This window comes from Vigna angularis, chromosome 4 (assembly GCF_016808095.1).
Source record: "Vigna angularis cultivar LongXiaoDou No.4 chromosome 4, ASM1680809v1, whole genome shotgun sequence".
NCBI classification, from domain to species: domain Eukaryota; kingdom Viridiplantae; phylum Streptophyta; class Magnoliopsida; order Fabales; family Fabaceae; genus Vigna; species Vigna angularis.
The window spans coordinates 25,612,840-25,684,928 of NC_068973.1; the positions used below are offsets into that span (position 1 = coordinate 25,612,840).

At 32.6% G+C, this 72,089-nt stretch overlaps 6 protein-coding genes across 6 annotated transcripts; 4 read left to right on the forward strand and 2 right to left on the reverse strand.

The window, feature by feature from the left end:
- The first annotated feature begins 2,849 nt into the window (after positions 1 to 2,849).
- On the forward strand, positions 2,850 to 3,940 carry LOC108330772 (60S ribosomal protein L9). Its single transcript, XM_017565316.2, has 3 exons — positions 2,850 to 3,307; positions 3,423 to 3,545; positions 3,637 to 3,940. The coding sequence occupies exons 1-3, from the start codon at positions 2,936 to 2,938 to the stop codon at positions 3,721 to 3,723; spliced, it is 582 nt and encodes a 193-aa protein (XP_017420805.1). The 5' UTR covers positions 2,850 to 2,935; the 3' UTR covers positions 3,724 to 3,940.
- Positions 3,941 to 4,871: 931 nt separating this feature from the next.
- On the reverse strand, positions 4,872 to 9,879 carry LOC108331999 (uncharacterized). The gene is made up of 9 exons (XM_017567072.2): positions 9,590 to 9,879; positions 9,251 to 9,497; positions 8,745 to 8,894; positions 7,849 to 7,906; positions 7,669 to 7,761; positions 7,388 to 7,486; positions 6,393 to 6,484; positions 5,412 to 5,471; positions 4,872 to 5,320 (listed from the first exon to the last, which is right to left on the reverse strand). The coding sequence occupies exons 1-9, from the start codon at positions 9,733 to 9,735 to the stop codon at positions 5,033 to 5,035; spliced, it is 1,233 nt and encodes a 410-aa protein (XP_017422561.1). The 5' UTR covers positions 9,736 to 9,879; the 3' UTR covers positions 4,872 to 5,032.
- An 11,162-nt stretch (positions 9,880 to 21,041) lies between these two features.
- On the forward strand, positions 21,042 to 24,593 carry LOC128196244 (uncharacterized). The gene is made up of 3 exons (XM_052876486.1): positions 21,042 to 23,275; positions 23,358 to 23,565; positions 23,946 to 24,593. Exons 1-3 carry the CDS (start codon positions 21,042 to 21,044, stop codon positions 24,591 to 24,593), a joined length of 3,090 nt encoding a protein of 1,029 aa, XP_052732446.1.
- Positions 24,594 to 26,064: 1,471 nt separating this feature from the next.
- On the forward strand, positions 26,065 to 29,843 carry LOC108339294 (uncharacterized). The gene is made up of 7 exons (XM_052876487.1): positions 26,065 to 26,376; positions 26,829 to 27,079; positions 27,156 to 27,368; positions 27,454 to 27,546; positions 27,624 to 27,725; positions 27,809 to 28,138; positions 29,772 to 29,843. Exons 1-7 carry the CDS (start codon positions 26,082 to 26,084, stop codon positions 29,841 to 29,843), a joined length of 1,356 nt encoding a protein of 451 aa, XP_052732447.1. The 5' UTR covers positions 26,065 to 26,081.
- Positions 29,844 to 34,637: 4,794 nt separating this feature from the next.
- LOC108330345 (uncharacterized) lies at positions 34,638 to 35,261 on the reverse strand. The gene is made up of 2 exons (XM_017564831.1): positions 35,033 to 35,261; positions 34,638 to 34,897 (listed from the first exon to the last, which is right to left on the reverse strand). Exons 1-2 carry the CDS (start codon positions 35,259 to 35,261, stop codon positions 34,638 to 34,640), a joined length of 489 nt encoding a protein of 162 aa, XP_017420320.1.
- Positions 35,262 to 43,940: 8,679 nt separating this feature from the next.
- On the forward strand, positions 43,941 to 50,438 carry LOC108330343 (WAT1-related protein At5g64700-like). Its single transcript, XM_052876727.1, has 6 exons — positions 43,941 to 44,663; positions 47,384 to 47,500; positions 48,014 to 48,248; positions 48,325 to 48,483; positions 49,894 to 50,045; positions 50,141 to 50,438. Exons 1-6 carry the CDS (start codon positions 44,521 to 44,523, stop codon positions 50,331 to 50,333), a joined length of 999 nt encoding a protein of 332 aa, XP_052732687.1. The 5' UTR covers positions 43,941 to 44,520; the 3' UTR covers positions 50,334 to 50,438.
- The last annotated feature ends 21,651 nt before the right edge of the window (positions 50,439 to 72,089 follow it).

The window sequence follows — 72,089 nt, forward strand, 5'->3', positions numbered from 1 at the left end:
ATTTCGGCCTTATCGAGCTTCAGCCTTGCTGAGCTCGTCTTTTCCATTGTGGTTTGGTGTTGATTGTTACGAAAATTTTTAGATAGCCAAATGGCCGTGGAAAATGAAGGTGATAATGAAGTTTGTGATGTTTGAGCATCTCAACAGCAAAAAGCTCGTCAACACTATTTTGAGCTCTGACAAGCTCTGTGACATGCCACTCCGATCTGTCATAACATCCTAAAAGGAAAGAAAAATGTTTCTTTAACAACCCAGAGTTGCCAACCTTTTGACAACGACACGTGGTCTTTTTTTTATTGGTTGGTTTGTAATATTTTATTAAGAATGTGCATTTTGTCATGGAGGGTATTTTTGGAAAGGAATTTGAGATTCTCTTCTTCATTTCGCGGTTTCATTTGAGACTTCCTCTCTCTTAACCATTTTCATTTATGTCTTCTTCGTTTCTCTCCATCTTTCCTTTCTGTGAAGTATTGCTTTCATTCTCGCGGGTCTTCTTGTCCATCGAAAGAAATTTCGCCTTCTTGTGTTCCTGTTTTCGGGTTGGCGGCATTTTCCTCTTCTTCGTCTCTCTCCACCATTTTCACTTTGTCTAGAGCATTGCTTTCACTCTCACGGGTCTTCCTCTTCATTGAAAGAAATTTTTCGCTCTAGTTGGAACTCGTACATGTTTTTTGTATACAAAAGATTATGATTATAAATGTCGGGTAATATGTACTGATAATATATTATATGAACAAAATTTCATACTGATAATAACAATCATATGTAACAAGAACGACTAGAACGAACGTTACTTGCAAAGTGAGCCAATTAGATGAACTGACTCTTGAGAGCTACAACCGAACACCGAAAAGACCATGTCAAGTACTAAACTCTAGGTTGGAACCAAAGGATACAGCCACTTCAATACATCAAAGAATAATACTTAGAAGAATTCAAGTGAAGAACCCGAACGCTTGTGAATACTTAGCTTGTTTGAGTTTCGCATCAAGAAAACCGAATGCTACTCAATGACCGAACCTGGTAAATGAAAAACTCTATTGAAGTTGGACGAACGCTATTTTCATCAAGATAGATTATAAAAGAAACGAGTACGAACGCTTGGTGAAGACCGAGCACTACTCAGTACTAGCGCTTGGTGTAAGACCGAGCACTACTAAACTTATATTAGAAATCATGATAAATATAATAAGATACTTATTGGAGTAATGTTTAATAATAAACTAAAATATACAAATACATATATACATATTTAAATTTATCACTGAATACCAAGAACCAACTATGCTTGGCTGAACGCTCAAGCACAGTATTTAGAAACGAAGACGCTCGTCCTCAATTGGGATTCCTCCCAAATGAAAGAATCCAATTCTAACCAAGTTTATTAGAAAAATCGAACGGTCAATGACCGTTCAGTTACAAACGTACACTCTCATAGGGGAATTTCATACTTATAAACCATTTATCTCATTTAATTTCTCAACATTTATCTTCATAACTTCATAATTCATATCATAGTAAATTCTCATACTTCATACCATCCAAACATAGAAATTTCATATATTTCATGCATCAGAACATAGCTCAATCATTTTTTTCATTTTCAATCATCAAATTAACGAACGTTCATGCATCACAACAACATATAAATTAAATTAGATAAGTTTATCTTACCTCTAAGCGTGACCGGACGTTCACAGAGGCAGAATACAGTTCACCACTACCAGTTTTTCTACCTTCAACGCTCGACAATTATCCAACTAAACCAAGTAAAACCAAAACACTCTTTGAACCACTCATTTAGAGAATGATGATCAACACATGAAACCAGAACTAGGTTTGCATGTCTAGGAAAACGAAAGACAAAGTGAAGAGAAGCACTTACCAGCTCAGCTTCACCAACCGAACGGTTTATCTAGAAGCTCTTGACGCCGGAAATGCTTCTACGGTGTCTGAACGGTGATCGGAGAAGAAATGGTGAAGATTTCGTAGAGAGAAGATGAAGGAGATGTAATGAGAAGGAGGAGAAAATGAAATATCAGAGTTTGGAAGAAAAGTTGCATGCAGGGAATGGCGTGGATTTCTGAAAATTCAAAGTTTTCCTTCCAACGTCAAGAACGAGCGTCCGCTCATCTGTCGACACCTGTCTTCCACTATCTGATTTTCGGATCTTCTTCGCTTGTCACCGGGCGTTCGTCATCTGAGTGTCGAGCCCTCCTCTTGACACGTGAACTCCACTAAAACTAATTCTGAGTGCGTTTTAAATGGGCTCTCACATAAACCAATTAAATTAATTCATGTTATATTATAATAAATATATTAAATAAGTTAGATGAGAAAAATATGTTTAAATGAGTGAACTAACTTAACACATTAATTTATTATAGATCAAATCAAATTATAAAATTTTCAAATGAATTGAATTAATTTATTTTTAACTCTATAAGAAGCTATATGTATGAGTCAATGCTCTCAATTTGGCCTTCTTAATTTTATGTTATTGTATTATTCTAATACATTTATGAAATTTTAATTTCTTTTCACATTCTCATATCAAATACACATTTTTATTATAAAATAATTAAATTAAATTACTTAATTTAAAAAATCAATATTTAAACTGGCGAAGTTCATCGTCTTGAGACTCTTGGACATTTGGCAGTTTTTCATGATGGTATTTTTGACAAAAGGAGTATTTGTGGAAAAAACAAATTATTAGAATGAATATTGATAAAACGCGTAGTTGCAAATATTAACTCCGGAAAAGAGATTAATAATATGGGTTGTTGTATTTTGGGCCTGGCCCAGTTACCGTTTTTTGTGAGATGTTATAAGATCAAAATAACGAATGAGGGAGTGAAGAAATAACTAGGGTTTTGCGTCAGTGTTTCTGCAGTGAGGGGAGGCTAAACAACAGAGGCGTGAAGCGGCAACAATGAAGACGATTCTCTCATCGGAAACGATGAATATTCCCGATGGCGTGAGCATCAAGGTTCACGCCAAGGTGATCGAGGTTGAAGGCCCTCGTGGAAAATTAGTGCGAGACTTCAAACATCTCAACCTTGATTTTCAGCTCATCACCGACGAGAACGGCAAGAAGAAGCTCAAGATCGACGCCTGGTTTGGATCTCGGAAAACCTCCGCCGCCATTCGCACCGCCCTCAGCCACGTCGACAATCTCATCACCGGCGTCACCAAGGGCTACCGCTACAAGATGAGGTTCGTGTACGCTCACTTCCCCATCAACGCCAGCATTGGCAACGACAACAAGTCCATTGAAATCCGAAATTTCCTCGGCGAGAAGAAGGTGCACAAATACTCTTCCTGTATATTTTTAATTAATTAATTTTCTTTTTTATTTGATATTAAGAAAAATGTGCGATTAGGTTTAGTGATTTATTTAGTTACTTGTGCGTGATTAGGTGAGAAAAGTTGACATGCTCGAGGGTGTGTCCGTTGTTCGGTCTGAAAAGGTTAAGGATGAGTTGGTTTTGGATGGAAACGACATCGAACTTGTCTCCCGGTCTTGTGCTCTGATTAACCAGGTATTTTCTTTCTCTGAACATGCCCTACTCAAACCCTTCTCTATTTTGCTTTTGTTTAGGCTTCAATCATTTTTCTGTTATTTTGCTGCAGAAATGTCATGTTAAGAACAAGGATATTCGGAAGTTCCTTGATGGTATCTACGTAAGCGAGAAGGGAACCATAATAGTAGACGAGTAGACCATGAGATCAGCCATGCTACTATTTAGTTTGGAAATCTTTTCTGTTATCTTTCTTGAGTTTGGATTTTACAAATTTTGTGTTGTTAAAATATCTTATTCGAAACTTATCTTATGGAATTTGCCTCAATTTACTTCTCAGTCTATATAGATTTTGCTTTTGTTAATGTGTATTGCGATGAATGCTTATTTAAGCAGTTAATGCATTGAATTCACTATTCTTGCTGTTAAGTGTAGTTAGTATGCTATCACGATTAAATATTCAGGTGTTGTGTTGTGCGACATGATAAACTGAATCTTTCACTTTTTTTTTTATTTCACTACTAGATGATGTGTTCAAGAAATTCCCACTATATTCTACACCAGGCTGCCTTGAACTAGTGGTTGCCCTGATATTTTGCTCTCACTAATAATCTATATACCATTTTGTCCCTGATATCTAAAACTTGCATGAATGTGTTTGAGTAGATTCATTTATTAGAAGCAGGGAAAGTCCTGATGAAAAACACGTTTCGCTTACTGTGGACTCAAATTGCTAGAGGTCGTAATAGTTTTGAATTAAAATGAAGATAATCAAGTAATACTTATTTGCTGTTTATTGTTTCTATTAACAATATTAACGCGAGTTGAGACGTACTGTAACCGTGTAGTTTCTATAAAATAATTAAAAGAGCAAAGTAGAACTGTTACAACATTAGAAGTACTGAACTAAAGTGATATTTTTAGAAACTAAGCTTATTTATATTTAGAAGTCTAGGGTTTGGATATAATAAGATTGTCAATTTTAGAAATAAGATGATAATATATTGATTCGTAATTAAATAATCCTATAATGAGTTATACAAAAATTGTTTTCGTATAAATATATCATTTAAAGTTTTTAATATTTTATAATGTCGGTCAACGAGTTGGACAATGGATACCTCATTTCAACGATTATAAGACAATAAGCCCCATTTCAACGATTATAAGACAATAAGCCACTCCAGTCGTTGTTTGGGATATGCAAGCAAGATAACTTATATGCTGTTCTATATCTCGATGAATCTAGAAACTGGATTATACACAAAAGATCCTTATTCTGGTGTGGATGGCAGACAAGCTTATATTTCTTAGTGACTGAACGAAACCAAAAAATAACTCCTCAGGTGCGAAATTATAAGCCATTATTTCCTCAAGAAAGAAACACAAAAGTGAATTAAAGAAAGTCCACTCAAACTTTCTGTTTTCTTCTCTCCAAAGTCCGAATTCAGTTTACTGTAACATCCATACGCTAAAAAAAATATGAATTCTTGAAAATAGTAATAAAACTATTCTGGGCTCGGAAATGGAAATCTCGGTGGCCTCGGAAATGGAAATCTAGATTTTTCACTATAATCTTGAATATCATTACTTTCATTAGCAGTTGTGGAGCTCTTGTCTTTAATCTCTCCCGAGGCATCATTTACTTCTAATTTTCCTGATATTGAAAGGGGCATATTTCCATTCTGCTTATTATCATTCGAAACGTTACCAAGCAGACTTTTATACATAGTAAGCGCTTGGGCCATCATGTTAGCAGGATTGGATGCAGAGCTAGGAAGCAACATTGTTGTGCCCTGATGAAAAAGTAAAGATGAAATGAAAAACAATTTTCGAACTAAACAAATTATGCAATGCAAGAAATAATCAGTTTATGGGCTATATTACCTCCTTGGCTATGTTACTGAAAGCTTGAATATATTGCTCTGCAATCCTTAAACTTGCTGCCTGCAAAATCAAATGACAGTAATATTCCCTTGCCGGTCAGTCCAAGGGACCAAGGCTCAAACAGATGTACCAATTAAGAGGCAATTTATCTACCACATTCACCACCTCATTTGTCTCCCATTTTCAATGATCAACCAACATCAACTTAATAAACCTTTCTATCCTATTTATATGGACAGTAACATGTTTGATTGTCTTCAAGATATCAAATGCTATAAAAAAGTCAATCAGAACTTGTATTGAAAACTGACTAGGAAAGAAAAATCAATAATCTGGTTTAGCAACAAAACAAGTCTCCCAGTTATGACATATTATATGGCTGGAATGGCAATCCAAAAATAAAAAATATCAAGCATCAGAGTTACCGTAGAAATAAATTAATCCAAGAAGTTTTCATCATACACTTTTTCGACCAACCCAATCTAAACTAAACAAAGCTAGAAAATTACAAAAGCGATATGGATAAAAGAAATTTATATGTGCAACGTATAACAAGAAATATTTTTTAAACTAATGGTTAGAATATTTACCCTATTTATCATGATTATATTATGTTTAGGGTTATCCTATCTATCATGATTATATTGTGTCTAGGATTATCCTATTTATCATGATTATATTGTGTCTAGGTTACCCTATCTATCATGATTATATTGTGTCTAGAATTATCCTATTTATCATGATTATATTGTGTCTAGGTTACCCTATTTATCATGATTATATTGTGTCTAGGTTATCCTATCATGATTATATTGTGTCTAAGGTTATCCTAATTATCATATATTCTTGTATCAATTTATTTTTATAAATAAAATATTACGAGAAGGATCAATTAAGCCTCTTATTTTACACTCAAGTCTAATCAATATAAAATGCTAGTACTGGCCGTGATATACAAAATATGAACATGAAGGTCCTCACCTCAGGTCCTCCATTTTCTTTTAGGGCAGTTGAGACACGAGCTAATCCCTCAGCTGTTGCTTTTGCTTTAGATAGGATGGCTTCAGCCTCACCTAAAGAAGAAGAAGAATGCTAATCACTAGGTTTTGAAGATATCAAATCAACCAATATATGAAGATCATGAGCACAATTAAACAATAATTTAAAAAATTAAATAAATTGTAATTTTATTTTAAATTTACAGACTATTAAATTTATTGGATGAATCAGCTTCTGTTTTTAGGCGAGCGAGTCTTACTAGAAGAAAGTCTGTGTTTGTAATTTTAGTTTTCTCTTATGTGTTTTGAGCTTAAGACTTTTTGTTAGGGTTTGTAGATTTTCTTAAACTTATGTACCTATATATTGTCGAACAAGTAGGTGTAACTGTTGAGTTCTATGGTGGTGAGCTTAATGGAGTAAGTTATAGTGATCCCGCTACTTTCAAAAAATATGCTAGACGTGCTACTTTGAAATCAGATGATGTTTCTTGTAGCAGTCCAAGGGGTTGGTTTACTTTTGGGCATGCTTCATTTGCTCTGCTATTCTTTTTCGGGCACATTTGGTTGCATTCTTTGAAAGAGATTCTCGTGATTCTTGGATTAGAACGATTCTTATCAAAGATTCACTTGACTTATCAATCTATTAGAATGTGGCATCTCATCCCTGTCTTATGCAATCGTACTCTTTCCTGGATAGGATTGTATCATTAATCATGACATGTTATTAAATAAAACACAAATCAAATATTCATTAGACTATCATTCAAACTGCAATTCATTATCATCTAGAAAGTGCATAAGATCATTCCTCTCAACAAGAGAATGCACATAGGAAATGACCTTGATATAAAGGCCAGTTTGAAATAATATGAAGGGATATCTTATCACATCATGTTCACTAGACATCAAAGCTTATCTTTAAGATTACTATTGAAACATAAATGGAAGTTGGAACTAAGTTATCAAGATATAAATAACCTTGAGCTCTGTTAACTTGATCCATCCTTGCAGCTTCTGATGCTAAGATCACTGAACTCTTCTTTCCATCAGCAATGTTTATGTGAGCCTGTCTTTCTCCTGTTTAATAACTATAGGATATCAATACCAGTAAAACTTAGAGACTACAGGTAGTTGTTGGCTCAGGAACATGATCCCCTTTCAGTTGAATGATATGGATACTAAAGTTAATTTCATGATGAAAAATAATGCAAAAAAGTATAAACTGAGCATTCGAAGATTTGGAATATCAAATTGATTACCTTCAGACTCAAGAATTTGAGCTCTCTTTTTTCTTTCTGCTTCTGCTTGCATCTCCATAGCTGCTCTCACTCCACGTGGAGGAGAGATATCCCCTACAGAAGGAAAATCGCAAAAAGAATTACAAAGAAACCATCAAGTAAAAAACATAGTAAAATTATTTATGCACTGCCAAAACTTACTTATTTCATATCGAAGGCACTCCAGACCCCAACTTTTTGCAGCCACATTAATGGCCTCCTGCAATAATTGTCACACAATTAATCACTATATGGTCAACACAAGACTAACTCTGTCAGTACAATTTTTAGGGTACGTCAGAAAGAAAACACAGGACTAACTCTTATGGAAGGGCTATGCATAGCTGTTAGATCATGTTTATTATATCTTCCTGTCATTGTTCAGTCCTAATTCCTTGGCACCAAGCTAGCTTAGAAATCATGCTCATTATGCCAACCTTTCTAAATAAGTCTAATATATAAACCTGTAACCAATTGTAAAAAATGAATCCTATGTTATCATAAGTTAAGGACTTAGGCAACGTTGCACGTGATTACAGTAGGAAAGAAACCAATATCACCAACCAGCACAACCACTACAAAATTTTCATCTTTAGCTATTGTCTGGTTTCTCTTTTTCTTTCCTACATATAACTGGATTGAAATAGGACTGGGAATTTTTTTTTTTGTTTCTTACAGGTCACTCCTTTTGAGACCATCCTATCGAAAACAAGACCTCACACTAAATGTGAATATCTCTCCCAGCAAAGATTCAATTCAAACCTTATTTAGCCATGTTATGAGGAACTAGCCGCTTCTATTAGACCCAACCCCCGTAGGTATAGGACTACGAAATTTAAGGTACACGATCATCCTTTCCACAATTTGCACAGCTCCATCTAAAGAGACATGTCTTTACTTTTCACAACTATTTTCTCTTCTGCTTTATAGAAGGCTTCACCAACAAGATTTTATGCGTGACTTCAATTTAAAGTATCTAAAATGCTTCCTCATGTAAGTAAAGGGGGATAAATGACCAGCACAGACAACAAATTCAAAGAACTTATAACTAAACTCACCACAATCTTTTCATTGAGTGTGTCTCTTTCTTCAAAGGTCTTGTCAAGAGTAATCTTACCAAGCTCACTACGCATTGTCGTTTGTGCCAGCTGAATGACAGCATAAATGGGATTCTCCACTCCATAAGACGCGAGCTTAGGATCCACAATCTGCACTCCCAAAAAAAAACCCTAATAAACAAATAAATAAAAATATGATCTGGTCTGGACAAACTTCTCGAAGAAGAAAATAGAAAGGTCAAAATGAACCAAACACTCCCCATAAGTTCAAATTAGCTTATACATAAACTAAAAATCAGCTATTGTAGAAGCTAAACGAAATCATTTCTATAAATCAACTTATACACAAATTTATTTTAACCTATATGAGAATTTCAATTTACTTTACCTGCTTAACTTTTATCCCAGAATGGCTCATTGAGATATTTAACAAAAAAAATAGTTCAACGCCACTGACCACTCAAATACAATAACCGAATGCATAGACAAAAAGAAAAACCAGAAACCTTGACGTAAAGCACGCCATCGATGAGGATGGTGACATTGTCCTTGGTAATTGCACTCTGGTCAGGAATGTTAATAGCCTCCTCCTTGAGCGAATGCACATAAGCGATACGATCCACGAAAGGAATCAAAAAATGGATTCCAGAGGGAAGAGTCTTAACGTACTTCCCGAATCGCTCAATCACAAACGCCTTCTTCTCCGGCACAATCCGAATCCCCCAATTCACAGGCGGAATAATATCATAGGTCCTACTCAACAAAACCTCAACATTAAAAATGAAAAAAATAAATAAATAAATAATAATTGTTCGACAGCGAAACCTAGCAGCAAGGAAACCAACCTGGAACTAGGATCGCGACCAGTGCGGAGGTATCGAACGGAGGAAAAACGAGGGGGAATCGAAGGAGTGCGGCTAGTTGAAGCCAGCGATTGGCTCAAAAAACGCACTGCGTTTCTCGCGGAGTTAGTTTTCCAAATGGTCGCCATTTTCGTACTCCGGAGTTCAGTTCTTTTGAGCCTCAATTTTCTTCCTCTTGTTAATTCTTTCTCTTTGCTTGTAATAAAACCCTAGTAAAACCTCTTCTTTCTATTTTTTTTAGTGTGGTCAGATCTTACACATTAATTTCGTGATGAGCAGGTAATTCTTTTTTGGATCCGATATATTAACAATTCTTCTTTTATCAATTTTTTTGACAACGTCTCATCGTAAGATTGGTTCGTTTGAAAAAAAAAGTTTAATGTAAAAATGTGACGTGGAAAGCGACTTAGGTTCACAAGTTGTTGATTCCAAAATTATCCCTAGGTCTTCATCATCTTTCTATTTTCTTATTCCTCATTTTGTCTTTTTTTTCATTTTCGTCTTCTCTCCAAACTTTGTTCAACTTCCTCAATTTTGTGGGACTGACCAAAAGTTTCCGTTTACAGCATTGTATGTAATGACATCCTCCAGTGATGTTGGTGGTTCGAGCAAGGTAAATGGGTTTTTCCATTTTCTTAAATGTGTTATGGGTTTGGTTTTAGGTTTTTGTTTTCGGTTTTTGTTTTTGTGTTTTGTTTGATTGGGGTTTTATTTCTTGGTTTTGGAGTTTTGTTTAATTGTGTTTTTATTGCTTTGGAGGCAGAGTTGCCTGAAGAGAAGAATAAACAGAAGAATAAAGATGATGATGAACACAACACGACTCGTCAAGAATCTCACATACACTCCCTTGTAAGCTCGGGAGACATTTACACCAACCAACCCACTCTAGAGAGGTTTGTGAGGGTCGGATCACGAAAGCGATACAAGAATAGAGCCCTTAGGACTCCGTACACTGGAAATAGGACGAAACATGAATGATTTCCGTATTTAGTTATTATAGAAAGTAACAAATCATTGTACATAGATGAACAAAATAATGTATTGTAACATTTTTTTTAACGTTAATGAAGATGGATGTTGATTTGCATTCATTATTGTGAATGTTATTTGAAGTGTTATTCCTTTCCCTATTGGCATTGTCAAGTGAGTTGTTGTTTGAAACTTTAAAAACAAAGTGTATTGAGTATCATCCATTAATAATGAGAAATTTACAAAATTTTATTGGATTTCAAGCATTTGTAGGGTATTCTGTCACTTGTAATAGATTACAAGGACCCTTTAAACGATTACACGAAAACAAATATGTTTTTTGTACAAAAACTTGTGCTGCAAGAGCCAGTTGTGGGCACATAAGTAGCCAAAGACATTTTATCTAATTTTTTCATATTTCTTGAATGGATGAGACTTCTTTTCAGTGTTTAAGTGTGAGTAGAGCTTGTAAACTGAGGTTTGGGCAACCCATGGTGGAGGAAAGACCCAATGTTGGTGTGATGATCATGTTAGCTAAGTCCTGAACCCAACTGTGAGAACATCACTCCGTAAAGGCAATTTGAGTGAGATAACAGGTTGTCAATTTTGACCTTTGATGACTATTTTAATCATAACGTTTTCCACAGACCTCCAAATGATGTGATTCTTTTTTTATTAGAAAATAGACTCAAAAATCTTTCCAATGACTACTAATTTGTGATTTTTGGACATTTGAGTAGGTGCAGTTAATTCCTCAAAGTTTACGTACCTCTGACCTTTGCTAGTTTTCCTTGGTAATCAAGTGTATGCTTTTTTGGCCATTGTAATTGATTACAAGGATCCTGTAAATGATTACACGAAAAAAATCTAGTTTTGTACAAAAACTTGTGTTGCAGGAGCCAGTTGTGGGCACATAAGTAACCAAAGACATTTTACGTAATTTTTTCATATTTCTTGAATGGATGAGACTTCTTTTTCGTGTTTCAGTGTAAGTAGAGCCTGAAAACTGAGGTTTGGGCAACACATGGTGGAGGAAAGACCCAATGTTGGTTTGATGATCATGTTAGCTAAGTCTTGAACCTAGCTGTGAGAACGTCATTTCCCAAAGGCAATTTGAGTGAGATAACATGTTGTCAACTTTGACCTTTGATGACTATTTTAATCATAACTTTTTCCACAAACCTCCAAATGATGTGATTCTTTTTTTATTAGAAAATAGACACAAAAATCTTTCCAATGACTACTAATTTGTGATTTTTGGACATCTGAGTAGGTGCAGTTAATTCCTTAAAGTTAATGTTCAATACATTCCTGCCACCTTTGACCTTTGCTGGTTGTTTTGCTCATAACTTTCTTCACCGAACTACAAATGAGTTGATTCTTGTTTTGTTGGAAACTAGACTCAAAGACCTTTCAAATTATGCCTTGGTAATCAAGTGTAGACCTTTTTGCCCATTGTAATTAATTACAAGGACACCGTAAACGATTACACGAAAACAAATATGGTTTTGTACAAAAACTTGTGCTGTAGGAGCCAACTGTGGGCACATAAGTAGCCAAAAACATTTTACGTAATTTTTTCATATTTCTTGAATGGATGAGACTTCTTTTTAGTGTTTAAGTGTGAGTAGAGCCTAAAAGCATAGGTTTGGGCAACCCATGGTGGAGGAAAGACCCAATGATGGTATGATGATCATGTTAGCTAAGTCCTGAACCTAACTGTGAGAACGTCACTCCCCAAAGACAAACTTGTACTACAGGAGCTAATTGTGGTAATCTGACTCACCATAGTCAATGTTTTTAATTTTTTGACATTTATGCAATTGTTGAGACTTGTTTTTAGTGTTTAAGTGTAAGTAGAGGCTTGAAAGTAATGTGTGGGCAGTCCATGATGGAGGAAAGAAACAATGTTTTTGAGATGACCAACTTAGGTGAAGTCCTAAAACTTGTGCAGGCCAAAAATACACTGGTATTCGATTACAACTACCTCATAAATGATTACGCGAATAAAAATTGGGTTTTATACAGAAAGTTGTACTACAAGAGCCAGCCGGGGTAACCTGACTAACCATGGCCAATATTTTTAACTTTTTTGACATTTATCTAATGGTTAACACATATTTTTAGTGTTTAAGTGTGAGTAGAGGTTGTGAAGTCATGTTTGGGCAGTCCATGATGGAGGAAAGAAACAATGTTGGTGAGAATCTGTACGTAACTTAGTCATCTAAAACACAATCATCCACTTAACACAATCATCCACTAAAAAAGTAACGTTGTGCGTAACTTAGTCATCAAAACACACCTAACGTAAATGAAATCACATTGGACATTAATTAATCATGAAAGCTAACACTATATTGCAATAAGAATCTATACATAAATATTATTGTTTCTTAAAAAGACAAAAATCCATCTTTGTCTACATACAAAGAAAAACTCTACAAATGAAACCAATCTTATACCAATCCAAATTCCTGTAGTGCTTCCATTCTTCTAATGTTGTCGTTGTTGAGGATCCAGTCGCATACATATTTCTTTACTCGGTCAATGTCAAAAGCCACAACCTTCGAAACCTTTACTTGGTCATGAAGTGCGAGAAAGACAGTGTGGGAAGACGAAAAGCCCCAACCTTCGAAAAGCCCCAACCTTCAAAAAGCCTCAACCTTACAAAAGCCTCAATCTTCGACGAACAACAATGGTGGATGCCAAAGAGATGAAGGAAGATGAGAGAGGAACATGAGAAATAGTTCAAGGAAAAACTTCAATGCAAGAGTTTAAGGAAAACAACGAAAAACAATTGGGTTTTTCTCTTTCTGCCTTCCCCTTCCGAAAATATCCCAACGTTACATTCCCCAACCCTAAAATTCAAATTGAAAAACACCAATAGACAATCGTCACGTTGTAAAAAAGTTGACAAAATAAGGTTGTGAAACAAACGTTTTCTTCTTCTTTTCCACTTCATACCCTATTTTTCTGCTTTGATTCATTATTTTTACATTTTTTATTTTATGATCTCAGTTTGTTTTTATCAAATTTTCTTTTTTTATGCTTCATTTAACCATTATTTTGTATATTATTTTTTTCTTTTTAAATTGTAATTATTATTGTCCAATACTTTTGACAGTCCCACAGTATCCTTGTTTTTATTAGGATTAAAATCTACTTTTGAAATTGGTTCTCCTCTTTCTTGCTTTATTTTTTATTTTTAAAATATTTAGTTAAATGTTTTTTTCATTTTATTGAATAGTTCAGCAATGTGTGCAATATTTCCTAAATATTATATTTGTAAAATATAGTTACACATAAACTTAATAAAACATAATTATGCATCTACGCCGGAAAAACCGACCAGAAGTATTGGACAAGTGAATTCTAACCTGATTTTTTTCTTTAATAAAATAGAAAATAAAAGTTAATTTTAATATAAATAATAAATTGAATAATTTAATGTAAATTAATATTAAATAGTATTGTATACTATATTCTAAACTGTTATTACTAATTGATACACACATTTAATAAGACAGAAAAATAAAATAAATTATAACTAATAAAATTAAGATACTAATATTCAGGAAATTAAGTTTTAACTAAGAAATTTTTATTAACTTATGTGTAACCTAGGACATGATATACGGACGAAATATTCATCATTTTTAATTTAACTTTAACAATATTTTGAAAATAAACTAATTGGATTTGTTATTATTTCAATTAGTAAATTTTATATTATATTGAAATAATCTAATAATAGTTAAAATTATGAAATTGATAATAGATATTAATAAAGTGTTGAAATAATATAGTAACAAGTTTATTTTGGGTCATATGTATTCGAACCCATACCTAGTGAACTTTTTTTCTTAGAAAACAAGTTTTGGAAAAAAGGTTTGCAAAGTTCATATTCTTTTTAAAAAAATTACATTACATTATAAATATTCATGATTAAATATTTTAAATGTAATATATTAACTATATTTAGAATCAAATAATAGTAATTACTTTGGGTGATAAATATTTATATTTGGTGATAAACATTTATCTTAATAATTAAGACTTTCAATTATTTAAAATGAATATTTAAAGTATAAAATTCTTACAAATTTTAAGTATTAGTTTTAATTTAAAAAATATTTAATAAAACTTGAAAAATACTATTACAGGATAAAAAATAAATAATAGAGTAGAGAAATTTTATTTCAAATGATAAAAATATCTTTTAACAATAAATTTATAATTACAAAAATATTCTCACGTAAAATCTTTTGATAATATAACAACAACAAACTATTCTTGATTTACCATTCAGATGACATAAATATTTAATTATATATACTATCACAGCATGAACACATTCTAACACATAAGAAGATCCAATATATTTTGGAAATAAAAAAGGATGGAGGAGATTAAGTGGGAGATTTAATTAGAGTTCGGGTGACTAGTATGAGAAAGCCACAAATATTTTGTAATTGATATAGGATGATCATTAGATGGAGGAGCTCGCCAATATTGCAAAAAGAGTTTATAACATTATCATATTTAAATAGTAAATTTTGATGTTAAAAATATGCAATGAGATTCTTGTAAATATTTTGTCTAAATTGACTTTGACTTTACTCATAACAGAAGTCAATCACGTCAATCTTAAAATCTAACATATAATAAATAAGGTTAGACTTAGGGTAGTCTGACGTCATTTATGTCTCCTGATGTCAATTTTTCTTTTAAAATTTTAGAAACCACATCTGCATTCTCATCTTTCTCTTTTATGTTTGCACAAAACATCGCACTAAAGTATAACGATAATGCTAAACTTGTAAGAGCAAGTTCTTCAACTCATTTCACTTCATCTTGCCATTGTGACACTTGTTTGAGCTTAAACTTTCATTCTCCTTAATTACATTTCTCATTAAGGTTGGTGTTTTTATTCACTAACCATTATTATGTGTTCTAAAACTTGATTTTTTATGTTTTTAGTTTAACATTGAGTTTTTTAAACTTCAAATTGTCATAACTTTTTGTATGGATCTCAAATGGAAACGCTCCAAAAATGAAAGTTATTGGAAATAGGGTGATGAACGCACACTGGCCATCATTTAAGGTATTTTTCTTTGGAATTTTTAAAAATCCATAATTTAAGGCATGTTTTTTATTTTATTAGAATTTTTCACCATTTTTCTCAAATTTTTATTAGCTTGTCTTACCTCAAAATATCTTGTCTCAGGTTAAAACTGTCTATACTAAGATTAATGACTAAAATATTATTAAACTAAGAGATGAAGATTCTATATAATATATATAAACTTACACTATTTTGAAATTTGATATGTTAAAAATGCTCTTTAGCTCATCAATTTCAACGAGGTGCAATTAGATTTTAGAATGGATGAGAAATAAGTGAGAAATAAAGAAATAGAGTAGTTGTGAGACTATGAAAGAACATGACAAGCACAAGGTAAAATGCTTATTACTATACTTTTTTTATACGTTACAAAATCATTTAAAAATAATTTTGTTTTTTAACTTTTCTTTTTAAAATCTACACAATGAACAGTTTAAGTCAACATATAGTGATAAATACTTAAGATGTTAGTTATAACGTGTTCATATTACCAAATTCCATGAGTCAATAACATTTGCGAATATAATTTTATGCATGTGCCTCATCACATAATATCCACACTAAAAGCTTCCCGGTTGAAGCGAGCACTACAAGATAAATCCGTAGAATATCATAAACTTTATGTACTTCAATAGTATGAAAGAATAACTACTTATAATTGGCATAATAAACTAAAACTTCTTTCTAGTGTTGATATGTGTTCCCTACAATCGTGAATAAGCCTTAATCACTCTGTAAAAGTTAAATGTACATCGAAATTTGGGCCTAGTATGAAACTTAGTAAAATTAAATTATGTGTACACAAAAAATAAATTATTAAAAATTTATCATATTAGTGTACTTTTAATTGCCAAAGTGTCAGGTTTCTTGTGTAATGAACATAAAAGAACCAGAAGAGATTGTTGAGGAAGAATTATTAGCAATTACAGTGACCCCTATAGATTCAAACAATATTAGTGTCAAATAAGTTTTACATAAATATAATTTAATTTATAAAATATATATTTATTGTTGCAAATAAGTTGCTAAGTAGACTTGTTGTTTTCCCTTTTTTTCAATGGTCTCTAATAAGTACTTTTCACCTTTATTCCTAAATCCTTGAATGTTTGTCAACAAATCTATATATACGATCATTCTTCCTCTCAATACATATGCGATGTAAATACCTTAAACATTGAAAATGAATAATGTTAGAATAACATTGTTGAATATATTTAAACTTGATAAAAGTAAAAATTTACTTACAGCAACCAAAGTTGTAATACTGATATACATAATATGTCGGTGCTAGAGAGAACTTCAAAAACATCCTTCTAACATATGAAAAAAGGGAGGTAGGATCACTACAAAAAAAATCTTATTTAGAGGGGGTTATTTTGGAGAGGGTATAAAAAACCCCCTCAAATTAACACAACTTAAGATGTTTAATTTAAATTATTTAACTGACAATGTTTGTGGGAGTTTTAATTCCTTTTAAGAGAGGTTTATAACCTCCTCAAATAATAATATATATTTTTTCTTCATTTACTAATTCTTTTACATTTTTCCATCTAAAAATTTTACAGTAAATTTTCTTTTAACAATCCTAAAATTTTATTCCCTTCGTAATCTTAAACCCATCTGCTTAAACCACTGAACCCTAAAATCAGTTCCTCTTTAATTCCATCCGCAAAATCAGTTCCCCCTTCATTCCATCCGATTTCTCCCTCGCAGGTACGCAATCTTCCTTTCTTCCTTCTTCTATTTCCTGTTGTCATTCATTTCTTTCATTTCTCCTTTGGATTGCCCGTGTTTCCTTTTCCTTTCAGATTCGCAGTCGGTGGACGAAGCTGCAACGAGGGTTCTACGGACCGGCAGACAGCGGAGCTCATAACGTCACCGATGCATACGTGACAGGATAAGTAGGACAGTAAGAAATTGATGAACTATTTGTTTATTTGTCCTCAATTTTAATGATATAGATTTCTGTTCTTGACCTTGGGTTTGGTGTTATATGCATTGTTGCTGAACAGATTTGAATTTTTTTTCAATAATGGATAGGGGAAGATTTTGGAGGGCTTGTTGGGCTTGTTTTCGTTGCTTTTAGTTCTTCTGTTATTTTGTAGTTAGGAGGACTTCTTATTGTCTTCTGGAACTTGTTAATTACTATATTTCCTGCAATTGAAATATGTATTTATACTAATGCAGATTAATGCACAGTTATATTTTTCATTTCGATTACGTACCCGTCCTACCTTTTGACAATATATATATATATATATATATATATATATATATATATATATATACTTATTATTATTGTTTATGTAAAAGGAGTTAGTATGTAATTGGCGTTTTACTAATAGTTAAAGGAAAAAATGTGTATTAACTTTTACATTCATAATCTATATATATATATATATATATATATATATATATATATATATATATATATATTATGCTACAGGTCATCATGCAAATATAGTATTTCAAATCCATGATTTTATTTCTTATTTGCTATGACCACATATCTCAATGACCTTCCGTTTGATGCAATTTGAATTATGTCATATATGATATAGTTCTTGACTACACATGTGTGAATTTTATTTATGAAAACAGATTGGTTATTTGAAAATATTCGAAGGTTTCAGACTATCAGTAATATTTAGAAAGTTAAATCTGACAATTGTGAAGTTAATTGTACATGACATAAACCAGTTAATTGTACTCAACAAGTGCATCATACTCCTCACTGAAGAGGTCTTGTTTTGGAGGGCTTGTTTTCGTTGCTTTTAGTTCTTCTGTTATTTTGTAGTTAGGAGGACTTCTTATTGTCTTCTGGACCTTGTCAATTACTATATTTCCTGCAACTGAAATATGTATTTATACTAATGCAGATTAATGCACAGTTATATTTTTCATTTCGATTACGTACCCGTCCTACCTTTTGACAATATATATATATATATATACTTATTATTATTGTTTATGTAAAAGGAGTTAGTATGTAATTGGCGTTTTACTAATAGTTAAAGGAAAAAATGTGTATTAACTTTTACATTCATAATCTATATATATATATATATATATATATATTATGCTACAGGTCATTGTCTTCTGGAACTTGTTAGAAGGCATTGTACCACTGCTCTCAAGTAACTTCTACATTTGTAACATTTTCTTTGATATTAGTGTTTACTAAGTTATGCCTTCTTTCTCTTCCTTCCGTCCTAGATTAGTAAAATATTAATTTGAGGATTATTTTTATTGTAAAATTAAGTTTAATAGAAAAAAAACTTAAGTAGTAACATCTGTAATGAGAGGACACTATGTCATCCAAAATGGAAAAGAGAAGCATGTTAGAGAACAAAAAGATGTGAGAAAAAAAAATTGAATGTGCTCAATTCTTATGCATACATGTGAGGGTGTCCCTTGTGATGGTGTGTAAAGGCTCGAAACCAATATTTATTGACTGTTTCTTGGGGACCAGAATAGATTTATTTAATTTAATTTTTGAAGTGATATAGGTACCTATTGGTATGGGGATTTTACTATTTATTTGGTGTATTATATTGCAGGTGGAGACCATTTTGGACAGGGATAACTTTACTTTGGATGAACTTCTTGATGAGGACGAAATTATTCAGGAATGCAAAGCTCTCAATAGTCGCCTTATAAATTTGTAATCCTCTTCTTTTCTTCTATTACAAATATCTTTCATATGTGAAATTATTGTAGTTTATTATTTAGTGCATTATAATAAACTAAAATGTTTTGCATCCTATTATTCTATTCTAGCTGGTCTTTTTCCATCCAATTAATTGGGAGTTTTGTTTTGGAATCCGGTTTTTTAAATCTTTTGTTGAATTTTTACTCTATACTTGTATTCCTATATTTGTTTAGGAAGTTATAATCTGAAATAAAAATACTTTATATGAGCGGCTGGTTATTCCTTCAGCTAGTTTTAGGTTGGAACTTATCCTTAGTATAAGAGATGAGTTGAACACTTTTCCAAGGGATCATCATCCTCATCTTCTATGTTTATGATTTCATATATATATATATATGTATATATATGCATATATATGTATATGTATGTATGTATGTAGGTGAACCTAGTGCAAGTAGTGTTGAAATTGTGATTCCTGTATCCCACATAAAATCCAAAGCTCAGTTGTTAATTAAGCAATGAAAAACCTATAGAAACTGTTACTCTTTATCCTTTGCCAACTGCACTTGCAGTGGAGATATTAACAATGATTCCTATGTTTGTTCATTTTTTATTTGTTTGGTTCTTATTATTGAGGCTTGCATACTTGATTGATATATACTGACATCTAAACTCTAGACCATATTGAGATTGCAGGCTTGTTTAGTTCATAAGTTCACAGTTTAAACTGTGATGTATCTTGTAATGAGATAATGTTTTATTTTAAATATTCAGACCTAAAAAACTAATACTTTCATCACAATTCACATATGACTATGGTTTAAAGTTTAATGACTCTCAACTTTATTCAGACCTATTTTTCACTGAACCACTTGCTAGATCTTTTTGTTGAAGCACACTAGGTCATGATTTATTGAAGTCTAGCTCTGTAGTCTGTTAACTGTGGCTCTAGGTAGAACCAAAAATCCTTTAGCATAAGATATAACGAGTCTGTTAACTGCGTCCATTATAAAATGTTTTGCATAAAAGATAAAAATATCTCACTCTAGAAGTATATTTAGCAGCCAAAAATAGGTTCCAAACATTCACCCAGTTGCTTTCTGTTTTCTGTTTTTTTTTTCAGAAACTATCATTCACAAGTGAATTATAATTTATCAGTATCATAAAAGCTGATTTATGAACAAGTACTTTTTGGATTAATATTATTGTTTACAGGTGAGGATGGGATCAAGTGACGTGCTTGAATCCACTAAAGCGAGCCTCTCACTCTGTTTTTTAACAATTTGGACTTGTGCAATTAATTAAATTAGGAAACAAAATATTGCTTTGATATTCCATTTTATCATTAAAATTGAGGACAAATAAACAACATTAAAATGTGGGCATTTCCATGTCACATTGATGCTAGCAAATGGATGTGATAATTATTTGAACACTAAGCAACAAAATTACATTAAACTATCTTTCTCTTCCAACTCACATTTCCTTCCTTCTTTCCTCAACAATCATTTTCCTTTTTCATAATTGATGTTGCAGGTTTTTCTTTAAGCATTGCAATCTCACCGCTTCAAGGTTAGTAGAAACAAGTATTTCATTTTTTCTAATTCATTATTTATTTGTATTTTCCATGAATATTGTATTCTTTTTCATGTGTTAGTATATTTTATTTTTTTTAGGAATATTTTTGAATGGATAAATCTTGGATAACTAAGCCCCGAAATACAGTTGAATACTTAATTGGTTTGCAAAAATTCTTAGATTTTGCTTTTGAGAATGGGGCCTCTGGAGACACAATTCGATGTCCATGCCCCAAATGTGGGTTTGTGAAATGGCAAGCTAGAGGCATAGTTGAGGAGCACTTGATTTTAAAACAATTTCCCATAAATTATGTTATTTGGAATCTTCATGGTGAGAGGCAAAGACAAGATATTTCTAGAAATGAAGATGAGTCACAAGAGACATTTCATTTTGAAAATCCAATGGAAACAATGATAAATGAAGCATTTGGACATTATAGGCAAGAAGGTACTAATATAGGCAGATCACAACCATTGGGTGAAGATGATGTTATTAATGAAAGGCCAAGGGAGAATCATAATGAATTTAATGAGTTTCTCAATGACGGAAATCAAATATTGTGTGACGGGAGCAAGTACACAAAATTAGAGTTTGTAATCAAATTATATCATATCAAGGTTTTGTGTGGATTAAGTGACAAGGCAATGACTATGATCCTAGATTTTCTAAGAGATGCATTTAGTGAAGCAAAGTTGCCTCTTTCTTTTTATGAGGCTAAGAAAATCATCAACAAACTTGGTCTTAACTATACCAAAATAGATGCATGTCCAAATCATTGTATGTTATATTTAAGAGATGATGAAAAGGATTTGCAAACATGCAAACATTGTGGTACATCTAGATGGAACCCAAAGAAGAAAAAAAAACAACCTGCAAAAGTTTTACGTTACTTTCCTTTGAAACCAAGATTGCAAAGATTGTTTATGTGCTCTAAGACTGCAGAACATATGAGATGGCATTCTTCAGAGAACAAGGATGGAGTTATAAGGCATCCAAGGGATGGTGAGGCATGGAAGACATTTAGTGTAATGCATCCTGAATTTGCTTTAGATCCTCGAAATGTTCGCTTAGGCCTTGCTAGTGATGGTTTTAATCCTTTTGGCACTATGAGTTCTACTTATAGTATTTGGCCAGTGTTTTTAATTCCATACAATCTTCCACCTTGGCTTTGTATGAAGCACACTTCATTGATCCTATCCATGATCATTCCAAGTAAGCAGATGCCTGGAAATAGTATTGATGTGTACTTACAACCCCTTGTGGATGAGTTACGTGAGCTATGGAATGATGGGGTGGAGACCTTTGATTCTTCATTGAATGAAACTTTTAGAATGCGAGCAGCTCTTATGTGGACAATTAGTGACTTTCCTGGCCTTGGTATTTTATCTGGTTGGAACACACACACAGGTTTAGCTTGCCCTACTTGTAACTTTGATGCAGAACCTTGTCGTCTTCCTCATAGTAGGAAGTGGTGTTTTATGGGACATCGTCGCTTTTTAAGTAGAAACCATAGATTTAGATTGAATCGTGTTCGCTTTGATGGAAGCACTGAAGAACGAAATCCACCACTAAAATTATCAGGATCTGACATTTTTAGGCAAGTGGAAAATATTAATGTTACATTTGGGAGAGGAATTCATTTGGATGGTAAAGGAAAAAGATGCAGACAAGAAGTTAAACAGTGGAATAAGAGAAGCATTTTTTTTGAACTTCCATATTGGGAGTCTAATTTGTTACGTCACAATTTAGACTTCATGCACATTGAAAAGAATGTATTTGACAATTTAATCTATACTTTGTTGAATGAAAAGCCTAAATCCAAAGACAATCTTAATGCAAGGAAAGATTTGAAGGAAATGGGCATAAGACAAGATCTTTGGCCAGATGATAATGGAAGATACCACCTTGCTTTGTTTTCACTAACTCGTGATACCAAAAGGTTGTTCCTCAAAACTTTGAAAAATGTTTTAGTACCTGATGGTTACTCAAGTAACATTTCTAGATGTGTTGATGATGTTCAACATAAAATATCAGGACTAAAAAGTCACGATTGCCATATTATAATGGAGCAATTACTTCCGTTGGCAATACGTAATTTGTTACCAAACCATGTCACTGCAACCTTGGTGGAGTTTTGCTCATTTTTTAAGGCCCTTTGTAGTAAAAGCTTAAATCTTGAAGACCTTGAAATGCTTCAAAATCGTATTGTGGTTACACTTTGCCACTTAGAAATGTTATTCCCACCATCATTCTTCACAGTTATGGTTCATTTAACTGTTCATTTGGTAGAGGAAGCAAAGCTTGGAGGTCCAGTTCATTATCGATATATGTATCCTATAGAGAGGTAATTGCTAACTACTTTTAGTTCAAGGTATGATATTATATGTGTCCAATTTATTTAATGTAATTATTTATCATTATTATAGGGAATTAGGTCATTTAAAGACCTTTGTACGAAACAAGGCACAACCAGAAGGTTCTATAGCTGAGGGATACTTAGCTGAAGAGTCTCTTACTTTTTGTTCTAGATACATTGAAGATATAGAGACAAGGTTCAATAGACAACGACGTGTTTGTGATAACCCAAATGATAATGAGTGTTTTGTGTCATCTATATTCCCACTAGGTGGGAAGGTGGTAGGAGGTTCCTCAATGTTTACTTTAACTCATATGCAAAAGCTACAAGCCCATCGATATGTGCTTTTAAATTGTGCGATAGTCACACCGTTTGTTGAGTAAGTACACTACATTAAGTGTGTGATTTGTAGTTAAACAAATTGAACCACATTATTCTTGTATTTTATGCATTTAATGTAATTAATTTTTGTAGTGAATTTAGAGATCTAATAAAAAGAAGATCAAGAGGAAGGCGACCTTCAACTACTGAGATAGAAACTAGAGTGTTTAAAGAGTTTGTTGATTGGTTTCAAAGGCGGGTGGGTGATCAAATAGAACACTTTCTCTTACTTACCAAGTTATCTTTTAATTATGTCTAACATTATTTCCTTGTTTAGATTATGAATCCAGAAACAATAAATTCAATGTCTACTGACTTGAAGTTTCTAGCACGAGGTCCATTGGATAATGCTAGAAGATTTACTGCTTACAACATCAATGGGTTCAAATTTCGAACATTGACTCGTGATGAGGGATTGAGAACACAAAATAGTGGTGTCTTTTTAACATCTAATACAACTTGTGTTTCAAGTACTGTTGATAGGAACTTAAGGCAAGCAGACTTATCCTATGATGGAAAGTTGGAGGATATTATTGAGCTTAATTATTATGGTCGATTCAAAGTTGTTCTTTTCAAGTGTAAGTGGGTAGATACTACAAGAGAGAGAGGATACAAAAAGGATCAATGGAATTTTAATTGTGTTAACTTTGATAGACTTATTCATATTGGAAACCGTGAAGAACATGAACCTTATATTGAGGCATCTCAAGCACAAATGGTATATTATGTTGATGATGTGGTTAATGAAGGATGGAGTGTTGTTGTGCATTTAAAGCCAAGAGATTTGTATGAAATGGGAGAAGAGGTACAAGAAGAGTTATATGAAAACGAACCATACCAAGATCAAGAGTTGGAAAAATTTTATAGTAATGACAATGAATATGTTCAATTGGCTACAAACCATTTAGACGAGGATATCAATTAGTCAAATGTATGAGTTGAAAATATAATTAATAGTCATTTATTATTTTCAATTATTTTCAATGCATGTATAATTCACTCATGCTTGATTTCTTAAAGGTAAATGATATGTACCACATGTTTGATTTCTCAGTTTCAGGTTAAGAAGGAGAAGTTACCTTTCTGAATTGTGACTCTTTCTTAGCTTGTTCTCTCATTTGGAAAGGTAATAAGATCCGAACTCATTTATATGTGTGATGTATTTGGCTGGATGGCATAGATTATTAGGCGTAGGATAGATATAATTTATTAGGTATTGCCAGAGAGCTTTCTGAAATTTATGACTAGGACACCACTGATTCACTGCAGTACAAATTTATGACTAGGACACCAATTTTGAACTGAATGGAAGAGCCTCTATTAGTAGTACCTTCTCCTCTAACTATAGTAGCAAAGGTAGGACATATACAGAGGGTTGTGTATTAAGAAAAGTTGATTTATAAAATACAAATTGAAAATTTAAAGGTATATATAGTAAACAAAATTTAGAAGTTAATTATTAGTTTAAATTGAAAAAATGGCTCGAGAGTCTTGGGCATTATGAAATTGACGGCACATCATTCAACTCAATAATCTCACCAATTTCAGTCAGCCGAGAAAGAGAAGAAGAAATATTTACTACTGTCTAGTAAAAATCTTGATGCTATCATAAACATATCCTCTAATGCAGTTTGAGGACATGCAAACATTTAAAAGACACAGAACTAACTGATAAATTTAGCAAACCATGCTTTTACTTACAGAACAAACATTGCTAATCATTGATATTCCTTCGATTAGTTCTCTTAACTAAGGCAAACGTATTAAAGAGTGTCAAACAATTATATTAATTTCTGTTATCTTAATAAATGTTCTTCCACTTAAATCAGAATATATACTCATTTATCAAAAAAGGTAACATCTTTCTACTTCTGTGATCTTAACCACTTGAAGTATAATATATATCAATGAATCGTTGAAAATTGAAGTGCAGTACAAGGGAAGAGAAATAAAATAAGCTCACGTTTTCTTTTGTAGACCCACAAGTTCAATAATTCTACTTCTGTATTGTGCAAACTCAGGGTATCATTTAATTTGGAACTTTGTTGATAGGCACATATCTAACAAAATTTTGAGGCTTCATAAAGAAGGAAACCCGTACTTCAGCAAGTAAGTTGGGAAGAGAAGAGATAATTGAACAAGGTTTGAGCAAATGGTTGGTTGGGTGTTGGGTGAAAAGTGACAACTATATACATTACTGTAACCTGCTTTTAAATGCATACTCTGTCTTTCTACTGCACCTTTATTCCCTGAAGAATATATTCCAATAGCATTTTTAATTTAAATGAAATTTTATGAATAGTTTACAATTCAATGGTTATTTGAATATAATGGAAGTTAATTAAAGGTTATTTGAAATGCATATACTGCAGGTTTTTTTGCCTAATGCATTTCTTTCTTTTAATATGTAGCCATGCCAAAGGTCAAGCGATTCCGAAATATACAAAAATCATCACCTCAAACTGAATCTTTAGGTACTTTACCATCAACAAATGCTGCAGTGACTACTCCATTGATTGAAGAACAATCACCATCAACAAATCCTACAATGTCTGAATCAATTGAAGTACAACCAACAAATGAGACCTCATCACATGATTCGTGGAACTCAACACAATCGATGTCCACAGAAAACACAGAGCAACCTACAACATCCAAAAAACATGTTGGGCGTGAATCTTCATCGTATTGGAATGTCGATGCAATAGGTATATGTCATTTATTTTTTCTGCATGCATAATTTTTTAAATTTTACTTATGGTTGAAGAGTAAAAAACAAATAACTGTATGGAGTCTTTGGGTAGAATTGGGCGGAATCTGTTACAGGTATGCAACTTATGAGAGAATATTGGGAGATTTGATAGAGAGAGTGTCCTGTATAGCATGTATATTTTTTGCCTAGCAAATCCTTCACAACTTATAGCATGTATATTAAACTCCCTGTCTTCAATTATTTAGCATATAATACTTAACTGATGTTCATCTGCTTAACAACTTAACACCTAATGCAATCATACTAACACCTAATTATTTATGCTTAACTTAACTATTTCACACTTCATGCTACTATACCAATATTTGATTCGTAATAGTGCGATAGAAAGCGAAAACCAACGAGAGAGACCTGGTTATTCTCTCATAAGTTTTTTTATTGTTAAAGACCTACAAGGAGTTATGAAGAAAATAAAGGTGAAGGTCAGAGAAGTAAGTAACTTACCTCATGGACAACGCATCATTGTAGACTTTGATGAGGTAGGCATGGCTATAGGCGAAGGGCAAGGAGTACTTGCGGGTTATTGTGGGATATTGGCAACGGACGATAATTTATTTCCAATCAATTTTGAAAGGTGGTCTGGAAAAACAGGCATCCCTAACACCTACTTTTTAGAATGCTTTAAGGAAATATTACAGGTATATATATCATTAATGTATTCAAATGCCCCACACTTACTTTTTACTCACTAACTATGTTTTCTTTTTTCAAAAGCTTCGATTTTGTTTTAAGACTACTGAAGCTATTGCCCAAAGATATTGCAAATTAACTTTGGGTAAGAAGCGGGCTGCACATAGACAACGTTTATGGAATGAGTTCTATGATCCAACAAAAACAAAAGATCAAATCATATGTAATGTGCCGACCGGTATAGACAGAACTCAATGGGCTCATTTCGTTACCTATCGTCTAAAACTGGAGACAATGGTACAAGTTTCATTATTATTTTCATTGCTTTTGTGTATATTATTATTTTGATTGTTATGTCAACTTACAATTGTTTTTTTCATAGGATATTTGTAAAAAAAATAGAGAAAATCGCAAGAAGCAAGTAATTCCTCATACTGGTGGCTCTAAACCTATCTCAAGAAGAAGACATGAGATGGTACTGAGATTAGCATATATGACGATTTTTAGTATTTTTCAAATTTACTATTTATTTTAACTTATCCTTTTATTTAGCTTTTGGATAGTGGAAAACTGCCTAGTCGTGGAATGTTATATATTGAAACTCATAAAAAAAAAGATGGCTCATTTGTAAATGAGGCGGCAAAGGCTATAGCGGTAAGTTTTACTATAATATGATATTTTCAAACATTATGCTTCAATATTTAGATCTTTAACTACAACTTGTTCTATGCCTACAGGAACAAATTGAAGTGGGTTTGAGTCAAAGCACTACTGATGAATCACAGGTTTCCCCTCGTGATGTTGTTGGTAGAGTGTTAGGCCCAGAGCATTCTGGGAGAGTGCGATGCATGGGTTTGGGAGCAGCTCCTACTAACTCATTCAGAAATACAAGAATGCGACTTTCAGATTTAAGCATGGGTTCATCTAGTACTGCCACATCATCAGCATCTACTAATCAATGGGAACAAAAGTACATGAATTTAGAAGGTGCGCTGAAAGCATATATGATAATGAAGGAAGGAAAGATTCCTGATGAATTGGCTACCTTCTTTGATCCTCAACCACAAGTAAGATACTAAATAAGTATAAGTAATATGCTTGATATACTGTAATAATATACCAATTCTGTTTTATGAGTACATGCAATTGATGTGGCTACCTTCTGATGAGACATTCACCTACATGTTAAATATACCAATTCTGTTTTATTACAGGGGAATAGAATGTGATGAACAGATGACAAAATCAAAACCACATCATAAAAATTAAAAATAGAGACACTTAGAGATGAAAGATATTTATGATTTAAAATATCTAGTAGTCGAGAAATGCAGTGATCAGTTCTTTAACCTCATAAGAAACACATAATTATAGAATTTGAAAGCTTGGGATAGGAAGTCTGTCACAGCTGATATATGGAATTTGAAAGCTATAATTAATTAATTATTTCTAGCTTTTCGTTGGGTGGAGGGGGCCTACACCCTGCAAATTCTGAATCCCTACTATTTGTATGTCTGTTATTTATTAGATGTGCATGAAAAATATGTAATGAGAGTACCATGCAAACTACAACACAATGCATATCCCATATCCACTCTCCACTGTCATTCTGTAATGTTGTGCATTTCCCCTACTTCTGCCACTGTCATTATTATATAAACAGCCTTTGGTTGGCGTGATCACTCTATATATGCAATCGATAATTACCATGATTCTTAGAGGATTTTGCATTCGTTATTGGAGACCCAGTTATATAATTTGAGTTATATTATATTATTTTGAAAGACTGAAATGTAAGAAAGACATATCTCTAAGAATATGGCTAGATGTTTTTGCAAGCAATTAAAGTACCAGCGAACGCCGGGCTCGAACTAAGGTAGGCTCATTTGGCTTTTTACTAGAATGATTGGCATGTAAATGTAATCAAAATTTGTTGGATTCTTTTGTTCCACTGTTGCTTTTAGACTCAAATTCTCCATTTTCCGATAACTTTTTCTCACTTGGATTACTTATGGTTTATATGGGGTGTAATTGATAGTGACAATGAAAAGTGTTAGTGGACATGAACCATATTGTACTTTGTTTATATATTCCGAAAAATCCTTTCAGCATGAAACATGTACGAATATTAAGCCCCTAATGCAAACTTTGCTGGTCCGAAAGAATGTCTGTCTTGTGCAACGTGTGGTATATTTATATTCTCATTCTACTCAGCAAAAACAATCAACTTGCTGATATGAAGGGTTAGGTTTTCGTATGACTAGTAAGATAGTAGCAATTAATTTTCACACACTTGTTTCTGGTGCAGAATTACATCCCTTCTGTTTTAGTGATTTTGAAACAGTCTTGTTGTTAGGTTGGTGAAGGGAAGGGATTAAACAGGGGTTTGGTTGATGGTCAAACCGTGAGGTAAGCTGGTGGTGGTGTGTCTAAGCATCTGAGTAGGTTTCTAGTTTGGAAAACATATAACGCCGATTATGAATATGGCAGTCGAACTTTGATCATCAGTTGTTTATATACTTGGTAGCAGTTTAGACTTGTTATGTGGAGGCCTGCCTTTTAGCTATTGAACTATACGTCTAACTTGGTAGGTTGTTAGAATTGATAAGAGTGAATTTGATTATTTTTTTATATATTATTTACAAAATGTGAGTACATGTAATTGAGTTTATTTTATTAATTTTTTTTATATTATTTCAGCAAGCTCCTGATGCAAATGAGCCAGAGTCTTCTTTGGGTGCAAGACAATCATCTGATGGAAGTAACATTTAGGAAGTTTATGATATTGTTTTAGGATAAAACTATACCTAGTTTATTATGAATTGAGTAACATTTCTTTCGTTGTAACTACTTTTGTAATGAGATTACATTGACTTTTAGTCTATCTTGATGTGACTATAAAATTGTTTCTCAATTTATTTTTCTAAATTTCTTTCTATTCAGGGGCTTTTGTTGTATGATATCTTTTTTTAATCAAATGAATCATATTTGTTTGGTATTTCATAATTTTAGAAAAAAATTAAATTTATTTAATTTTGAAATTGAAAAAAAAAGTTAATGGAAATAGATAGTTATTATATATTTTAATAATCATCAAACAAAAAACGATATTATATATTTTAATAATCATTAAACAAAAAAGTGACAAAAATATAAAGGAGGTTAAAAACCCCCTCAAAATAATAGTCAGTAATAGAGGAGGTTTTTACCCTCCGCCGAAAAACCCCCGCAAATTGAATATATAGAGGAGGTTTTTACCCTCCGCAGAAAAACCCCCGCAAATTGAATATGATACCAGGGGGCGAAAAAAACCCCCGCAGATAATTTGTGGCGACTCAAACTGCGGAGGTTTGAAAAACCCCCGGAATTTATTTAGCGGAGGGTAAAAACCCCCGCAAATTGAAAAAAAAACCCCCTCTAAATAAGCTTTTTTTTGTAGTGGATGTCTTGTTTGTGACTTCAAGAGGCTTTTCTAACACTATAGGTGTTAAGGAGATCTTCACTGTTAATCACCAAGTTGGTCTAGTTTTGTCTATTGTCGAGGTTGTGACAACGCTTCATTCACATCTTCCTCCTTTTGTGCTCCAACTTGGTATACATATCTAAAAACTTAAATAAGATTAGTATACACTAGTAAAAAAAAAAAGAAAGTTCATAATTAAAACAACTAAGGACAATTACCTCCTTTACAATTGCTTTTGCTAATTTCATATGCCAAAGGATTAAATTTCTAAGGGTCTATCCCACTGCCTCAACCTCTTGAGTGGGCACGAAACTCGAGAGTAGCATCTCGAACGTCTACAACCACCACCCTCACCATATCAATTGTAGTGGTTTCATGGTTGATGAACAAATATTCAATCCCCGAAAACGGAGTCAAAAACTTGTTAAGCCTCGGCAAGTGTAACCAAATCGTATCAAGTAATAAAACATGGTAAGCCCAAGTATCGTTCTACTAAAGGACTCACGGCCTAAACAACTATGTGATTTATTGATGAATTAAGACTTGTGAACAAATTTTTGTAAGTTTTGAAATGCAAAAGACTGAAAAGTGAATATGTATGCATGTGATGATCAATGGCAAGAAGAAACAAAATACGTGAATTGAAATATATGGATGAATATGTTGGTGGGGTTTATCAATTTCATCCTATCCACTCTCTTGTATTTAGGAATTCATCATTCTTTTCATTAATGTTAATGTCACTTTCTAAATTACTTTAAGCCCGATGTCTCGACGAAGAAATCCTAATCATAATCACTAATTTATAATGTCTTGTCTCCCTAGCAATTAATCATGCATTATAGTGAATAGAAGCTTAAAGGCAACCAACTATCATACTCCTATGTCTAGGTTGGTAATATATTGATGGGAGAGATTCCCCAGATTTAGACCTTATTTTGAGCAAGCAAGGCATCATTCGACTGCAATTGTAGAACCCCTTTCTGTTGAACAAAAGCTCCTATTTCACTATGCATTTCATTGTCATTAGCAGCCATGTTCTCTATCAATTCTGTTGCTTCCTTTGGAGTCTTACATTGAATATTACCTCCAGCTGAGGCATCTAACATCAACTTGGTTTGTGAACCAAGACCTCCAAGGAAAAGTAGAACTACTGTTGCTTCATCAAAACCATGCATGGGAGACTTTCTCAAAAAGCTTTTGTACCTGTCCCATGCTTGACCTAATGTCTCCTCCATGCCTTGTCTGAAAGAAGAGATATCTTGCTTCCCTTTGTTGACTTTAGATTGTGGGAAGTACTTATTCAAAAACTTTGCAACTACAACTTTCAATTCTGTAAAACTACCTTCTGGATAAGAATTTAACCACAACTTAGCATTGCCTCCCAATGAGAAAGGAAACAAGCTAAGCTTGATTGCTTCATCCGGCACTCCATTTATCTTCATGGTGTTACAGATTTCATTGAAGGTTGTGAGATGTTCATATGGGCTTTCATGTGATAGCCCATTAAACTGATTACTTTTCACCAACTGTATCAACGTCGGTTTCACCTCCATGTTTGCAACATTGACCCTCGGCCTTGCTATACTGTTAAAATGTTGAGGGCCAACCACAGTGGTATAATCTGCAAGAGTCCGTCTACCATTATTCTCCTCTGCCATATTTTCAGTGCTATGGTAAGACCTTTGTGGTGAAGGTTGTAAGAGTGTCTCAGGAGAAGGGAATATTTCTCTTGAAGTTCAAATTCTCCTCCTCCTTCTACTTTCGTCCAGGCCTTCAAGAAGAGGTTATGAGATTTTCTTGCTTCTAGAGCGAATTGCTTCCTACATACACAAGAAAACAAAACCCTAGAAAAATTTTGTTAGCACAAAAAGATAGAAAAGAGAAGAAATAATCAAAGGATATAATTGAAAATATAAGAAGACAAAAAATAAAAACAGAAAATAAAATAAAATAATAACAACAAAAATAAAAAATAAAAATAGAAAACAGAAAATAAAAACAGAAAAATAAAAATTCACAACAAGTCAAAAATAATCAAAAATCACACAGAAAAATAAATCAATAATCAAAAACCACCCTCACCATATCAATTGTAATGGTTTCATGGTTGATGAACAAATTTTCAATCCCCGTAAACGGAGTCAAAAACTTGTTAAGCCTCGACAAGTGTAACCGAATCGTATCAAGTAATAAAACATGGTAAGACCAAGTATCGTTCTCCCAAAGGACTCACGACCTAGACAACTATGTGATTTATTGATGAATTAAGACTTGTGAACAAATTGTTGTAACTTTCAAATGCAAAAGATTGAAAAGTAAATATGTATGCATGTGATGATCAATGGCAAGAAGAAACAAAATACGTGAATTGAAATATATGGATGAATATGTTGTTGGGGTTTATCAATTTCATCCTATCCACTCTCTTGTATTTAGGAATTCATCATTCTTTTCATTAATGTTAATGCCACTTTCTAAATTACTTTAAACCCGATGTCTCGACGAAGAAAGCCTAATCATAATCACTAATTTACAATGTCTTGTCTCCCAAGCAATTAATCATGCATTATAGTGAACAAAAGCTTAAAGGCAACCAATTATCATACTCCTATGTATAGGTTGGTAATATACTGATGGGAGAGATTCCCCAGATCTAGATTTCCCCGTATGTGTCCATATCGACAAAACCAATAATCATGACATCGAATGAGTTAAACAATGCATGTTTTGAGCAAAGAGGAAAAACCCTAACTATTAATGAAAGAAAGCATGTATCATAAAAATGATCTTGAAGAACAAATTCCATACAAGAGAGTTTCTAAGGATTTACATTGATTCCCCAACAACAAAATAAGTTTAGTTCACCATATTCATGGTGAAACTAGATGAAATACAATGGAAAAGTGAAAGATAGAACCCTAGAAAGTTGAGAAAGGAGCCTTAGCATCCAAATCCTCCTCCAAGGGGTGAAAGAGTGCATTTTTGCTTCGTTCCAGCCAAAGATACAAACCCTAGGACGTCCTAAAGCTTATATACTATTCTAAAAAATACAGAAAAGTAGGCCCAAGCCCAGAAAAGTGCCGCTCAGCGGTAGTAGCGCATGTCAATTCTTCCCCTCAGCGCCAGTTTTCCCCTCAACGGTGCCAACGGGTACTGAAAAGTGCCGCTCAATGGTAATTGACGCTGAGCGGTACTTGTTGATTCTCTTCTTTTGCACTTTTTGTGTGCTTTTCTGATTCCATCTCTATCCCTTTTCACTTCTTTCATCAATTTCATCTAAAAACCTGCAAAAACAAGGAAATCAAGCATAAAACCTATCCAACTCTGTTATTTCCAATAATTCAACAAAATCATGAGTTCAAGCTAATTTCTAAGTCATAAAGGTTGTAATTTAAGTCAATTTTAAGTATAAAAATAACAATTTTTCAACTGTTATCAATGGTGTATGGCCGACCTCGATATATATATTTTACCTAAGATAACCAAATAATATTTTTAAAATAGATCAAAGAATATACTTCAACACATAAGTATATGTCAAACAATATATTTAGACAAATTACCTAAAGCCACCAAGCACCAGAGGGGCATGATCATTGAACAACTCGTAGTTTGCATCAATAGTGGGAGAAGCCTCTTAGGGTAAGACATCATAAGTCCCCTTTGTGCTTATACAAATAGGAGAAGGTTCACTAGTACAAAAACAACGTATAACGTCATGCGTTCGATGTCGAACCACTAAATAACCAACATTAAAAATGACCGGTGCCTTGAGTGAATTTTGCCAATGTGCTGGTTAAGTACTCGATTTTCTCAACATGTAGAGGACAATTATCACACTCTTTCTCAACAACTTGTACTTCGGTCTTTACTGTCTTTGCAGATTTCAGAGCTTCTTCAAGATCTTTTTCAAGCTTTTCATTATCCTGCACAAGATTATCAATTTTGTATTCATAATCTCTTATCTCAGATGATAATCGATTCACTTTGTACTGAAGTCGCATGGCCTCTGCATGAATTTCCTGAAATGCATCCTATAACATGTAGTACTTGACTTTTATTGGTTCATTTTCGAATTCATGATCACTATCATCGTCTGATTATGCAGAGCCTTCCATGAAGCATAAATTTGACTCCTCTTCAGCACTATTGTCATCATCACTTGAAGAGTCTTCATCACTGTTTTCCCAAGCAATATAAGCTTTCCTCTGCTTCCTGTTCTTGTCCTGAGGATACTTGGAGAATTCTTTCTGCTTGTTCTTCAAGGCTGGACAATCAGGCTTGATATGACCATCATTTCCACATTCATAGCATTGAACAACGTTGCTTCTTGAACTTTTCTTTCCTCCTCTTGATAAACCTGCATTGTTAGTTGTAGAATTTTTATTTTTCATGAATCAGCTAAATTTTCTTACCATCATATTAATCATTTCTTTTTCTTGTATATCTGCATTTGATTTAGTTTCAGGTTCATGAATCTTTGTAGCTTTCTAGCTTGTGGCTTTTAGAGCAATCGATTTCTTCTCTTCAATTTCTTCTTCCTCCTTTAGCCTTCGAAGCTCCAACTCATGTTCTTTGAGTTTTCCAAACAATGTGGCCATGTTCATGCTGGTCAAGTCTCTTGATTCAGAAATTGCAGTAACCTTGGGTTGCCAGCTTCTATTCAAACTTTTCAATATCTTGATATTGTTCTCTTCTTTGTCAAACACTTTTCCTAGAGCCATGAGGTGGTTGACTATATGTGTAAATCTTTTCTACACCCCGTAGATAGTCTCACCAACCTTCATTATGAATAATTCATACTCTTGTATCAGTGAATTCTTTCTGGCTCGTTTGACTTCTTCCATGCCTTCATGTGTGACCTCCACAACGTCCCACGTTTCCTTTGCTGTCTTGCACTGTGAAATCCTGAAAAATTCATCCATAGTTAGTGCAGAAGCAATTACATTACGTGCTTTGACATCATATTCAAAACAGTTTTTCCATTAACAACATGAGTTGGCTCAAATGAACCGTTTAGTGTTGCATCCCAAACACCTTTATCCACGGATTCAAGAAAGATTTGCATCCGGATTTTCCAAAAAGCATAATTTTCACCAGCAAATAGTGGTGGTCTATTTGTTGGTGCACCTTCACCAAAGGTTTGAAAATTAGAAGCCATTTTCCATGATCAGTCGATTTAAAGAAAAAAGTAATCGACTTGTTTTTCAAATATTTTATGAAAACCAGCTATGGTGCCAATTGTTAAAAATAGAATGACTTAGTTTTCAACACCAAGAGGGGGAGGGGTGAATTGGTGAATCACAAAAACAACGTTTTCTTTAAATCTTTTTTGCAAAGTAGATGCCTTTAAAACCTTCACCAAAGAATGAACACCACGATCTTCTTGATGAATTTTTGGAGCTTTCGCACGTTCTGCAAGAGATAATTAATCTGAAACAAATCAATCAAATCGTTAGAATCACAAACGTCTCTGTAGAATTCAAATTCATGTCTCTTTATAGATTTTCACAATTCTGACGTGCTCAAGTCGACTTAGCTACTAATGTAGTCGAATATCACAATTCAGTTAAAGTAGTTAGCAACAATTAATGCGGTTAATTGAATGTACAATTAATGCAGTCGAATCAGAATAAATGCTTGGTCAACATATTTAAAAATATAGCCATTGTAACATTTAATACAAGCATTAACAGAATTTCAAAACTGTAACAAACTTAGTCGAATGCAGGTTGCGTGTAATCGACTATATAATCACAGTTAAAAAAATTTTTTAAAAACTTTCACTTTGAAAATCTCACAGCACCCTTTGAAAAAGTTTGTGCAAAGCCACGAGTTTTAATCGACTTACTTCATAATGAAGTCGACTTAAAACTTCTGTTTTGCCACACAATTTAAGTTCAACAAAAGTGCATGTTATTTTCCTTTTCTAAAACATATGTCATGCATTCACAGATAAGATCTCATATAAAACACAGTGAATTGCAATGATCAACACAACACAAACATGTTCTCATATAATCATAATCATGAAAGTAATGAACATGTAACACATAAAAACATAAAAACACATAACAACACGTGTTATTAATTATGTTGTCATCATAAAAAACCAGAAGCTCTGAGATTCTAGGTTCAGCTAAACCAGTGCTCCCCTATCAACAATCTCAACAATAATGAATATGATGATAAAGAAGTTTATAAAATTCATGAAAAATTGAAAAATGTTTCTGATTTTGCAAGGAATGCAAGAGGCAATAAGAGGAGAAGCAAGGCTATAACTCCTACATGTTATGAATGCGACAAAGAAGGCCACATCAAACTTGAATGTCCTGTCTTGAAGAACAAACAATGATTTGATGACAAGACGACTCAAGACAGAAGAAAGGAAAGTGTACATTGCTTAGGAAGAGTGTGATTCTGGGTGTTCTACAAGTGATGATGATGACCATAACCTTGAGGAAGAGACAAACCTATGTTTAATGGATGGTTCAGTGAAGTCAGAAAGCAGTGACAACAATTTTGATGATGAAACTATAGAAGACAAGTACTATCAAGTTTTATATGCTTTTCAAAAACTGCATGCTGAACCTATGAGATTACAATACAAGGTTAATCAATTAAATAGTGAAAAAAATGGATTTTTAACATAAAATAAATAACCTTGTTGATGATAATGCTTGTCTGAAAACTGAACTTGACAATGCTTTGCAGTCTTTTAAAAATCCTAAAATTGAAGTTAAAATTGTTCTTCAAGACTGTAAAGATTGCCCTGCTCACCTAGAGAAAATTGAATACTTAACTAGCACTTTATCTAAGTTCACTCTAGGAAGATCTAATTTGGAAGTTGTGCTTGGTTCTTAAAGAAGGGTTATCAATAAATAAGGCATAGGTTACTCTGCTAAAAGTGAAACAATTAACTCAAAGAAATTTTCTGACTTGAGTAAACCTTCCTTTGTTACATGTTTTTACTGCAATACCATTGGTCATATTTCAAAATCTTGTTATTGTAAGAAAGTTGGTATTCCTAAGGGAACATACAATTGGATTCCCAAGAAACCAATTCCTGCTATTAACATAAAAGGCCCCAAGTTCATTTGGGTACCTGCATCCCAACCATATGGTGCTTTTGTAGGGAAGTAAAAGGAACTGGAGGCACAAAAGATTCAAGGAAGGCTTAAAGGATGAATCAAACACTTCTTGAGGTCTACAAGTGGTAACAAGATTTATTTCTATCAATCATGCATCATTCATTCACTGTAATAGTCATCTTGATGTATGTGATTGATCTGTGCTTATTTGGTATGAAATCTAGTATGGAAACATGTTCTATGAATTTTAACCGATTATATAAATAATGTAATCGATTAGACTTTTCTCTGTATTTTCACTATTTTTCAAAATCTGAGATTGGTTGGCTTCTAATCAATTAAAGAACTTATATAATCAATTAAAATTGGGTGTTTGTTTTGTTTTGTGATTCAAATTTGGGGTTTCCCTCTGTACTTAATCCATTAAAGGAAAACCCTAATATGTTAAATTGTTCATCAAACTTTCACTCTAAATCACTCTCCTATTCTCTCTTAAAGTCGCTCTGCTTGAAGTCATTCATCAAATACTTTGAAATGACTTCCTTATCTCAACAAAAACGCATTAAAACCATTGGTCGAAAATCTGTGTATCGCGACCCCGATCTGGATGGTTGGATTAGTGAAGACGAGGCTCAAAAGAACTTCACTGACCATTGGAGGCTGAGAAAAGTTATACACCATAAATATGCTATATTAAACTTCTTTAGGAGGGAAGGTTTTGTTTTTCAAGAATAACTTGAGAGAAAGGGGTTAAAGAAGTTCGTAGAGATGGCAGACCCATGGTACCCTGAACTAGTGAGGGTTTTCTACTCAAATTTAAAGATCAGTGATGGAACACTTTGTTCCAGAGTTAAAGGTGTTGACATCAAGTTGACTGATGATGTCTGGACTACTATCGTTGGCTTCCGGGGTGAAAAATCTCACCTAGGAATTGATGGCTTGCAAAAATTCTCTGTATACCAGGATTGCCTCAGAAATTCAAATGAACCAAGAGACTACTCTCACTATAGAACTAGCGGGATGAAGAAAGATGATTGTCTCTGTGCTTTTATCATTACATGGATTCTTCTACCAAGAGGCATCAATCATGCTCAAGTAACTAAAAAGGATATTTGTTTAATTCATGCTCTCAAAGAAAATATTCAAACTTATTGGGCAACAACCATTTTGACAATATGCTTAAAGTAACAAGGTTGGAATCTACAAGTCTACCTTACGCAGTTTTCATCTCTAAGGTACTTCTACACTTCAATGTTGATTGCGTGGTAGAATCATGTGAAACTTATAGCAAAAGAAACATCATTGACAAAATTTCCTTGCATCACATGAGTCTTCAGCATGGGCCAGATGGGTGGACATTTAAAGATGAAAATCAGGATGCAGAAGGAGAAGCACCTACAGGATCATCAGCTGCCTCCTTCAAGCCTAAATCTGAGTTTGAAAAGTACATTGTTGATAGGGGAGCAATGTGAATTCTAATTCCAAATCCCATGTGTTTGGTTTTTGATGATGACAACACATATATGTTACTATGATAACAACAAAAATGTGTCTTTATGTTTTATACATAAGTTGCTAAACTGATTGTTCTGCATACTCACTATGATCATAAATGTGTTTACATCTTTTGTATGCATTTTCATGTGTTCACATGTTAAAACCACTTGCACAAAGAAAATATGAATGAAGTAATTGATTACATTGGTTTAGTAATCAATTAAGTTCATCAAATAGCTTATGCTTAAAACTGTGGCAAACTACACAAGTTTCAATCGATTACATAAATTGTAAAATCGAGTAAAAATCGTGTCTTTGCAAACACCATTTTGAAATGTGTAGTGAGGTATTTTTGAAGAAAATATTTTCAAAATTGTCTAAGTGTAGGACTTAATTGATTACATTGTTTACGTAATCAATTAAGTATGGTATTATTTGAAAACTGTTTTCAAGCTAAGTCATAACTGTAATAACAATCATATTTTCAAATGTTTTGACTTACTATTAACATGCAATCGATTACATTAAATACTTAATCAATTAAATCTGTTGCAACGTAATCTTGATATAACTTTGATAAAGCGTAACCGATTACATTATTTTCATAATCGATTAAAGTGCGTCTGATATGAGAAAAACTATATAATAACAAGTTGCGCACTGTATTAACATCTTTTGACACTTTGATCATTTTGAGAATTTTCATATCTATTATCAGAGAGTTTAGAAAGAGATTGCAGGTGCGCCTAGTGCTCCAAGAATCAAGATTCAAAGGTTTTGAAGAATTGTTGTAGGCTACCATTGAACGTCTATTGGCTTATCACTTATGCACAATTCAGGTGTATTCTTTACTTATCAGAATTTGTTTTTCAATCAAGAAGATTGTTGTTTCCCTATGTGTGTTGCTAGGAAGAAGAACTTGGTGTTCTTAGTACTTTGAGAAGGGTCTTAAAGGGTTACTGCAGTGAAGAAGATTATTCTTCTGTAGGGTGTGTTAGCTATATTAGATTTGTATGAGTTAAAGAGAAGATTTACATTTTCACAGTGGGTCGCTATAATTCCTTGTTGTAAAAACTCAAAATCTTTATAGTGAAAGGTCTTTCAATCTAAGGTTGATTGAAAGAGACTGAATGTAGGCATTGAGGCTGAACCAAGATAAAAAAATTGTGTTTGTTTTCTATCCTTAATCTCTTTACTGCATTATTTTGATAATTGTATTGTGTGCTTTTAAAGATCATATAAAGTTTCCAAAAAAAGAAAGCGTTTTTATTGATTACCAATTCACCCCCCCCTCTTGGTAAGAGAAACAATCTTCTATAATTCTCAGTTTGACAAGATCAACAAGGACATTGTTGCTATCAAAGGAAAGCTAGAGATTCAGAGTTCAGATGATGATAGTGATGAGAATGAAAAGGTTGATACTGATAAGGATGAGGAAGAGAGTGTTCCGGATGAAAGTGATGATAATATACTACTTAGGGACATGATCTTATTAGATTAGATTAAGTTCTATTTTTTTATGGGATAATTGTAAATAAGGCCTTTATCTTTTGAACACTGATACTGGGTTCTATTTTGATCTTTATCTCGGTTGAATGAAATATTGCTTTTGATTTCATATCTAGTGCTTATTCATTGAATGCTTTCTATATGAATGTTTGGATGATTGGATGAAATCTGATTGTGAATGATTGAATGATAATGAATTATATGGATGCAGTCTGATATATTTCACTATCATATTCTTCATTGCACATTCATACTCATTTGATATTACAATTGCATCACAATTATTGATTATTACTGGACTAACACTCAACATTGTTGAGAAAGTTATGCTATGCAGGTTTAACAATGATCATGAAAGCTTTAATGATCATATCTGTGTATTTGAACTCACTCGCGAAATTTAACTGATTACACAGATCTGTAATCGATTAACATTCGCTTAGCAGAGAGCTTAATCGATTAGTTTCATAACGTAATCGATTATAAATCGCTTCATTGGTTTAATATGTTTATATTTTTTGATACATACTACTTAACATGTTATAATTGTCATTATATACATTCTAAGCATATCTTTGATATCAAGTGTTGCATATTATTCAAAAATGTTTTGAAAATCATTATATATGCATCATTTTTTAACTTTGCACAAAATGTGTTAGAATCATTTACCCTTATACATTCATTCTGATGTTGTATTAGATATATCATGCATTTATAATACAATTATACTCTTAGCTTCATATCTATTGTATAATCATATTGAGTATTTTGAAAATGGCATAGTATGCATCATGATACATTCTGCTAAACTCAGTATATACTCTAATTTTTATGTATCTTTATACTGTCATACTGTGTTCATCTGACATTTAAGCTTTAATTTAAACTGGTATAAATATCATAATTGCTCATACTGTTTAAAGTGCTACATTGCATTATGATAGGGGGAGCATCACATTTTTCAAATGGTCTGTAAGAATTTCTTTTGATTTATCTCCTAAATCACTTTATCTTCCATGTTACTGTATTGCCATATTTTTGCTAATGCCCAAAGGGGGAGAAATAACTAGAAAATAGTTTCTTGTTGAGCATCATCAAAAAGGGGGAGATTATTGATAGGGGGAGCTATGTAGCTAAACCCATATCTCACATATGAGTTTTTGATGATGACAAAATAAAAGTTTTATAGTTTCTTGCATAACAAAATGGAAAAATTGTTGCTTAACTATCTGTGTATGTGCTTTAACTATCTGTGATGTGTATTTATTGTTTACAAATGAATCTTTGTTTAAAACTCTTTGCACATTGCATATTTGTATGAATTAATCGATTATACTGTTTGCATAACCTGTTAAATTCACCAAATATCAATATATGCTTAATATTGGCAAAACATCAAGTTTTAGCCGATTACATTATAGGTATAATCGATTAAAACTCGTGGTTATGCCTACACATGTTTAGTGAGTGCATTGACGTGTTTTGAATTGAAAAAGTTTTCAAAATGCTTAAGTATGAAACTTAACCGATTACATTAATTTCCTAATTAGTTAAAATGCGTTTTGTATGAAAACGTTTTTCATGAATAGCCATAACTGTCATAACAGTCTTATTTTTAAATACCGTGGCTTATGTAAATTGCTTAATCGATTACATTCACTTCTTAACCTGTTAATGCTGAAGGAATTGCTTAACCAATTACATTAATTGGGTACTCGATTAATATGTGTCAATGTTGATAAAATCTATAAATAGACGCATTGCTCTCTGTATTCAACAACTTTATGATTCATATCTTTAGTATCTTATTTGTTTGTTGAGGTATTATTGCAGGAGCGTCCTGAAACTCTCCAAGAATCAAGATTACCACATTTGGAAGAAATTCTCAAAGATTCTTGAAGAATTGAAGTGTTGTCATAGGTTGATCATATATGCACACACAGGTGTATTTTTCCATATCAGAGTTATCAACAATCAAGGCTGATTGTTGCTACGAACAGGAAGAGGACTTGGTGAAGTTCTTTGACTTAGAGTAGGGTATCTCTAATGGTGACAAAAAGAGAGTGTTCTTTCTGGGTTGCTATAGTTGATTTGGAATTAGGAAAGAGATTACATTGAGAGGATTGTTCTCTATAAGTCTTGCTTTGTAAGAACTCAATCAATATAGTGGAATCTTTTCAATTTAAGGTTGAATGAAAGAAGACTAGACGTAGGTAGTGGGCCGAACCAGTATAAACAATTGTGTGAATCTCTCTTTTGTATTATTTTTATTCTTGATCGATTGCATTCCAAGAAAGATCAAAATATTTCAAAAGATTTTTTAAAAAACTTATTTTTTTATAAGAGAAACATATTCACCTCCTCTTGGTTGGGACACTTGGCCGTCGGTAATACTTGTGCTTTTTGTAGTGTTAGTAATTAATAACTTTAATTTCAAATTGAACAATTTCAAGTTCAAATTTAATAACTTCAATCTCAAGATCAAATATTCAGAAGTCTAACATGCATTAACTTTACCCGGAGAAATAGAAATTGAAAAGAGTAAAATTGGAGAACTCACTCTAATATAGCCCTACAATGATGCTCTATACTACATCTTAACTAGTTTCGAGGTTAATAGAGGATTTTTGGTTTGTTATCCATGAACAAAAAGAGAATAAGAATGTAGAAAGAATGAAAGTGAAGAAACGTGTTAGGAGAGAATTGAAGTTTTTCTATAGGCAACCACAGCTTCTAAGTTAAACCCTCGCTCTTCTCAAATTTATTCTTTCGCACCAAACCCGAAATCACGGCTCAACTATTTTTCATTACTGGTTCTAATTTCTATTCTCTTTTCCTGTTTAAACAACATTCTATATATTTTCAAATTGATTTAAAATTTAAATAAAGAATATATACTTAATGATCACTTATAAATGATTTTATATATTTATTTATAGGTCTTGTTTTCTTTTTGTTATAATACAAATATTTTCCGAAAGACTATTTTATGTTCGAATATTATAAAATAATTACAAAGATCATTTTTTTCTTTGAAATATTATACAATTATATCTTTAAAATTTACTTAATATAACTGATAAATTAAACCATTAATATATGTAAAATCAGAAACTAAAGGTGTGATCTATTGTAAATCGCTAACATATAAAAAAAAAGAACATTTATGTGAGCATGTAACAACTATATATCTCTACTCAATAATTTATATATTGTTGTATATATACATAACATGTGATATGTGAAATAGCCTTGAAAAATGTCCCTACTTAATTAATAATGCATGTATAAGATACACGAAGCCAGAAACATGGCTGACACGAGAGTTTCCTAACTCACTGTATAGTTTCTGCAAAAGAAATGTATGGCATCTGTTATCATTCTCTACCTTCCAAAACTTTCCAACTTTTACTTATGCTTATGCTTTTTGTACCATGTGTGCGATCTCAATATTAGATTCTCTTTAGTTCATCTTTTTCCCTTTTCCATGAGCTAATCAGAGATAACACAAACTTCAGTTCCTGATTCCTGTGCCAACCCAAAGAAAACCCTTTTTCTGCCCACATTTTTTGATTGATTATTTTCTCTCTAGATAAGGGACAATTCAAAGAGACTGAGAGAGAAGTATAGAATAGAAGATGAAAGTTGTTAAGGAATGGTTGAAGGGGTCGAAGACTGTGCTTAGCATGTTTTTAGTGCAAGTTTTTGCAACAGGGATGCAGATTCTATCGAGGGTTATACTTGTTGAAGGCACTTCCATTTTCGCACTCATTGCCTACCGTCACGTTATTGCTGCTGTTTGTGTTGCCCCTTTTGCTTTCTACTTTGAAAGGCAATAATCAAGCTTTTCTTTCATTCATCTTGTTCTTATATATTCTTCTGCATGTATAAACTTTCTTCCACATTTTCTTCTCACTCTTTACTCTCTTTGTTTGGATTGAATCATATGTGTTGTGATTGCAGAGGCCGCCAAAAGAAGTTGAGGTGGTCGATTTGGTTCTGGCTCTTCCTTAACGCCTTAGTGGGGTACGCATTAATCTGCTTATTTCAATTTTCAGACTACACTCAATACAAAAAAAATGAATAAAAAGTGAAGACAGATGAGTAGAGATATTAGCTTATCCAGTTTCTATCAAAACTAGCTTTCTGTCCATACATAATTTCATGGCTTTTTCCACATACTTGAAACAAATTTGTCCACAAATTTTAAGAAAAGTACAAAAACAATTATTGATCACGAATTAAGTCACGTAGACTCATGACAAATTTAAAAGAAAAATCTTAAAAACTTCACACAACTTCTTCAAAAATTTACAAAAAAAAAGAGTATAATTTTCATTATTTTTTATAATTTGATTTTTTCAAAAATTAATATTAACATTGAAATTATCATGACTTCTAATTTATTTATTTTTTAAAATTTTATGAAAAGTTTGTATGAAATTCTCACGATTTTATTTTTAAAATTGTCATCAGTCCATAACTTAATTTATGGTCAATAATTATTTTTTTATTGATCTATAGTTTCTGCACAAATTTAACCTTAAAATATCCTAATTTCATAGCATAGTCCGTTATGAAATTTGATATTTGCATTCTAACACTCGATTTTTCAAGTTTTATAAGGATAGCACAGATAATTGAATGTATCTTTCTCTAATTGACTTTTGCAAATCGATGTCTGTGGAAAATTGATTTTTGCGAGCAAGAATCAATTTTGATGGCTGGAAATTCTCTAATTCCTTTTACAGTAAATCAAAGAAATTAAAAAACATTATTTGTAATAAATTTTAGGTTTTTTCTGAAATACAGTGGAGATGTATGTCTTGCTTATTCATTGTTGCATACAGACATATAGACATATCTTATCATATATATACAAACAGCAAATTGTCCCTGAATGTGCCCCATTTGTTTTGGAAGTTTATTTTATGTTAGTAGCAGTTCAAAATACAGACGAAATACAATCAAAACACAATGAAAAATAAAAAAACAAGACAACCTTCTACTTAATTTGTCAAATCTGACATGACAACAAACCTGCATTTATCGATGTCGAGGGATAGGTGACACTAGGCACGTACCTCCTAAATCTAGTAAATAGTGCAACACTGACTTATAAGGTGATTATGAAATTAATGGTGATTATGAACTTCTGCTATGTTCCTTATTTGTTTGGCTGTGTGGTGAGAAGACACCTTTATTTTCGAAATGACATAAGCTACAGATTTTCCAAAGAAATCTACAAATTAAGTTGCTTGAAGTCATTAGTTGGGTATCAGCAGCTTTCAGTTTTTCTAATCAATGCATCACGTATAATTAGGTTTTTTAATTTTTCCACGTCACGTAACTAGTGGAAATTAGGGTTTTTAAACAGGTCAAGGAAATAGAGAAAAGAGCACGTATGTAGATTATTTTAATACATGAAAATAAAAAAATGTGTGGATATATAATTATTAAATTATTTCTATTTATTTTAAAATAATAAATCCTTAAAAAATTATGAGCACATAATCCATCATTTTTTTTCCTTATAGAGCCTATTTCTATCCACATAGTTTTTTGAGAAAGAAAATAAAATGCTGTATTCACACATAAAATGTTATATTTCTATCAACAACTATGCTTTCTACAATCTTATAATCTTCTTATATTCATTGTTTTTACCTTTCTTTACAAAAGGTTTTATTTTCATAAAATGCTCATAAATATCATTGCTCTCATATAGAAAGGAAAAGAATATTAAGATTGGTTAAGAACTTATGTGGATTAGAGTATTTAGTTCGTAACACTTCATTAAAATAAAAATAAGATACTAACTGGTTCAAAATTTATGTATTTTACGATTTTTAGAAATCATGTTTTAGATTTTGGAAATATAGAACAAATATTTCTTTTTTATCATTAAAATTAAAACTAATAATAGATAAATGTGTTTAGTATATAAGTTATATTATAATTAAAAATTTATAATAAATAAACTTGATTATAAACTACATATTTGTGATATAAAATTTATATTGTGATGTTAATTTATTATTTTTTTAAAATAATCAAAATTTAATTTAAACAGGGTAAATTGAATGAAATATATATTAGACATTATCATTTATTTTAAGGGGGGAAGAAAATTTTGAAATTTGATATAAAGTGAAATATTCTTTTCTTTTCTGAGTTTTTTTATTTCAACTTTGTTCTCTCTATTTTCTTTCCACTTTTTAAATAAAAAACTAAAATACGTAATTATTTTATTTTTTTCCTCCAGACTAATATCATTAAGAAAAGAACATATAAAATAATTTGATTATATGGTTGATAACTTTTTTAATTGTCGTTAAACCAAAGAAAATTTAAGTTTAACTTTTAAAAATGTATTAAAAAGTTTTAAAAATCAAAACTAAATATTTAATTATATAAGATTTGATAGATAACTGATTATACAAGAATGAACATAATTCTTAAAAACATTCTCGAAATAAATAATAAATACTATTGTTCAAGAATAATTCTTAAAAAAACAAATATGAAGATTAAATTTTACATTATAAGAGTGGATGGGTAATATATTTTCTTAATTGTTTTGCATATATGATTAATTTTAACAAATTTTATGAGCTTTATTTTAATTTTAACAAAACACATCCTCATTTCGTTTTATTGTGCAACCATTTGAATACATTTATCTGTTGTAATTATGATCTATAGTGAATAATGCTTATAGTTTTTAACTATATGTATGATTGCAGGATAACACTGGCCATGGGACTGTTCTATTATGGTCTGCGAGATACATCAGCTACTTACTCTGTCAATTTTCTGAGCTTGGTTCCTATCTCCACTTTCATTTTCTCTATTATATGCAGGTGTATATACGTATATAAACTAACCGAATATACATACATGGATTTCTTTCTATTTATATGAACATAGTTATCAAACTCTCGAGTTAATTCGTAAATTTTTGCGAGTTTACGTTCTTAAACATGACTTCCGAGTTAACTTGGAAATAAACTTGTTTTCTACGTAAACTCGGTAGAATTGACTGTGAAATCGGTAGGATCGTGTAAAATCACGAATTTGAAACAATTCTGCGAACTTGAAAGTTATATATTTAATAAAATGCATCAAAATTAATGACAATAATCTAAATATTTATGTTTTATAATATTTATTTTTGTGAACAATATAATTATAAATTTTATTTATTTAAAATTATATAATTTTGTAAACTTATTTAAATTAAAATATTATTTGAGTTTACTCTACTCTCATTAGTTTAAGTAAGCTTTCGAATTTGATAATCTTGTGAAAGAAGTTTGATTAACGGGACTGATATAAGAAGTTTGATTAACGGGATTCTGAGTTATACATGACAGAATGGAGAGGGTGGAGATTGGAAGATGGACGAGTAAAGTGAAGACAATAGGAGCAACTTTGTGTGTCGGGGGAGCATTAACGACTAGTCTGTACAAAGGGAAGGAATTCTATATTGGTCTAACTACCCATCATTCACACACTACATCAGTTCAGTCATCCAAAGTCAACATGCTTCGTGGCACTCTTTTTTTGCTTGGTAGCTGCTTCTCATACACAGCTTGGTTCATCGTTCAAGTATGTATATATGGCTCGCTCATGTTCTTCATTTATTAGAATTGAATACTAAATGGATATTCTTCAATCTAAACAGGTGAAGTTGCTTGAAATTTTTCCATTCAAATATTGGGGAACGATGCTTACGTGCATTATAGCATCAATTCAAGCAGCAATAGTCGGAATATGCTTAGATTGCAGAAAAGTTACTTGGAGTTTAAAGTGGAATCTACAACTTATGACGATAATATACTCGGTAAGATTATTACCTTCAAATTGCTGCTACTTTTTATAATTTATATACACCAATATCATATAAATTATTAAAGGAAAACATATATTAAATTGATGTCGTCTTAAATATATCCAAACATTCCAGAGGTATAAATAACAAGTTCTTAGTAATGGAGAGGTAAAGCCCTTTATTGTGGGAAAAAGAGAGAGGATATTTTACGTGCATGATTATGATATTAAATACATTTTCTTATTTACACACATCCCTTCTATTATACTGCACTTTTCTTTTAATTTTTCTCTTTATTTTCTGTTATAACCATTTGTCGTATTCCTTCTTTTTTTTTTCTTACCTCAATAATTATAGAAAGAAATAAGAACAATGTATTAATCAAAGTAATAAAAAAATTCAAAAATAAAATAAAAGAAATTTTCAGTTATTATTATATATTGTATTTATAATATATGATTCATATTTTGAAATAGTTTTGTCAAGTACGAAATGCAACTCAAGAGTACAGGCATAGCAGATTTACTTTGAATTTAATTTACAAAAAAATTATTTTCAGATTATACGATCAAAAAGTACGTTTTGAAAAGTTTGGGTTTCAAATTACATAATATAAAAGTGTTCTTTTGGGAACTTTTACTTTTAGAAGTCAAAATAGGCTTTAAGATTGGGATATCAGAAAGTCATTTTTAAAAATTTACATTTTAAAAGTTAGAATTGTATTTTTTGAATTTACTATCCAAAAATAAAAATTAACCTTAAAAAAAAGTGTTTTAAATTATCATTAAAAATAAATTATTAAAAAGTACATAATTTTACAAACAAAAATTAATTAATTCTTATAATAACTAATTTAGATATCAATTTATAAAGTAAAAAGTATTAATATTTAAAATAATTATTAATATGAATATATAATCATAATCAGTTTATAAATCATAATCTAAATTAGTTTCCAACCTTAGTTACAAATATTTTAGTTACTAATGAGTGTATATAGTAGTATTTATAGTGACTAATTATTTAAAATTAGAAATTAATTTAAACTCTATTTCATAAATCAATTATAATTTTTATTTATGATGAAAACTATTTTAAATATCAATAATTTTTATAAATTAATATTTAAAATACTCACTGTAATAAATAATTATTTTTGTTTTCGAAATTAATTGTTATTTAACAATTTTTTATAGTGTGTTCGTTTTAACACAATTTTACTTGTCATTAATCATTTTTCACTTGTAAATTGTACAATCTAGAATGTCTTGGGATTACGTAGTACAATAATGAACTCCAACCCGTATACCAACGCTGCTCAAATAAAAAAAAAAAAACCAAAAAATCAAACAAATACTTACCTTCGGACTTAATGATCTACTATGATTCTGCATTATTAATGAACAAGAGTTGTTTGTACAGGGAACATTGGCCACAGCTGCTACGTTTTGCTTAATTTATTGGGCAATTTCAATCAAAGGACCGACTTATCCCACAATGTTCAATCCATTGGCTCTTATTTTTGTGACCATATCAGAAGCTATCTTACTTGGTGAACCGATCAGTCTTGGCATGTATGAGTGAATGCTTTTCCTTCAACAACACAATGGCAGTATTATTTTTATGCATCTCTGAAAGTGATTAATGAAAAATTGAAACTTATTTGCAGCTTGGTGGGCATGATTTTGATCCTGACGGGGTTGTACTCATTTTTGTGGGGAAAAGAAAAAGAGACAGAAACTATGGTTGAAGCTTGTGGAGAGGTTTCAACAGCCATGGCACGAGAGTCTCTTGGACTTCATTCCACAGCCATGGTTGTACCGAGTATTTCACCTAGTAATGGCAAAAACGATAGAAATTGAAAAATATAAATTATTATTATAATGTTCTTACAATGATAGACAAGACTTCTGCTTTTTCTATAGTTAGCTTACGAATAAATATGTAACAAGAGTGTAACCAATAGATAGTCATATTTGAAAATATCACTTATTTATTTTGTTACATGACTTTTACCTTAATTTGAGCCTATGGGCATGAATAATTTCTAACTAGACCTTATGTTTACCTTAACGGTTTAAGTCGTAATATAAGGTAATTAGAAGTTAATTTTAGATAATATTCTCAAAGGGAGTATGATTTTCTACGTGAGGGTTTCAGATTCATAGAGTTTCATGAAACATTAGTTGTTCTCTATTAATAAATGCAAAATCTTAAGTTAAAAAAATTTATATTATCGACAAAATTCGTCAATAAAATAATTTTTACTGATAAAAATTTATCGATAAAATAAAATTTACCGATAAAATATACAAATGTATCTATAAAATTGTAATTATTGATAGTTATTTTTGTAGATAATAGATCTATGGATAAAATGTGTCGCTGTAAAATTTTTATTATCGACGAATATCTTTCTTGGTAAAAAATTAGACAAAATGAGTGTCAAAGTTTTCCTTTAACTTTGTCCATTGTAGTAAAATCTATTGATAATGATTTTTTTAAAATCTTGATGGTAAATTCATCAATAATTAATTTTTTGAAAATTTTATCGATAATTAATTTTTTTAATATTTGTTGATAAATTGGTCAACAATTAGATTTTTAGAATTCTTTGATAAATTTGTCTATAGAATTAGCATTGATTTTCTTGCAAAATCTGACCAAGAGTGTGCTATAAATGAAATAGAGATGAGAAAGAAAAAAAATAAGAGAAAAAGAAAAAGAAGAAAGAGGAGGAAGAGGAAGAGAAGGTGGTGTTGATAATAACAACAATGACAAAGGAAGAGAAGAAAAAATGAAGGGCAAGAGGAAGAGTAGAAAGTGAAAGAGAAGGAGGAGTGAAGGGTGGTGGATTGAACGACAACACACTAGGACAAAAATTGTGTATAACGTCACGCGTTCAACGTCCAATAGCAGAACAACCAACGTTAACAATGACCGGTGAGGTGCAATGTTGTTTTGCACCATAAATGATTTCCCAACATATGGGAACTTGAGTGGTTACAGTGTTAAAGGTCATTTTGCATGTCCGATTTGTGAAGAAAATACTAGTTATCTTCAACTGAAGCATGGACAGAAAACTACGTACATAAGACACTAAAGATTCTTTCCTTGAAATCACCCTTATCGTAGATTGAAAAAAGCGTTTAATGGAAGTCCTGAAGATGATGTAATGTCCAGACCCCGTAATGGGGAAGAAGTATAAAACCAGGTGAGGAACATTGATGTTGTCTTCAGAAAACATAAAAAGAAGACCATTGAGAAAAATATTTAGAAAAAGCGATCAATTCTTTAATCTTTCATATTGGTGTAAACTTGATGTGCGACATTGCATAGACGTGATGCATGTTGAAAAAAATGTATGTGATAGTGTTGTTGGGACTTTACTAAACGTAAAAGAAAAGACAAAAGATGAAGTGAAAGAACGACAAGACTTGGTTGACATGAGAATCCGTTCTGAGTTACATCCGCAATCCATAGGAAGACGCACCTATCTTCCTCCAACTTGTCACACTCTTTCAAAAAAATAAAAGAAAATTGTTTGTCAATGTATACATAGTGTGAAGGTTCCACAAGGTTATTCATCGAATATTAGTAGCCTTGTTTCTATGCAAGATTTAAAGTTAGTTGGTTTAAAGCCTCACGATTATCATGTCTTAATGCAACAAATTTTACCAGTAGCTAATCGAGTCATATTACCTGCTTTTATTAGAGGTATTCTCACATGTTTGAGTTTGTTTATCAATGCCATTTGCAAGAAAGTTGTTGATCCTCGACAGTTAGATGATTTGCAAAATGAGGCCATCAGACTATTGTGCCAATTGGAAATATATTTCCCACCCTCATTTTTTGATATCATGGTTCATTTGATTGTCCATCTAGTGAGAGAAATTCGAATATGCAGGCCGATTTTCTTGAGGTGAATATAGCAAGTTGAAAGATATAGGAAGATCTTAAAGGGATATGTTAATCACTACAAGAAAAAAGTAAATTACATACAGCCAAAATCCGTATATAAGACCCAAAATCCGTATATAATACTTGGTTATATACGGATTACATACGGGAAAAAATCCGTATATAATACTATCGTAGCTAAATTTATATACGGTCAAATCCGTATATAACCTATATACGGATAAATCCGTATATAACCTATATACGGATAAATTCGTATATAACCTATATACGGATAAATCCGTATATATTGGTTTAAGAAGAGATAAATAAATACCCTGTATATAGCAGTTTCCCATGCTCAATATACAAGCAGACCTAGACATTATAGTGAACATTCACAATTGATATAAGCAAATCTGGACATTATACATTGCACATTAACATATAAATCCAATAAGCTTTTCAGATAAACTTAATCCACAAAGGAAACATTGTATATGAATACATAAATATTGTTTACAGAATAAACATTAAGTAAGTTCATAAACAGATTGTGGTTGTGGTTCTAAATAAGTTCAACAGTAATGGAAATAAGTTCTATAAAATGCCTAATAATTCATATAATCATTTCCATCTTGTGGTTGTTCATCTGGTGGTTGCTGGTGTGGTGGTTGTTGTTCTGGAGGTTGCTGTTGTGGTTGGACATCATTGGGTACTTCATTTTGAACTTGAGGATTTTGAAGGTTTAAAAAGTCTTGTGCAGCTGCGGCTGCTGAAGGCGGAAGGAATGGCAGGAGGACGCCAATAAAGCCTTCAAACTTTTCAAGCTGCTGACCATATGTTGTAACTGCGATTTCAGGTTAACAATTTCTTATGAATTTTGTTGTTGAGCAGTAGAAGATGCTTGTGTCTGTTGGATGTAACTATCAACACAGTCATCTTGGGAAGTGACATTTCCAATGCCGTATACGCGTCCCTTATATTTTCCACCAGCAGCCTTTAACCAACATCGGTTTCTCAATCTTTCCTCCTCCGTAGGGTCTAGAGGAGAAGATGCTGAGACACCAACAGATGCAGTCTCAGATCTTATTTGAGAAAATTTTGCAACAAATTGTTCCTATTAAATGAATAAATATTACCATTAAACATGAGGTTTGAAAACCAAAAATTTATAATGTGATAGAGTTAGTACAAACTTACATGGGTCCGCCTAGACCTTTCGTCCACAAATTCCCCTGTTGATTGGCGAATATGTGTCTGCTGAAATATTTCATTAACATGCACAGACCGACCAAGCTCCTGTAACTGCAAACAAAATGAGTTGTTAATAAATATTTGTAAAGTTTATGATTACAAATATAAGAAAAAAAATGTACAAGTTACATACCAAACGAATAACATGCTCATGCACGCTTATAGATCCTCCAGTGTGCAAACAACCACCCTTTTTAGATGTCCGATTCTTCTTTGCCGTTTCACACTTTTGTTTATAAAGTGGCATGTTCCACTTTTCCAAAAGAGCATTCCAAGTATCGTCCCCTAGCCAATTAGGTCTTTTTCCTAGAGTTCTAGCTTTTTTATACATATGGCCAACATGAATATGGTATATTTGATGCCTGTACATATGGGTTAAAACCGTCAGAGCATAAACCGAGTCGTACATTGCATGGCTCGATACCAAAGTCAGGATATACTCTATCAAAGTGCTTCCAAGCCTCTCCATTGCATGGATGATGCAAAACACCATTCGTTGACATGTTCTGATAGTGCCATGTCATTTGTCCTGTAGTTTGTGTTGAGGCATACATTCTTTGTAGTCTGGGAATTAATGGCAAATAGAACATTGATTTCATAGGAACTTGTTTTGTAGTAGTTGCTCCCGTGTTACGTGGTTGATATCTTGGCTTTCCAAAAAATTTGCATTCAAGCAACGCGCCATCATTCTTACCATATTCATTATCATAGAAGAGCATGCAACCATCCACGCAACAATCAATCATTTGCGATTGTAATCCCAACTTTGATACACATTTTTTTGCATCGTAGTATGTTTTAGGCAAACCTGATTTGATGGGTGTTGCATCCATAACCATTTTTGCAATAAAATCTATGCATTGGTTAGGAATATTCCAATTTGACTTGCAAGCTAATAGTCTGACACACAATGATAATTTCGAGTCTGATGCTCCTTCATACAATGGCTGGTTTGCATCCAACAAAAAATTAAAAAACCTTTGTGTTTCTTCATTCGGAGCCTCTTCAATGTTATTAGAAGTAGATGCTTGACACGACTCATTTTGCCTAAGAGCATCATGCACCATGTCTTCCATTGTTTGAAATTGGTTAATTTGACCACCTTCCGTCTCTACAGCCATCCAACTTTCATGATTTTGTACATCATCTTTTGGCAATATTTCCACATGATCCTCCCAAATGAAATAATTAGGCTTGAAACCGTTCTAGTAAAGGTGAACCTTCACAACTCTTTTGTGCAGAATCTTTGTACAATCGCACTTTAAACATGGACATCGAAGACCCCCATCTCTACGATAACGTTCTTGTTCACAAGCTTTACTTATAAACTCTTCAACACCCAATACAAAAGACTCTTTCAAAGCACCTCTTCCTCTATGACACCTATCGTACATCCATGAACGATTTGGTTGAGCATGATCCATGTTCTGTACATAAATCGATTACAAAACAATTAGCCAATGGTTAATACACGTCTCCATATTAGGACACGTGCCCTATCAAATGGCTTCCTAAAGAATAACCTAAATTAATTTAGGTCCTTTTGTCTCTATCATACAACGTTTTTCTACATGTCTCTATCTTACTACTTTTTTTGTACATGTAAATCACTATGTACAATATTGTTTTAAGCTTTCAATATAGAAGGATATTGGCCAACCTACAACGTTGAGCTAAGACTTTAACTACAACCAGACATTATTAAAGAAAAAACAAATTATGCTAGACATGAGTTGATGTGTTTAATTGTTTTGCTAAATAATTTAAATACAAAAAATAAATATTTTAAGAACTAAATAACCCTCATAATATTTTAGGTACAGTTGCATAAGCATACATTGCAAAAGTACAATTATTTATTGGTTCAGGTCTTATTAGGAGCTTTGGTTGATTGTGAAAAGAAGCTTGTTGTATACTGGATTGCAGGTACCAAGTGCAACTACAAAAGAAACATGACATATCAATTTATAACAAAATATTTGAGGGGAGGCGAATTTCAACTACTTTTCTATCAATGGGAAACATATTAACAACATTCCACTAAGTAAAACCCAAAAATATTGGGAATAGGAAAATCCATGCCAAAATTGGCACGTGAAATTAATTAAAATGTAACAGGTTTTACAGACATCCCTTCCCCCTTCCCTGCTTTTTATTTTCTAATATATTTTTTAATTCAAATGTGTCCAAAATGAGAGTTAAATTCCCCATTGCTCCAATAAACCAATGAAGATGCTTCCTAGCTACCTTGCTGCACCATCACTATGGGAGAAATTAATGCATAGTCCAATCAATGCATTAAAAAATCATCTTACTTTCTTTTCAATGCCAAAACAACTCCCTCAATTATTCACCTCTCTATGCTCCTCCTCAATCATACGCTACACTATATATATATATATATATATATATATATATATATATATATATATATATATATATATATACATACTATAATACAACTTATCCCTAATGCACCAACACTATTAATCAACATATATATGATTTTTGAAATAAATTATTAGTCAAGGATAAATAAAATAGAACAAAACACTTCCTATCAAATTTAGTATGAATTGAAAAGTGCCTCTCTGTGCACCAGTACAACATTATGTCATTGCATGTGAAAGATTACAGTACTCCTGATATTGTATTTTAGTAAATATGGTTGTTGATTAAAAGAAACTCCCATAGATGTGACTTTGTGATGAAATTGATTTACCTAAAAGGGGTCTGAAATTTTGGATTAAGTTGTGACAATTAATATATGCATAAATTGTAATGTCTGATGTTGAAAAAGTGTAAAAATATATTTCAGGAGAGAGGGTACTCGACTTTCACACACAACCATCCACACTAATCAAACAAATATATTATTCCTAACATCTTTTTCTTCTTCATAAGACCATTAACAACACATACTACTGCTTTATTATGCTATCTTAAATTCAATTAATTATTTTTTTCTTAATTACAGTGACAGTAGTTTAATTTTCTAAGGACTGCAACATAATTAATTATAATTGTCGAGATGCTCTCACAAAAACATTAGGATGCATTATCGTTGTTGGAATCATAAACACAAGTCAATCTTAATATGTTAAATACTTACACATTTCTAAAATCTGTGACGTGACTTAGTCAATGGATTTCATCTGGTTTATCTATCTTCAACCATCACCACTCTCAATTAAGAAAACTTAAAAAAATACCCTTCAGGTTCAAGACTCCAACCATCACTGCTCATAACGTTATTGACTCTTTTTTTGTTGTCTATATATATATTTATGCCTTAACAAATGTATGACCTGTGAGTGATTTCTAGTGGAGTGAACCTCCTAATGATTGTGTAGTGTTAAATCTGAAGTGACTTTGATGTGTTTGTCATTCGCTAGACATGTCTGGAAAAAAGAGGGCTCCTCCAAAGACTGAAAAACTTGTGGACTTTCACTCAAACATTGTCAAGAAAACTACAATCAAGTACCCTGGTCATCCCGTGGTACTTGCAGCCAAATCAATGGGTTCAACTCACTAACATACTCAAAGACGTGGGAGAAGACTAAGTTTCTTTGAACACTTCAATGCCATCAAATTAAACAAAACACAAAAAAGAAATAACATTTAACCTCTTTTTCACTTATGGGTATCTCACCTTCACTTGCCAAGAAATGAAAAACAATTAGCAACATAACTAACAAACAATATAAACTAGGCCTATGACAGACAATGTTTAAATAATATATGCACCAATAGTGAAGAAGTTTGTTGCATGATCTTGCGGAAATCTGATGGTTAACAATGCAAAAGCTTTTACACTATTTATGTTAGACTCTAGTTTTAGTTGTCCAAAGGATTGAAACTATGTTCTCTGTAATTTGGTGTAGTTTTTTATGATTGCAGTGCCACAAGAGGAAGAGTATATCTGCCACAAGATGAATTGGCAAAAGCTAGGATTTCAGATGATGACATTTTCCGGGGTAAAGTTACAGATAAATGGAGGAAATTCATGAAGGGACAGATAAAGAAGGCAAGGATGTTTTTTTGATGAGGCAGAGAAAGGAGTTGTAGAGCTAAACCCTGATAGTAGGTGGCTAGTGTAGGCATCAAGTAATTCCTAAAGAAAAAAAATTGAATAATTTTCCATTTTAGAGTTTAACGGAATATTATCTTTCCAGCTTGGGAATCAAGTAATTCCTTGATAGTACAAATTAACAAAGATGAGGAAGAGCTTGAGCTTCCTTTCTTTGATCAAGCTACAATCACCCAAAGCAACTTATGGCTTCTCAATTAACAATGTATATGGTAATCACATCAAAACCATTAAACTAAATACAATAGCTATTTACTCATTAAACAAAACATAATAACTACTTACCCTTTTGTGGTGCTTTCCTTTTTGAATCCCAAAAGCTTCCTCCACTTATCTTACCCTTCGAATACTTTGCAGTCCTATATCACACAAATTCAACCTGAGAAAACCATATAAAACATATATATAATTAATAATATAAATTATATGTTATAGTCCTTAAAGATTGCGTAAACATACCTTAACACACCTCTGAATGTTCACTCAATGTCCTAACAATGCACCAAAGTATTCCACAACACACCAACCAAACCAAACCCCATTTTGTGCTCGAAATACCAAAGAACAAAAGGGTTTAGGATTTTCTCATTTTACAAATGAAATCACTTAGGAATGAACAAAATTTACTTACCACTACACACCAAACAAATAAAGATATATATTAAAGGAACAACATTCTGGACTCACCACAGACTCACTGAGATTGAATGACGGCGACCCAAAATCAGAGTGCGAGAACAGCAGTCCTAGGGTTCCTCTGCAACTGGAAGATCACGGCGGCATTGACAGAGAACACGATTACCCCACAACGGCACCACGACTGGAACACCACGATTGGAGGCAGGGACTCCTACGGTTCCAGCGACGAAGATGATGGTTCAAGATTAAGCCTATGATTGATGACAATCGCTTGATGACAAGAATGGCCAAAGAAGAACCAAATTTACTAAGCATTAGGGTTTGATTTACTTACCCGATTAAGCTACTCAACGCCCAACTACGGCACCGCACCCAACAATGAGCCCCAACCACAGTGTTTGATGAAGGATTGATGAAGGTCACAATAATAGAGAGAGAGAGAGAGAGAGAGAGAGAGACGAGGAAGAACCAAAGCACGATCTACACCCACACCGAAGAGGGCTCCAGAGACCAACACCCACACCGAAGATGGCTCCACAGAAGGACACCGAACTGAGATTGAAGATGGTTTGAAAGAGAAAGGAAAGTGTGATGGTTCGACAGAGAAGAAATCTCAAGGGTTCAATAAAGAGAGGAAAGCTCGAGGTTGAGAAATGACACCCAACTTCCACTTAATCAGAAAGATATTTTTTTAAAATAATTATTTCCCTGATCCGTATATAATATCTGCAAATAACACTTGGTTCTAACTACATACGGATAATACAACTTATATACGGATCCCATCCTTGGATAATTTTCCCCCTACCACGCGCCAACCTTATATACGGAATTTATATACGGAACATCCGTATATAAATAACCGTATATAACGTTTTTCTAAAATTCCGTATATAAATTCAGTATATAATATTTGTCTTATATACGAATTTAAATCCGTATATAAAGTTCTGTATATAAATCCATTATTTCTTGTAGTGAATAATCAATTGAGACCGGAAGCTTCGATTATAGAGTGCTACATTGTAGAGGAAGCTATTGAATTATGCTCAAATTATATGCCAAGCTGTGAACGAATATGACTTCCAAAGAATAGACATGAAGACAGACATGAAGGAAAGGGAGTTCGAGGAGTGAAGATTGAAAGTGTTAGTGGAAAAAAAGTTAATCAAACTCATTTGTACATTTTAAACAACACAGAGGATGTTATTCCTTACATTGCACAACACATTGATGAAATTAAGTCTGCACATCCACGTATGAGTGAAAAGTGGACACTTCATGAACATAACAAATCCTTTTTAACTTGGTTTAAGAAAAATATTTGCGCGACTCCAAATGTTTCTGAAAATCTATTGAGATTAGCTCGTGGACCTAACACAGATGTGATCACTTTCGGCGGCTATTACATAAACAATTACTTGTTCTATTCAAAGGAGCAAGATGATAAAACAAGAGTTCAAAATAGTGGAGTTACCCTACAAGCTGAGGCTGTACACTTTTCCATTTCCAAGGATAAGAATCCAATTACAGCATCAATGAATTATTTTGGAATAATACAAGAAATTTGGGAAGTTTATTATGTCACTTTTAGAGTTCTGGTTTTCAAGTGTAAATAGGTTGATAGTAATTCTGGTGTGGTGACAAACGACCTCGGATTCACTTTGGTGGATCTTAAAAAATTAATTACATGGATGAACCATTTATTATGGCTAGTCAAGCAAGACAAATATTCTATGTCACTGACGCACTAAATCATAAATGGTCAGTGGTATTGGAAGGCAAAGCCATGCACACAACTGATGATGAAGACTCTTTAGATATACTTGAGAAAAACTCCTTCTCATCAAGAACCATTGAAAATAAGGTTGATGATGTACTCGATGAAATACATGCAACTCGATGTGATCACAACGATGGCATATGGGAGAAATAGGTGTCTTTTTATTGTTTTAATTACTTATACAATTTATTTATTTTGCCTGTTCTAACTTTAATTTACTAACACTTTGTAAACAAGTATAACGAGCTCTAGATCAGGTCGGACGGGAGGAGGTGGTAGATCCGTCACTCGGTTGTCTGATGTCTCATCCCGTCGAGTTGCGAAGGAGAAGTTGACGATGGAGATTGATCCTCGATCGGGTGCTCCTACTAGGGCACATGCAGAAAAATTTAGGAGTTACTAGGGCGTGCTGACAAAAACACATGTCTCTATTGTCGTTAATTGTTGGGATGATGTCCCAGAGGTTGAGAAAAATTTACTATGGCAGGATATTTTGGTATGTTTAAGATGTTTTACTTCCATCATTGACTTATTTTTATTGAACATGCTTTAACATTAATATTTTTTTTTAACAACACAATTGGAATATTCCTAATGATGAGAGGATAAGGAAGAAGAATTTATCCACATTGCAGTCCGATGGAGGGACTTCAAGACTAGACTGACACGTCTATATGTCTTTGGCTCTAAACAGAACGACACTCCTTGTGCAAAATATAAAATAACTGAGGAGGAGTGGGTGCATTTTAAAGCATCTAGACTTTCTGATGACTGACAAGTATGTTTTTTAATATTTTTCTCTAGTCACACAAGATGTAAATTTGTGATTTATGCTTAATAATTTTCATTGTTTCATAGGAGAAAAGGATAGCCGCCCAGCAGAGGCAGAGGGTTAATGATGCACCACACGTACTGTCACGTGATGGTTATGCATTATTAGAGAAAAAGATGAAAAAAAGGTCATGTTGAGGATTTAGGTCTTAAGTCACCTGACCTAGCACCTCCACCAACTAGGTATGAATTTTGGAAGGCTGCACCGACCAAGGCCAATGGCCAAATGACATCCCAGTCAGCTCAAGAGATATCCTAGAAAATTGTAAGTGGAAACTTTTAACTAATTACCATAGTTCATATAAATTTTATGTAACAAACGTTTTTAGGTCTCTAAGTTCATTATGATATGCAAGATGAGTTGGTTGAGCAGCAGACTCAGGGCACATTTGTGGGGCAAGGTAGGGAGGACCTCCTAGTAGCAGTCACAGGTCGGCTAGCCCTTTCAGGTCGTGTGCGTGTTGTTGGAGGAGCCACTGGATTGAGGGACTACTTTGACCCTAAACCAAGAAGCACAGAGACCATGAGTCAGGAAGCGCTTAGTAGCCTAAGGGAACAAATGCAACTCGAGATGGAGGAGCGCATGAATGAATGTTTCCGACAACAAGAAGCAACATATCAAAAGCTTCTTGAAGAAAAACATCAGATGATGTCCCAACAACAGCAACAACAGGAGGAGGTCCCCACAGATGATCCTATCGCACCTCTTGTGAGCACCAAAGGCTCCTGCTCTACTACAGATCCTACTGATTACACTTGTCAGTATAAGTTTTTGGTTGATGAGGATCCTCCACGCGTATTGGTCGTGAGACGACAGATTGCAAGAGGCCGGACCCTTCATGGTGCTCCTTTATTGCCCACTCACACACGGGTCACGATTGATGAAGTTAGAGACCCCAGGCTCGAGTGTCAGTGCCTACATCTTAAATTCAATTCGTGGGGAAGGCCTTAGGCACATTTATAGCTTGGCCTAAGGCTATGATCATGCCATATTTTGGTCCACTAGCGATATTATATTCTTATTTTTTTTATTTTAAATCTTTAAGTTATAATTAAATGATTCCTAACTTTTTTAAATGTGACTTGTAGTTCTACCATCCTGAGAAACAACCAATGGCTCAACCTGTGAATAAGGCTCATGAGGAAGTAGAAGACGATAATGATCCTCTATCCATATTGATGAAGATATTACATAAGTTGAATAAAGGATCGGTAGAGCTGGAGTGAGAGTTAAGAACATTTGGCGTCCAGTGCCATATTCCATTGTATATTGCTTTCAATGATGCAGTGGAGATCGTTGCTGGAGAAATAATGTTGAACATTTCATGCATACAACTATGATGCATGCAAGTTTTTTAATTGTTATTTAACAATTTTTTTTAGTATTATTACTTTTTAATAAATATACTTAACTTTATTATTATAGGTACATGGACACCATCATAATGGAACAAGGTCGGGCAATAATGTATGGATTTCTTGAACCTCAGACCATTCAACCATCTAGAAACACATTAGATTCCAGACAATCATATATGCAAAGATGGATGAGTGAGTCAAAAAGAGAGTTGTATTTTGTGCCATACATTGATGCATATGTGTTTCTCAATATTGTCAACTTTTATCAAAATTTAATCAATAAACTCATTAGTTGTTGGTACATGATAGGAGCCATTGGCAAATGATGGTGATCCACTAGTACAAAAATCGCGTTCAACGTCCAATAGCAAAACAACCAACGTTAACAATGACCGGTGGCATTGCTATAAATAAATTCATTTACACCACGTCGACTGGATTTCATAACCGTCGTCTTTAAGGAAATAACGTCCGATCGTACACATAGTTTACGTAAAACAATGACCTTAGTAATCACATAGCGTCAACTAAGGAAACAGCTGACATCAAATACAAAATAAATAAATACTAAATAGTGATTTACTAAATATGATGTCAACTGTAACAAACATTGGACGTTGTATATTACAGCCAACAATTATTTTATTATTTTACTTTTAAATCAACCCATAAAACGTCGAATTAATCAAGGCTTCGACGTTTTATTGACCGACCATAAGTAAAAGGGTCAATTCTTTTTTATTATAATTTTCTTATTTCTTTTAAACTAACCACAAAACGACGAATTCTATAAAAAGCACAAGGTGTATGGGTTTTTTCTCTTCATAGGAAGATGAAATCGGAATTGAAGTCTTTGTTACAAACGTAAGTATTACATTCATTCATATCAATTCATTATGATATTAATATATTAACTTATGTTTCTAATGTTTCAAATGTTTCAAATTTGTTTAGAGTTGTGGCTAGGACCCAAGGTTTTCAAACTCGAGAGTTTACGTAAACTCGTGAGAGTCCAGTAAACTCGTAAGAGTTTACTTTGCATGAAAAAAAATATAAATAACATCCTAGTTCAAATAAGATAACAAAATTATATAAATTCAAATACATAAGTTCATAGAAATATTGTTCATAAAAATATAATGTAAAACATAAATTGAAATGTCAAAGTCTCTATGCCTAATCCTCTAATCCTATAATAATGGCATCATCATCTCCATCATCATCCTCATCTAACTCTTCCTCTGATGAATGTTGTGCATCTTCATTGTTCCCAAATGTTATGTTATCAAGATCAAGAACATCTATAGCAGGATCTGTTGTTGCTCCATCTAAGTGAACATTTTCACCATCATTTTCACCTTCAACTTGATCAATCTCAACAACACCATCTACCTCTTCAGTTATTCATTCATCATCTGATTCAATGTCATCAAATGGAAGAGCTACAGCTTTTCGAATTTGTCTACTTTTCAACTTGGAGTTATACATCACATAAACTAAATCATTCATCTTTTTTTGATGCAAACGATTCCTTCTCTTTGTATGAACCTAAAATGAAATATAATATTTTTAGTGAAGATATAAACATGATAACGAAATTTATAAATTAAAAATAATTTAAATTACCATTTCAAATGAGCTCCAATTACGCTCACATCTAGAAGAACTACAAGTTAAGCTTAGAATTCGAATAACAAATCTCTTCAACTCCGGAGTTCCATCACCAAACATGTCCCACCATTCCCCAGGATTTAACTCTTTCCTACACTCTTTTGCATCTTCCATTCCAAAAAGTCATCTAGCATAATGAAATTCAACAATTTGTAAATTATTTTTTCTTCTTTCTCCCATATCTGGTATCAATCTTCTCATGCAAATATACATTCCTTCTTTCACCTCTCCACCATCATCACATCTAAAGTTAGATTCATAGTGGAAATGGGGGTTCAAATAATAGGTAGCTGCATGCAAAGGCCTATGAAGTTGATTATCCCATCGAGCATCAATTATTTTCAAAACCTCTTCATAACTACATCAATTATGCTATATCAGAAATAATTTCACACGTAAGTAATTAAACATTGAATGAGTAAAACTTTGAAAATTTACCTCTTTTTGATATTGTTAAAGTTAGACTTAATCTTCTCTTTTGCACAATCCATCTCTTCATAAATGAAACTCATTGCGGGTTTTAAATCTGAGTGTACTAATCTTACAAGACCACCATAAGAGGGGCAACAGCTTTTAGGAATGTGGAGACATTCTTCCAGAACCGGCTATCTAATACCACATATTCTACTTTTCTGCCCTCTTGTGAAGTTCCAAACTTGTTTGTCTTCCACTCTTCAGAGCTAAACATGGTCAACAATGATGCCTTCAATTCATGAAGACAAGCAAGAGTTAAATAAGTTGTGGCAAATCTAGTCACACCCGGTCTTATCAAGTCTCTACCTTTAGTGAACTTTTTCAACAAGGAAATCAACATTGATCTTCCGTAAATGTAAGTGGTAATCTTTCTTCCCTTCTTAATTGTTAATTCATGGACCTTAAATTTTTTTTCAAAATCTTCAAATACCAAATCAATGCAATGTGCTACGCATGGAGTCCAATACAATCTTTCCCTCTTTTGCATCAACAATTCTCTAGCTACCTTGAAATTTGCAGCATTATCAGTGACAACTTGAACAACATTTTCATCTCCAACAAACTCAACAACATCATCTAACATTTTGAAAACTTTATCAGTTGTTTTTTATATGTCTGAAGTGTCAAGTGAATAAAGAAAAATCGTCCCTTTAGAATTATTCACCAAGAAGTTGCAAATAGAACGTCTTTTTCTATCTGTCCAACCATCAGACATAATTGTACATCCAATTCTCTTCCACTCCTCCTTATAATCCTCAAGGATTTCATCTGTTTTATTCACAGCTTGTTTCAACAGCTTTTCTCTAATGTCATGATAAGATGGTGGTTTGTATCCAACTTCATACTTACCAATTATGATAAGATGGCACTCGTGTAAAAGAATTCAGTCACTTGAGCATCAACTTCTTCTTTGTATCCTTTTTTCATCATTTGATTTATAGTTGCTTGGACTCCCCCCTTGCTAGTAGTAACAACTTTTTGTTTTCCTTTAAAACCGAATACATTGTGTCCTCGTTCAAGACTCTCACTTTCTTCCTCGTCTTCATCGATATTTATCTTTCTTTTCTTTAATGATGCATTCTTGGCTTCATCAACTATTTTTATCATCAAATTTTTTATTTCATCCGAAACAGAAGCACAAGGTTCATAATCGTCCCTTGTTCCAACAAGATGGTGTTTAAATCTAAATATATCTCCACTCACAATCTTTGAGCAATAGTTACATTTCACTTTTCTTCCATTACCGTTAACGTCAAACCCATGTTTCCATCCAATATCAGATCGATTTCTCGGAGCATTTTTACTTCTACTCTTAGTGGATGAAGATGTAATTGCATTAATTTCCGTTGAATTTGATGCATTTCCAGACATGATGCTCTAAACTTTTTCACTAAAAAATCAATGACAAAAGGACTCATTTAATATTAAATATTTTCTTTTACATATTAAAATAATAAAAAAAACACTACATATGCACAATAATTTTTATTATAATATCAGGACTTTATTTATATAATAAAAGTACTTTATAATAAAAGAATACAGTGACATTATAATGGTCACGATGTGATTATATATATCTTTAATGGTCACGGTTTTCATTATAAAATTAGACCTCATTTGTATAATAAAAGTATATTATAAGAAAAGTACACATAAAATCAGGACACCATTAATATAATAAAATATTATAATAAAAGTACACAGTGACATGATGATGAGTGCATATTTATGCCCACATTTATGCTTTAAAATTAAATTTTTGATGAAATACATGTGCTTGAATGATTGATTTAAAAAGGATTTGTGATGGTTGGAATTGTTGGGTTTGAGAACTAAAGATACGTAAAAAGTGAGTTTTAGCGCATAAAATATTCTTGGATGTTCTTACGTTTATTTGTGCAGCTGAAATTAAAAGTTCTATTGGTCCAAATGGCAATTCAAGGCCCAAAATCAGGTTTTATTTGGAAAATAATGTACAGATGGGCCAAACAGACAACTTTTACCCTTGCACCTCCCAATTTCCCTACATACACCCCTCTTCTCTTAACCAGGCCCTATACTAAGCCAAACAGTAACCTTATTCTAAATACACCTTCTAAATTTCCATACCCATACCCCTCCTAAGCCAAACTTCACCAGATCATGCTACGTGGCAGTCCACCACTAACAGATTGAACCACTCAGATGATGCCACAACACTGATCCTTGCACTCACTAGTGAACCAATTAGAACACGCCAACCCAGCCCTAACAATTGAGCATCATCTTCCACCCACTGAAACCCCAGCCACCACGAGACTTCATCGTCCTCCACTGTCAAAGCCGTCGCTGCTAGCATCATCAGCAACCTGCAGAAAAATCACAGGCAAAGCAACCGCCGGAGGAGCAAAGGGGGAAGCCCTTTCCCAATCTGAAACCCTAATTGGGTGGGAAAGAGGGCTGCCACATGGCAAGCTTCCATTGGCCACAACCATATGAGTCAAAACTGGTCAAACAGTCAAAGTCTAGTCAATTAAGGGGTTCTGTTGCAATTTTGGGAAATTCAGTTGGGGCTAAAGTGCAGATAGAGGAAATTTTGGGGCTTATGTGTACTTTTGGAAATTCAGAAAAGCTAAAAGATAAACTACAGTTGTTGAATTAATTTAATTTGTGAATATCAACAGAAAATATCTTCCAAATAATGTTATAATTATCTAAATCTTTTAGTTATTTGGAAGATATAAGATAAAAGATTCTGTCAACTGAATATTCAGAGTCCAAGCCTAATCAAGTCCTATATAAAGAGACCTAGGGGAGGCAGAAAAGGGGACTTGACTTCATTCATTCATTCACCACTTCTCTCTCTCTTATTTCATCTTGTATTCAACTCCATTCATGGAGAGCTAAGCATCTAGGGCTATTCTGTTGTAATTCCATTGTGGATTCTGAGGTTAGATTGAGTTAATGCAATTGTTTTTTTTATTATTGCTTTAAGTTGTTCTCTCTCTATGTCTTTCATCTCTCTATCAAATTAAAATCAAAGATTCTTGCATCATAATGTGTTTGAATCTACATGCATATTGATTATATGAGTTCTAGGGTTTCTAGGTTTAATTGAGAATCTACTTTGATTTAATTTAGGAACTTTCATATGATTAATTGGTTTTTACTATCAATTGAGAATGCACTTTGATTGGTAGTAATAATTTCAACTATAATCAATTGAGAATTTACTTTGATTGATTAGTTTTTAATTTGGTTAGGCGATTTAAGAATAGACATGATTAAACACAATAGGATTTGATTGAGAATGTACTTTGGTTGAATTCATTGTGAATAATCTAGAAAGGTTTTGCATTTGATTGAGAATTTACTTTAATTAAATGCATGATCGCCCTCAAATTAATTAAGAATGTACTTTAATTAATTTGAAACTTAAATAATAATCAATTGAACAATTATCTATGAATAACCGATGATGAATCGATCTTGGAAAAGCAATGGAATTAGTCTATTTCATTATAATCGTTTTTAAGTTTCTTATTTGTTCTTTAAACCTTCTCCAAACATCATTTTTATTCTTGAACATTGCATTGCATTCATAAGATTCAAATATTAAAAGGCAATTCGTATTCGTTGGGAGACGACTCAGGGTTACTTTAACCCTATCTACTTTCTTGAATACTACTTGGCAATACTGAAGTTGCCTTGAAAAGTAGTATTAATTTGATAGCTTCAACGATAGCCTATCACATGATCAGGTCACATCTCATCACTTTAATCAAATTTAATCAGGTCACGGGAACTTTATATAATAAGCAGTGGTAGGCACTAATGGCAGGCAATAGTCACTTCAAATCACACGTTCTTTAATCAAATTAAAGATATATAATTTTATTGTAAAAAAAATTTACCACAGGTCACGGGCTTTTGAAGAATATATATAATCATTCGAAATGAAAACATAGGCATAACTCCAGGAGGCTTTTGAAATGAAAAGTTTTTTACTCACCACCACCACACAGAGACGCCACACAAGAACTACGGCAAGTCGACTATCACGACGGCGAACAAGGCGCGACCACGAGCAAGGCAAACAATGACCACAAAACGTGACGCCGACTATGACGGTGAGTGCGAACTAGGCTACCAGAGCGTGACCACGAGACCACAACCGAGAACGCTACAAACGGCGACTACGAACGCAGACAATGGTGGAGTGAAGCACAACGAAGAAGAGGAACTTGATCGGGTCTTTAAATACTAATCTCAAGGAAATCTTCTTTGTTCGTTTTTAACTTTTTTAAACTCGCAAAATCGCGGAAAAATTACGATTTTATCGAGTTTGCTAACGAGTTCAACGAGTTTACTACCGAGTTAACTCGACAACCATGAGTAAGAACGCAAACTCGTCCGAGTTAACGAGTTAAGTCAAGAATTTGATAACCATGCTAGGACCAGAGGACAACAAATTGAAATTATATATCCTAAGGTTTGAATTTGTTGATCTTTAACTATTAATTTTCGTAGTCAAATTTAAACCATTACCTTTGACTAAGTTCTTTCACATGTTTAGTGCAACAAGCAGAATGATTCCTGGGCATGTGGCTACTACATCATGTCATGGATGAAGACAATCATCTGAGCAGGAATAAGAGCAAATTGGACTGAGGTAGAAATTTACATTTGAAAATCTTACAAATATCAATAAACTTTTCACATTAGAATGAATTTAATAGTAAAATTTCCTTGATTTTGCAGCGGTTCAACACTACCTCTACATTACCAGATGTCGTAATAGGGAAGATAAGAGAGGAATAGGTAGAATATTTGATTAAACAATTTAATTAGCTATAGCTTTAGGTTTTTCTTTAAAGTTTTGTAGTGTTTTGATGATAGTATTTGCTTAGCTTTTAGTTTTACTTGTGTAGCTTTTTGAATGGATGAATTATTAATAACATCATTTAAACTGTGAATAGATGAATTTTGTGAACATATGAATTGGAAAACTGGGTTCTTTTTGTTTTGATGATAACTTTTGCTTTAGTCTTTTAGTTTTACTTTTAAATTGGAATTGATGAATTGATGATAACATGGTTTAAACTGCAAATTAATGAATGTTGTGAATATATGAATTGGAAAACTGATTTCTGTATTTCAGGTTTGGTTAAATGAGCAAAAACGAACCAAATTTAAAAAAAAAAACACTGAAAGTGACATGGAACTATACACTGTCCAACGTTCATATATGTATGTTAACGTCATCTTGTACATCGATCGATGTTCATATAATACAGTAGATTACCATAAAAATGCAAAGTTGGGCGAGCTTCTCTCTGGCTTAGCGAGGGTAACGTCATGCCCATAAGTTCGACGTTAACCTTACGTCCAGCCTCCTTCTGTTGGATGTCAACTTTACGTCTAGTCCCTTTATAGTTGACGTCAAATCTTCCTTTAAATATAAATATTTATTCAAATATTAAACGTCGAACTCTTTATTAATCGACGTTTCTATAAACAACAAGTAAGTCATTCTACGTACTTTGACGTGAACGTTACGTCCAACCTCTTTCTATTTGACGTTAACTTTACGTCCAGTCTCCCTTACAGTGACGCAAAATCTTGCTTTAAATATAAATATTTATTCAAATATTAGACGTCGCTCTCTTTATTATTCGACGTGCCTATAAACAACAAGTAACGTCGATCCTCATAAATTGACGTCAATGTTTCGTCCAACCTCTTTATATTGGACGTCAACTTTACGTCTGATCCCCTTACAGTGATGTCAAATCTTCCTTTAAATATAACTATTTATTCAGATATTAGACGTCACTCTCTTTACTACTTGACGTGTATATAAAAGAGTAATGTCGGCTTGTAATACAGGACGTCAAATTTACATCTCCCGATATGACGTCGGTCTCGAATTCGTCGTTAAAAGCCCAAGTACTAGTGACAGTGGTGACGATAACGGGCAACAAAGACAATAACAAACAGCAAAGTTGGAGGAGAAAGAAAAAGAAAATAAAAAATAAAAAAGGAGAGGAAGAAAATAAGATCGTGATATTTATCGACGAGTATTTTACCAAAAATTTTCACCATCGATAATTTTGTTTTACCAATAGAGTTTTATGCTTATCGATGAATTTTGTTTTACCAATAGAGTTTTATGTTCATCAATAAATATGATCTTTCTTGTAGTTTTACTTTATAAAAAAAAGGTGTAAAATTATAAACATTTCTTGTATTTGGAATGTTGAAATCGATCTAAAGTACGACGCAATAGAAATATTGATCGAGAATTAGTGACTTAATAAAAACAAAGATACTAAAATGATGCAATATTTTAATTTAATCTCCATTTTTAGTTTTTTGTCTTATATACGAGAAAATTGATTTTTTAACTGAGAGACTAAAATGATGCAATATTTTAATTTAATCTCCATTTTTAGTTTTTTTGTCTTATATACGAGAAAATTGATTTTTTTAACTAGGAGTATTAAAGTAAGTTAATCTGACTTACCCATACTGACTCACTAATTGAATTGAAAATAAGTTAGTCTAATCTTAATTCATTTTTTTGTGAAATAGAAATTTTGTAATCTAACTCAAACTATCACGTATTAAATGGGTTAGGTGAGTACTAATATTATTTTGAACTTAGACATATATATTTCATCTTTTGAATTTTATAATAATGATATTAAATTATTATATTATAATAAATGAAACATCTTTATACAAGGTAATAATTATCAGAATGAGTTAGAAAATAAAATAATTATATAAAAACTCATTAAAATAATAGTTTATTTGATATAAAAATTACAAATAAAAATGTTTAAAAAAAAGTAAAAATGATCAAATGTGTATCTAAAAAAGATTTGATACACGAAATGGTACAAAAAATATATATATAATTACAGATATACTAAGAGAAAAATTACATTTAAGATTAAAAAACCTTCTAAATATCAAACTATTAAAATTATTCATAAATAATGAAAATTGTTTTAATAAAACGTTTTTCAAATGAAACAAAAAAGAAAGATCAATGAAAATAAATAAGATATTTTTATATTACTTAGTAAATAAAGAGTTTACATTATTTAACATATTTCATTAAGAGAGTGAACCATTTTTATGTGAAAAAATTATATAAATAAAAATGCTAAAAAGAATAAAATGTAATTACAAGACCTAAAATTATAATATATCATTTGAGCCAAATAAGATTTTGCTAAAAGAAAAAGTATCTTGGAGATATAAGTGGATATAAAAGAGTCCAAACAATTGGAAGAAAAACAGAAAAAAAAAATGTGTAACAAAAGAAAAAAAATGAAAGGATACAAAATTAAATACCAACAATAGTATACATATGGAAAGACATGAATGAGGTATTGATGTAAGAACCTAGAAAATAGAGTATATTAAAATAATGAGACGAGCTTTTACTTTAAAAATAATCTGATAATATAAATAGAACTTTCTAAAGCTCGACTCATTATCTAAATACACTTCATCTCTCTAAAACACTGTTTCCTTCCGTTCCTATGACTTCTCTCTACCATCTCTCACTTCTGGGCTGTGGGTTTGACGATCAGGAGGTACCCAGACGATCATGGCGTC

Excerpts from the sequence above, each read along its gene's own strand:
- LOC108330772 (XM_017565316.2), top strand. The coding sequence starts at position 2,936 with ATGAAGACGATTCTCTCATCGGAAACGATGAATATTCCCGATGGCGTG. Across the intron at positions 3,308-3,422 it reads ATTTCCTCGGCGAGAAGAAG|GTGAGAAAAGTTGACATGCT; the intron begins GTGCACAAATAC and ends GTGCGTGATTAG. Across the intron at positions 3,546-3,636 it reads CTTGTGCTCTGATTAACCAG|AAATGTCATGTTAAGAACAA; the intron begins GTATTTTCTTTC and ends ATTTTGCTGCAG.
- LOC108331999 (XM_017567072.2), bottom strand. The coding sequence starts at position 9,735 with ATGGCGACCATTTGGAAAACTAACTCCGCGAGAAACGCAGTGCGTTTT. Across the intron at positions 7,487-7,668 it reads TCAAATTCTTGAGTCTGAAG|GAGAAAGACAGGCTCACATA; the intron begins GTAATCAATTTG and ends GTTATTAAACAG. Across the intron at positions 5,321-5,411 it reads TCAGTAACATAGCCAAGGAG|GGCACAACAATGTTGCTTCC; the intron begins GTAATATAGCCC and ends CTTTTTCATCAG.
- LOC128196244 (XM_052876486.1), top strand. The coding sequence starts at position 21,042 with ATGGATAAATCTTGGATAACTAAGCCCCGAAATACAGTTGAATACTTA. Across the intron at positions 23,276-23,357 it reads TATATGTATCCTATAGAGAG|GGAATTAGGTCATTTAAAGA; the intron begins GTAATTGCTAAC and ends TCATTATTATAG. Across the intron at positions 23,566-23,945 it reads TATTCCCACTAGGTGGGAAG|ATTATGAATCCAGAAACAAT; the intron begins GTGGTAGGAGGT and ends TTCCTTGTTTAG.
- LOC108339294 (XM_052876487.1), top strand. The coding sequence starts at position 26,082 with ATGCCAAAGGTCAAGCGATTCCGAAATATACAAAAATCATCACCTCAA. Across the intron at positions 27,726-27,808 it reads AGGCGGCAAAGGCTATAGCG|GAACAAATTGAAGTGGGTTT; the intron begins GTAAGTTTTACT and ends CTATGCCTACAG. Across the intron at positions 28,139-29,771 it reads TCTTTGATCCTCAACCACAA|CAAGCTCCTGATGCAAATGA; the intron begins GTAAGATACTAA and ends ATATTATTTCAG.
- LOC108330345 (XM_017564831.1), bottom strand. The coding sequence starts at position 35,261 with ATGGCTCTAGGAAAAGTGTTTGACAAAGAAGAGAACAATATCAAGATA. Across the intron at positions 34,898-35,032 it reads GATTGCTCTAAAAGCCACAA|GTTTATCAAGAGGAGGAAAG; the intron begins GCTAGAAAGCTA and ends CTAACAATGCAG.
- LOC108330343 (XM_052876727.1), top strand. The coding sequence starts at position 44,521 with ATGTATAAACTTTCTTCCACATTTTCTTCTCACTCTTTACTCTCTTTG. Across the intron at positions 48,484-49,893 it reads TTATGACGATAATATACTCG|GGAACATTGGCCACAGCTGC; the intron begins GTAAGATTATTA and ends TTGTTTGTACAG. Across the intron at positions 50,046-50,140 it reads GAACCGATCAGTCTTGGCAT|CTTGGTGGGCATGATTTTGA; the intron begins GTATGAGTGAAT and ends ACTTATTTGCAG.